The sequence below is a fragment of the Manihot esculenta genome, chromosome 7 (genome assembly GCF_001659605.2).
Source record: "Manihot esculenta cultivar AM560-2 chromosome 7, M.esculenta_v8, whole genome shotgun sequence".
NCBI classification, from domain to species: Eukaryota; Viridiplantae; Streptophyta; class Magnoliopsida; order Malpighiales; family Euphorbiaceae; genus Manihot; species Manihot esculenta.
The window spans coordinates 30,477,763-30,549,851 of record NC_035167.2 but is presented as its reverse complement, the minus strand read 5'-3'; the positions used below and the strand labels follow the sequence as shown (position 1 = coordinate 30,549,851).

General features: G+C 33.1%; 3 protein-coding genes across 3 annotated transcripts; 1 reads left to right on the top strand and 2 right to left on the bottom strand.

Moving 5' to 3' along the window:
• Positions 1–17,017: 17,017 nt before the first annotated feature.
• LOC110619632 (probable aquaporin PIP2-5) lies at positions 17,018–19,242 on the bottom strand. Its single transcript, XM_021763155.2, has 4 exons — positions 18,849–19,242; positions 18,267–18,562; positions 17,529–17,669; positions 17,018–17,418 (listed from the first exon to the last, which is right to left on the bottom strand). Exons 1-4 carry the CDS (start codon positions 19,147–19,149, stop codon positions 17,299–17,301), a joined length of 858 nt encoding a protein of 285 aa, XP_021618847.1. The 5' UTR covers positions 19,150–19,242; the 3' UTR covers positions 17,018–17,298.
• Positions 19,243–28,660: 9,418 nt separating this feature from the next.
• LOC110619374 (mRNA-decapping enzyme subunit 2) lies at positions 28,661–43,463 on the bottom strand. The gene is made up of 8 exons (XM_021762782.2): positions 43,137–43,463; positions 42,032–42,183; positions 41,102–41,229; positions 39,464–39,559; positions 38,418–38,570; positions 33,920–34,023; positions 33,756–33,823; positions 28,661–29,203 (listed from the first exon to the last, which is right to left on the bottom strand). Exons 1-8 carry the CDS (start codon positions 43,217–43,219, stop codon positions 29,013–29,015), a joined length of 975 nt encoding a protein of 324 aa, XP_021618474.1. The 5' UTR covers positions 43,220–43,463; the 3' UTR covers positions 28,661–29,012.
• Positions 43,464–45,988: 2,525 nt separating this feature from the next.
• LOC110619049 lies at positions 45,989–51,056 on the top strand. Its single transcript, XM_021762306.2, has 3 exons — positions 45,989–46,298; positions 47,554–47,950; positions 50,587–51,056. The coding sequence occupies exons 1-3, from the start codon at positions 46,115–46,117 to the stop codon at positions 50,873–50,875; spliced, it is 870 nt and encodes a 289-aa protein (XP_021617998.2). The 5' UTR covers positions 45,989–46,114; the 3' UTR covers positions 50,876–51,056.
• Positions 51,057–72,089: the final 21,033 nt, after the last annotated feature.

The window sequence follows — 72,089 nt, the reverse complement described above, 5'->3', positions numbered from 1 at the left end:
TTAAAATATTAAAATAAAGTGTAAAAAATAAAAAATTTATTAAAATTTAAATTAATTAAATTAAATTGAATCGAACTGAATCATATCGATTCGATTTGATTTCTGATCAAAATTAATTCGATTCGATTTTTATAATTACCAAAATTTTAATTTTTAATTTATTCAATTCGATTTGATTTTAAATTGAATCGATCGAATGTAACCCATATGCAAAACTTATAAAATACTTACAAAATTGAAAATGAGTTTTTTTGTTTCTTTCTAATCTCGGAGATATCCACATAGTGAAAAAATAGTGGAAAAAATAGAGATAAATTGCAAATTAATTCATGTAGTTTACCGAAATCTACACGTTTGTTTTTATATTTTAAATTAGCAATTTATTACTTATAATTTAAAAAAAAATCAATATATTAATTTTTACCTTGGGAAATACAATGAGAATTTCTTTATTTTATTCACAACTTAATCTTCATAAATTTATATATTTTAATAATTTAGTTATTATTTTTAAAATAAACACAAGTTGTTCCTTAAATAATTAGTATAAAAATTTAATTTAACTATATTTTTATGATAGAGACTAATTTATTGATTTTTTTAAAATTATAAAAATTAAAAATCAAATTTTAAAAGATCAAATCTGATATGTATGTTTAACCAAACTATAAGAAATATATTATATTTTAGTAAAAAATAATATAAAATTAGAAAGGAAAAATTGAGTTAGAAAGGAAAAAAAGTCAATTTTTCCTCTATACACTATTGCTAATTGGGCTACCTCACCAATTTAATTATTACATTGTCTCACGTGATAATCGGGTCTGTTACCTGAATCGGATTGTAGAGTCAGACTAATTTGATTTTACTAAGCACGATTGATTCGGTCTACCCACATATTTGGATTAGGACTCGCGATAATTTAATAGACTTGATAGACTTTAAACCTGCATTTATTTAATGTCCGATTTTATTTAAATATAAAAAATTCGACGGCTTTTATATATGTAATATTTTTATTTTAAAATTATATTAAAATAAAATAATAAATAATTATGTATAAAAAATAAAAGAAAATAAAATTTCAATCGTGTTAATATTTTGAATGTTTATTAATTATGAGTACAACGATCAAATTAAGTTTTGGTTGGTGCAAATTATGCAGAAAATATTACAATAATAAATGCAATTTCTCAATAAATTTGGACAAAAAACAACAATAATAGTTCAAGGACAAAAGCAATGTCCGAAGAAGAAAAGGAACAAAAGCAGTCATCAAGCTCTCCCTTCCATTTAAAAACAAGTACTCACAAACATCAAAACAGCAAAAACAAATAGAAAGTAATAAAAGAGACTAAAGAAATATAGAAACAGAAGTTGAAAAAAAGGAAAAATCCAATGCAAAAGTTTAGCTATGCCTTCCATGAATGACAAACCCTAGATGACTAGGACATGACAAAGTACTAGATTGAGATGAAGATTCAAAATCAGCGGAGGGCTCTAGCATCCATGAGGGCAAATCCAAATCTTGTTGAAGGTTCCATGATTGCTGACACATGGAATATTGCCATAAGCTGAGGGCTACCCATAAGATCAAAAGAAGAGAAGAGGAAGGAGAAGAGAGCGGTGATCGGAGCCATAGATATGTATGGATCTTCTTGGAAGAGCAATTAAAAAGCTTAGTCTATGAGAATATTTTAATCTCACTGAAATTGAGTAACTGCTTGGTTTTTAATATATTTTTGAAAATAAAAATATCGATTAATAATTTTTTTAATATAAAGATTAAATAATAAATTTTTTTAAAAAATAAAATAAAAAGTGAGCTAAACACGTTTTTTCTTAATTTAAGGTTATTAAGTTTATTTTTTAAAAAAATAAATAAAAAGTGAAAAATACATCTAGTTTGGAAAGCAAAAATCATATTGTTGATTCTTACACAAACTAAAAATGTTTATCTACTTAGAAATGAGTTCTTGCTTTTTAGATAATCTCAATAATATCCACAATTAATATTCCCTTCTTCCCACAAAAATAGTCAAATAATATTTTCTTTCTTTTATAATGCTATCTCAATTTTTATATATAGACTTTTTTTTTAGATATTGATTTATTTATTATATAAAAATAAATATATGTCTATTTTAATATTTTTATGAAATGAAAGAATATAAAAAAAAATATTTTTTTTAAATTTAAATATTTATTATATTATTATTAAAATTAAAATATCCGACTGATAAAACTGCTAAAATAATTATCTTTAACACTTTTAAAATGTCATCTTTTTAAATCAACAAAAGCTTCATTCAATAATAATTTTAAACATAGTATCAATTAAAATATCAACATTTAGTAGATGAATGTAGGGTAAGTATTTGGTCGGTTCGGTTTAAAATTAAATCGAATTAAATAAATTAAAAATTAAAATTTTAGTATTTATGAAAATCAAATAGAATCGATTTTGATTAATTTTAATATTTTTATATTATTAAAAATAATATATTATTATTCACTAAATTCGATTTTACTGTTTTTTATTAACACTAAACTGATTTGAAATAATTAAAATTTTTAAAAATAAAAATTAAATTAAAAAAATTACTTTAATTTAGTTCGATTAATTTTTTAAATGCGAATAGAATAAGTTGATCCAGACTTATACATATAAACGTTTTTTTTTTTTAACCATTTAGTTAAAATTAATTAAACGTCTTCGCAACAGTATTATGAATGTTAGGTTTTTTTTTTTTTTTTTTTTTTGGAAATGGAATGTTAGGTTTACTTTATTCTCTTGTTTAGAATCAATAAAATTTTTAAATATTTAATTTAATTATTTTTTATTTCTCATATTTACAATAAAACATTCAATTTTTTAAATAAAAAACATTTTAGCAAAAATAAAAATATGCTGTGTTATAGAAGAATTTAATTGAATTATTAATGTTAATTTGATATTGCTCTAATATTTCATTTTGTTAAAATTTATTATTTTATTATTAAAACAGACACATAATTATTAATTTATTATAATATATGTTTGAAAATTCAAAATATAATTATTTTTCATATAGGTATAACTCTTCTAATTATATAAGAATCAACATCATAATTCATAGTAATTTTGTATTTATTTTTTATAATTATAAATAATTTAATAATAAAAATTAATTTTAAGATAAATATTTCTGATTAATGTATTTTAAAAAGCTAATATAATTTAAATGAAAAATTAAGTTAAATTAAAAATTTTTGCTAGAGCCCACTCTAAAAAAATATATATAATTTTTTTTAAAATAATGAAATTTTAATTTTTAACTTATATTATTCTTTAAAAGATAAATTTTAAGAATGCCATTAATTAAATTTCTTGATATGTTAGGACAGAAAACATATAATTGTAAGGACAAAAGCACTGTCTGAGAAAGAAGAAAGGGCAAAAGCACTAAAGCTCCTTCCACTATTAAGAGCTCACAAACACCAAAACAACCAAAAAAAAGAAAAAATCAAGGTAATGAAGCAAACTAAAGAAATAACAGAATTTGAAAAATTCCATAGCAAAAGTTGAGTCCATGCATGAATGCCAAACCTAATCACTAGCTGAGACATGATCAGAGGAGGGCAGTAGCATCCATGAGGGCAAAACCAAACCTTGATGAAGATTCCAGGACTGCTGAAACATGGATTGCTAGAAACTGAGGTCTTGTCAGAAGATCAAAAGAAGAGCAGATCAAGAAGAACACAGTGGTGATAGGAGCCATAGATATATATGTATGGTTCTTCTTGGAAGAGCAAAAAGCTCTCTCTATGGGATTTTAATCAGGCTGAATTGGGTAGTTGCTTGCTCTCTATGACTCTGAAAGGAATCCACTTTGAATAAGAATTTTTTTCTCTTATGAAATGAGATTTTTTTAAAAAAAATTAATGTTGGAGGTTAAAGCTTGGTCTCTATGCTTGCTTGGAAGCCACTACTAATTAGGTGAGAAAATTGATGTGAAATTATTAATTAATAACAAGGTGGCTCCAAAAAGTCAATTCCTCGAAATTAACAGAAATTTGTTTTTATAAATTTAAATCTAATTAAAAATTATTTTATTAATAAAATAAATTTTAAAGGTCTAATTATTTTAAATTAAAAACAAGATTAAAGTTACCTATAGTTAATATTAAATTAAATCATATAAATTATTGATAAGAGTTAAAACTAAAAAAATAATCTATTTAAATTTAATAAATATAAATTACGTGTAAAGTGAATAGAATCGAAGGGTAAAACATAGACATTAAAAATCTTAAATAATGACTAAAAAAATTTTAAAAAAATAAAAATAAGAGAAATAAAAATTCAATAAAATTCAAAACAATAAAAGAAAGTAATAAAATATTTGAGAGAAGAAAAATAAAATTCATTTTAATTGTTGGAATCGATCATGTAAATAAAAATATTTTTATTTATTTTAATAAATTATTTCTAGTTATAGAAAATACTCCATATGATCAATTAGAAAACATTCGCTAATTAACTCTAGTCAATAAATAGCCAAAAAAATATTTATTGGATTTAACTTATCAACTGTTTTAAGAATTAGAAATATCTAATTCTAATTAACAAATCAAACTAAACTAAATACCAGACTAAACTAAATTGCGTGATGAATTTAAGTTAGATCATGTAATTGGATTCCACTAATCATTACTTGTTGTTAAATAACTCAAACAATTACACATTTTAATTATTTAAATTAATAATATATTATATTTAAAATATGAAAAATGAATTTTATTAGTCAATTAATAAAGTAATAATAATAAACAGAACTGAAATTATATAAATACTAAAGGAATAAAAGATGAATAACTCATGATCTATAAATAAATTGAAATTACTAAAACTAAAATAATTAACCACATAAGGATGTAAGAAAGTATAAAAAAAAATTCAGCAAAAAACAGAGGATGTATGGATTGTTACCGTAAAAAGTATTTAAATAGTAAAATTCTATAAAAATCATCTTCAATTTTTTTTCTCAGTTTATTTAAATATTTTCAATGAAATAACTCACATGATTTATCTTGAAATTTTTGTCTGAGTTTGATTTGAATATTTTCAATGAAATAACTTACATGCTATGTGAAAATTTCTTAATTTTTAAGAGAGATCATACGGTGAAATTTGAACTGAAATATATGATATCACATATTTTTTAATTTAAAGATCTAATATTTTTTTCTGCGTCATGTGTAGTTCAACTGTTATTTAGAGATTCATTCAGAAATTTAGATAAATATTTGGTTAATTTTATTCAGCCACTACAAATAATTAATTTCTTTTTTGATTTTAACTATTTTTTTATCTTATATTTTTATGTAAAAATATAATAAGAGAGGTAAAATTAATAAAAATTTATTTAAATTAATAATTAAAAAAATAAAAATATATGCTAAATTTATGCGTTATGATTTGCAAAGTCAGTTGTTGATTACAAACTTGGAGAAAGATTACGTAATAATTCCACTAAGTGGGCAGTCGAAAAAGAAAGATTTTTAAATTATGCAGGTTTGATTAAAAATAGTGGTAGGCTACTGGGTTTAAAAGAGAAGAAAAAAGAGACTAGAAAATTATTTTATTATTAAAAATGATATGGAAAAAAAAATAAAGAAAGAAAGGAGACCATATAAAGCTTTTTCCGTATACAATTAAAGAAAATTTAAACAATTGTTAGCTTCATAATTTTAAGGAAATTGATTTTAATAAGTTGATTTTGTAAGAGTATGAAATTGTCTCAAATCCATAAATACTGTAAATTAAAATTTTAATAATCTTTTATTTTATTAAAAAAAATATTATTTCATTTTTATAGTTTAATAAAATTAATTATTTAACTCTTCCATTTACAAAAAATATTAACTAATTTTTATTTTTTAAAATTGTTAACGTAAAAATCAATAATTTTAAATTATTAAATAATTTCTCCCAAATATTATTGAAAATATTTACACGTAAAATTTTATGCGGAATCGGAGAAGTAGTACCTGAATTTTGGAATGGCGATTGAAGATTGAGAGAGTAGAATATGATATCTCTCAGATTTACTCAGATACACTTATCATCAAATTAAATCTGCGAGTGTAATTGATTTGTTATTTTTCTGATTTGATTATTAATTTTAAAAAAAAAAATTATGAAATTATTTTTGTTGAAATTTAGTTAGTTATTAATAAAAATTATGTATTTATATTTAACGTAAAAATGCAATAAATTAAATTAACTCCAAACCCATGATTATAATTAAGAACAAAAACATTCTTAAAACTCCAAATAAAATTACACATATAACAAAACGACAAGAGAAATTATTGGTAATACAAGAAAGACAAAAATCATTAAGGATTTAGATAAAATTTCATTTTCCATGATATCGTTCAGGCAGAAAATGCAAATTATAAGAAAATAGTCTTTTAGGGAAGAAAGTTCAATCGCTAAAAGCTAAATTCATTGCAAAAGCACCATTTCCAGAAGCTATTTGATCCAAATTTTCTCAATAACACACCATATCCATACATGAAAAAAAGAAGAAGAAAGAAGCCCTTGGGAGACAAATATCATAATAGGAAGTGAACATCCAGCAGAGAAAATCCCATGCTTAATAGAGGTTGGTGATGAGATAAAAGATAGGAAGGTAAAAGCTGAGGTGTAGTGAGAAATTGGAAAAAAGAAATGAAGAAGCGCAAGATAGTGGTGATAGGAGCCATAGCTCTTCTTCAAAAGAACTCTCTTAGTATATAAACTTGAAGTTGTTAATTCCCTCTCATTTGCTGGTCTTTGTATATGGGATAGGTTTTAATCATAAAAAATGTGTTTTTTATTAAATAATTTATTACGTACACAACTGCTAGAATTTTTTTATTTCTCTATAAATTTTTAAATAAAATACATAAAAAATATTATATATTTATATATTTAAAAAAAATATAAAAAATATAAAATAACTCTAAAAAAATTCGTCTCAAAAATTCTACGACCGTGGATATATTGTATAGTTTATAATATCATTAGAACTTAAATCTCAATAATTTATTTTTGAGGGACTTATATGTAAATTACATGTCTTTATTCTATCTATTTATTTGTCTTTGCTTTGGATTGTTGACTTCCTGTTTTGGAAAAGACCTATTTATTATTTAAGAATCCTTAATGTTTGTTTTTATTGAGATTTTTTTTTCCGTTAAGTTTATGTTATTGTGCTAAACACGTTTTTTCCTAATTTCAGACTATTAAAGTTTATTTTTACAAAATTACAGAAGAAGTGAAAAACACATCAATTTTGGAAAGCAAAAGTCATATTGCTATCCATAAACTAAAAATGTTTATTCCAAGTCCTTGCTTTTTTATCATCATAATAATATCCATAAAGTAAAAAATAATAATAATATTCTACTTTTTCCCACAAAATTACTCAAATAATATTTTCTTTCATCCTTGTAAAGATAGCTTTTTTTTTCATCTGTCTCCATTTATATAGACCATTTCCCCTTTTTAATATTAATTTATTTATTAACTTTTTAATAAACTCTTATTTTCTGTATATTAATTATTTTATATAAAAATCGTTCAAAGTAGATTATGCGTTATTACTATAAGACAGAGTCACATAGTAAAAATCTAATAATTAAATGTGCAGTCCCACTCGAAAAATAAAAAGCTAAAACGATCAAAATGTTCGACTTTTCATCAAAACGCATCCATTCTAAAGAGCATATTGAGTTTTAATATTAAGTTATCATTAGAAATAATTTAGCAGATTTTCGTTAAATTTGTAATCGCGAAATTTTTAATAAGTTAGTCGATAAAATCTCTCGTCAATTAACCGGTCACATCATTATTAGATTATCAAAAAATATTATAATTAATCCCCTTTACAGTATAAAAGCTAGTAATTATAGAAATAAAGAGATGTTATTCTATTATATAACTACTCTCGAGTTTTAAATATTATATTCACCGTCCTCTTCAACTTATTAACTTGAATATTGAATTGATGTCAACCACCTCACATTTTTTAATCAATTTCTTTTTTATAAAATGGACTTTTCTCAACGGATAGAAAAGTGATTTTTTATTTTTCAATTTATTATTTAAAAAATATTAATAATTTATATAATTCAATTCGATTAATTTTTTTAATTTAAATTAAATACTGCTCATCCCTAAATTTAACTATAATTTTAGCATTCTTAATATGCATTATAACGTATTTACTTGGTTGTAATTTAGTTTGTTATTTTTATATAATATACTATGATATATGATTTAATAATTAGTAAATTTAATTATTTATTATTATAATGAATTATCATTAATTTTTTACATAAAAAATCATCTCATAAAATAAAATATTAATCAAATTAAATATCATTTTTTTCTAAAAAAATATATCACTTTATTGCATGAGTTTTATGAATTAATGATGCTAAAAGAATTAATATTGTAAAATTATTATATTTTTAAATTAAAAATTATAATAAAATTTTTTGTATGAATTATAATCGGTATTAATTATGGTTATTTTAGTTCTGTTAAACTTTTATTTTACTTTTTTATTATATATATATTACGTAATCTGAGAATTTTCAAATTTATTTAAATTCAATCATCGATGTAATCACGGGTCTAAATCTATGAGTCCCCTTCTTTATAATTAAAACTCTATAGATAAAAAAAAAATTTGCACATTTATTTATTTTAATAATTATCACAAATTTATATATTATTATAATCTTTAAAGTGATTATTAATATTATAATTATTTATGTCTAAAATTAAATTAACTCTTAAAATAAGAAATAATTAAATTAAATTATAAAATCATCATAATTCAATCTTAAAATTAAATAGATTAAGTTAATAATTGATCACGGTGCACAACTAAAATTTAATCTACTTCAAAAAAAAACTAAAATTTAATCATTTTAATATTCCTTAATTGTATTTCACCAACGTAATCCTTTCTATAATTATCTAGTATTTGATTATATTATTTTAATAATACTCTCCTAAAATTTTGAGTTTTTAAATAATAAAAATAATTATCCATTTTAAAATTTAAATATAACTATTAATAGTTGTACTCGTAAACAGTCTGATGATAGATTTTTTTTCTTTTTATACTTTTAAGCTAAACACGTTTTAATTTAAGAATATTAATATTTATATTTAAAAAAATAAAAAAATTACAAGTGATATTCTGAAACCCAGTCCACTTAAGAATTTATTTCTTTTCTCCTGTCTTACTAGTGACACTTTGCGGTCTCTCCATAACACCTGCCTTTGTCAAGTAAATTCGTACGTATAGTATTGTCAATCACTTTACCTATATCAAGCGGCTATTTAACTTTTTCGAATATGTATGCAAATAGGGCTGCGAAGGGACGGGGCCTGCTCATTTTCCCCCTTGTCCCATCACCGGACTGACTTTCTTCTTTTCGGGCTTTGGACTCATAAACGATCCGGCCTATCATGCATGTTGAAGCCTGGTTTGAAACCGCGGAGTAAGTCTGTTTAAGGACGTTTCGAGCTGATATATTTTCGTGGATCCCGACTCAATTCAAGCGGGTATGAGACCCAACGATTATTTGAAAGATCAGAAGAATTTTTTAAAACACTCATGTTAAGGACTAGAGCTGTTGGTATCGATTTTTGATACGGTCTTTCTAAGAATTAAAATGAGAATTAAACTTTAGATTTTTAATATTTTTAGAAATTATATTTAAAATTGATTTTTTTTATATAGTTTTAAGTAATTTCAGTTTGATTTCAGTTTTAATTTTAATTTTAATTTTAATTTTAATTTTAATTTTAATTTTAATTTTAATTTTAATTTTAATTTTAATTTTAATTTTAATTTTAATTTTAATTTTAATTTTAATTTTAATTTTAATTTTAATTTTAATTTTAATTTTAATTTTAATTTTAATTTTAATTTTAATTTTAATTTTAATTTTAATTTTAATTTTAATATTTTTAATAAAATTAAAATATTTTACGTTTATTTTAAAATTATAAATAATTAACATCAAAATAATAATAAAAATAATGGTACTAATATTTAAACAATAACAATATCAATATTAACATATATTATATACACTAATCACAAAAGAACATAATTTTATTTTATATATAGTTATTAATTATAATAATTTTAATAGAAAGATATATGTGTAATTAATATATAAAGATATATTATATTATTAATATGTGATTTATTTCTATAATATAATTAAAAATTATAAAATAATTAATATATTTAAAATTAAAATAATAAATGTATGTACGTGCATGTACGCGTGTATATATATATAATATATTAAGATAGAATAAATTATAATTAACTAATTAAATTATTTAAGTTAGTTAAAAAATTTTAATAATTAATTAAAATATATAGTTATTTTATAATATTATTAATAATTATTTAATATAATACTAATTGTCATGTTTAAGTATAAAAAATTTGTAAGCATATGTTCCTCAATTGCATATAAAATAAAGTTCATATTCTAAATATTAAAATTATTAAAATTATAAAATACATGAAAAAATAAAAAAAAATAATAGAGAAAGAGGCATATACGTGCAAATTGAGAGAGGTAAAGCTTTAGAGAGAGGAGAGGGAGAGACATTGAGAAAAAAAAAAAAAGCAAAATAAGAGAGAGAAAGAGAGCGATAAAAAATAGTAGACCGTCTCTTTGTGTTGCCACCATAGCCAACATTATCCCTTGTCACCCCATCGCCCATTGCCCATCGCTAGGGGTGTAATCGAGCCGAGCCGAGTCGAGCTTTGTAAAGCTCAAGCTCGTTTATTAAAAAAGTTTGAAAGCTCGACTCGAGCTCTAATATTTAATTCGAGCTCGGCTCGAGAATTAAATATTATAATCGAGCTCGATTCGAGCTCGACTCGTGAAAGGCTCGTTCGATTTAATAACGAGTCTAATTCGAGCTCGAGCTCGAAAAGCTCGATTAAGAAGCTCGTTAATAAAACTCGAGCTCGAACTCGGAAAGCTCGATTAAGAAACTCGTTAAAAAAGCTCGAAACCGAACTCAAAATTAAAAAGTTTGGTTTGAGCTCAAGTTCAGGCTCGAGCTCGAATTAATAATTACACTTTAATCAGTTTTTAATCATCATTAATTTAAATAATATAAAAAAAAGGAGTGTACATAAAAAAAATTACGTAACACAATTTGTAACTAAAATAACACAAATAAATATAAATTCAACAACATAATAAAATTAGATTACACACAAAGTTTAATATCAAACGAATAAAGTTGATTTCAACTTCCAACAGTTGAAACAAGCTAATATAATTTAATTATCTTCATAATCATCTTCATGCTTGTTCAATTAATTAACTTGAATTTCAACTTCAACATCCATATAACCTTAATTAATTATTATTAATACACTTTGATAATTATTATCATCTTTTATATTGTATGCTTAATTATATACAAAAAAAAATTTATAATTAAACTTTAATTTTAAAATGTATATAATTTTTACAACTCAATTTATCATGTAGTACTATAATTTTAAAGAATACTTATTATAATAATTAATATTAATTATTTGTGATTATACATTAATTTTATGGAATCTTATTATAATAATTATATACAAAAGATTTTTATAATTTAATTTTAAAGAATATTAATTATAATAATTAATCTTAATTATTTGTAATTTTCAATACTATAATTTTCAAGTATTTATAATAGTTTAAATTTTATAACTTTATAGTTATTTTTATTTTTTTAATAATATATGAACTTGTTCATAAATTTATTTAACGAATTGGTTCACCAATTTATTTAAATAATATTACTCACGAGCCTATTTAACGAGCCTGCTCGTGAGCCTTCTCAACGAGCCTGCTCGTGAGCCTTTTCAACGAGCCTGCTCGCGAGCCTTCTCAACGAGCCAGTTCGCGAGCCTAAAAACGAGTCAGTTCACGAGTCTTAACGAGCCGAATACTATGGAGTTCAAGCTCAACTCGTTTAAGTAACGAGCCTCAAAATTGAGCTCGAGCTTGGCTCGTTTAAAAAACGAGCCGAACTCGGTCGAACTTTTATCGAGTCGAATCTCGAGTAGCTCACGAATAGTTTGGCTCATTTACAGCCCTACCCATCGCCCATCGCCATCATCCCTTTGCCTCTTGCCTCAGTTGCATGTCTTCTCCTTATTATTCATTTTGTTCCTTTCCCAAAGCCTTAAGCAAATCTTCCATACTTTCTCTAAATCCTTAAATCCCTAAATCTCCTCACCAAAGCTCCAGTAGAAAGCTCGCATGTGCACTCTGCAGATTTGCTATTGATGAGATTGATAAGCTCATGAAGGATGCAAGAGCTCTAAGTAAAGCGTGTTAAAGGGAATAAAAGTGAGGCATGAAGATGTATGGCCTAAAGTCAAAGACTGGGGAGAAAAGAGGTATGCAGCAAACCTGGATGATAAAGTTGAAGATTGAATCAGTAAACCTTGTGAAATTAATGTAAAAAAAAATTGGGTTTTTCTTGTTCTGAGTTTTGGGGTTTTAGTGAATTTTAATTTTTTTTTTTTTAAATTAATAACAGCAGGATCAAATCTTTTTGATGCAGATTGTAATGCAAATATAGAATTAAAGAAAAATTAAAACATAATTAGTACTGCACAACCCATCTTAAGATCTTTAATCTTCTTTGAATTCATGGAAAGGGGACATGTCATTTCATGTTGACAAATTTGCTTTGATTTATTACTCAAATTTGGGTATTGTTTTTATTTTTTATTTTAGTTGATGATATCATTAATTTGGTTTGAGATTTGATAATGGTTTGATTTGCTATTAATTCAAAGACAATTTACGAGTGTTATTGTTGAAATGTATTTTGAGTTTTGTAAATTGTTTAGCTTAGTGTGTTGACAGTTTGAGAAATATCCAGTTACAATTGATTATTGTAATCTATTTCTTAAAAATTACAATAGATAAATAGATTTCATCTTAGACGGTTATAACAAAAGGTAATTTAGTTTTTTTACAGTTATTTAACCGTAAAAAATAAATAAAATTAGATTCAACTACTGTTTTATCGATGAAAAGAAAAAAGAAAAATATGTTAATAAATTTTGAAAATGAAGAGATTGAAAATATTCAGATATTAAATTATAAATTTTTCTAAAAAATTGTTTATCAGCCTCTCTCTTGTCTATGAATTATACCTCTTTCTCTCTCAATTTATATGTTAATAATCTTTTTATATATTTTGCAATTTTAATATTTTCAACATTAAAATAATATGGAGATACATATGGCAAATCATTATCCAAAATGTTATAATGACATAACATGTCATGTATGATGATATAATATGTCGTATCATCATGACATTGCCAAGTTATCAAACGGAGATGATGGCATCATGTCGCATTTTTAAAATTTAACATAGTTAACTATTTATTATTATAGTGCTAAAAAATTAAAGTATATGTCATCGTTTGCAATAAAAAAAATTCAGATGTCAAAAGCATATTAGAATATTAAAATATATTTTTTTCTTTAGACTTTATTTAATTCAAATATGTTATTTTTTGCAAAGTCATTAGACGTAAAAGTAAAGTATAGGACATTAAAGTGTATTTTTCTTTTAGGTTTTATTCGGTTCAAATGTATTATTTTTTCGAAAGTCATTAGATTGAGATAAATAATTTAGGAAGAAAAATACTTAATTTTTCGAAAAGTCAAGACGAAATGACAACTAAATAGATTTCAAGTTCAGTTACTCTCCACCAAACAATACCTTAATCTATTTTTTCAAAATTGCATATCATAAATGCATTAGAAGTTAAAAATATGAATGATAGAATCAAACTCTTTCTAGTTTCATAGAGAGCGAAACTCTCTCTTCTCGTCTATTTTCTTTTTATTCTTGAGGTGCCTTCCCTATATACTGTCGGAAGGTCAAAGAAAGGATTCGTCTCCCAGCACTCCATAGTTTCTCTATAATATTTTGTTTTGTTTGGACAACAGTCGGGCAGATTTGTGGAGGATTCTTTGTGGGCTGCTTGTTAGTTGAATGTGTATTTTTTTTTTTTTTGGTGTACCAAAGCATAAATCTTTTAATTATAATTAATTGTTTTTGTCAAATTTAGTTTAATTTTAAAATTTTTTTTATCAAGGGTAATCTTTAGTAAAATTAAAAATTGAAACTGCTAACATGACAGTGGGTATAACATCAATAATGTTATTTTATCTGTTGTTCTTGGCATAGCATAAAGATAATAATAAAAATATCCTAAATTTTTTTATTGTTTTTTCAATTATAGTTCTATTTGAAAATTTTGTTTTAATTTGAATTACTTTTATTTTAAATGAATTAAAATACATATTTAATTTTTTAATATAATATTTATTTTACTTTGATAATTGATGACCATCCGTCCTAAGGCTGGATCTAAAAAGGCAGCGCAGTCCCAAAAGCTCATGAAAGCTTCTTTGATCGATCGATTCAGCCTTCTCAGGTAGAACAGACCGGATCGGCTGCAACGTGAAAATAAAATTTTGACTAATAATTTTTCACTCGTTTTCTATCTCATTTTCAATTGATTTTATTGTAACTTAATTTTATTTAAATTTAATAATTATTAGATTAAAAATTTACATTCAAATTTATATATTAGTTATATATACTTTAATTAATTTTATATAAGAAATTATATAAATTCTACAAAGTTCATTATCATATAGAACCTAGCTTACGTTAAAACACAACTATTCCGTTTTTATTTGGCTATGAAAATTTATTTGAGGCTCTTTGCATCTCACTTGCAAAAATATTTAATCAGCTAAATCAGAAATTCTGTTAAATTAAAAAATATAAAATTAGATTCAACTAAATGCGATAATTCAAACATTCGATTTAAATTTTTATTTTTTTTGTCTAATTTTTACTTTTAAAAATTTTAATTTAATTTTAATTCAAAAAATTATACTAAATCGATTAATGAATAATAATATATCAAATTTAATAATATAGAAAAATTAAATCAAAATTAGCGTGGAAATAATTAAATTGAATTTTACAACATAAATATAAAGTATAAAAAGAAAAAAATTTCAACTAATTAAATCGAACTAAATCAAAATTGAATTATATCAAAATCAATTTTATTCAATTTTATTCAATTTTTATGAATGCAAAAATTTTAATTTTCAGTTAAAATTTAAATCGAACTGAATACTCACGCTATAAAACATGGAAATAAAATCAGGCCTTAATGACTCCATTCTGCGGCCCATAGGATCAACATTTAGGAGGCCCATGGAAGGAGCTACACGTCTACATGCTTTCATTTTTTACAATTAATTTTATTAGAATTTACTTTCAAAATCTCATACCGATTTTAGTGCAATTACTAAATCGATATCTTTATTATTCATTTTTCTTTTGAAAATTATGAAAAAAATAATATAATAAAAAATTTTTTAAAAAAATTACTAATTAGTTCTTAAGTATGGAAAAACTCACGAATTGGTCCTCAATTTTAAAAAATAAATTAAAATATTTATAATATTTTAAAAAATTTATTAATTAGTCTCTTCATTAGTTTTAACTGTTAAGTATCGTAAAAAAAATTAAAATGCCGTTAATACGAAAGGATAAATTAATAAATTTTTTAAAAATTTGAAACATCAATTAATAAGTTTTTTAAAATTATAAAAACTAAATAGTAAAATAATTAACGGCAAATTAATGAAAAGATAAAATAATAAACTTTTTAAAACGTCCAAAACACTTTAATACATTTTTTAAATCGAAGAATTAACTAATAATATAGTCAGATTAATTAATATTATCTTGTTAATATTATTAAAAAAATATTATCTATTAATTGAGTATTAAAAAAATATGATAATTAAGAAAAAAATAAATTTATATGATAGATTTTAAAAAATTATAGAAATAGTTATTATGATGGGAAGATAATAAACAAATTAGTGAAAATTAATTAATATTTTTGATTTTTTAAAAATGTAACAATTAAAACTGAATGAATGGAATATTTTCTATTAATTGGCTCATAAAAAAAGTCATTAATTGCAGGCTACTCTTTTGGGCTGCAATTTGGGATCCGGCTGGTAAAATGTAATTTGGGAAGCTAACACACATGAACCAATGCCAACAAGAATGGGCAGCCATACATAGAAACCATAGAGCCAGAAACATTACCACAACAAGCCGCTGAGAGGATCGAGGGTTTGCTCTGAAGCATCGATGCATAAGGAGACTAGAACCCATCAATATAAGCAACCCAAGGGAGATGCTTGAACATAGAAGAGATTACATTTGGAATTGGGCTAGCTTTCTCCAAGGAAACTTGAAAGGAATAGATTCAAGCAAATTGCGGACTGTAGAAGAAAGCCTTTTCATATACGAGTTAATAATGCGTAGATTATCTTTTAACTAACTTCATATGGGCCCACCATTGCAGCATCAAAGAGCTATAAATTAAGCTATAGCATCATAATTGATTTGAAGAGGCTGCATACAAAATCTTTAAAGATAAGATTCTAATTAGTAATAATACAATTGGGAAGAATATATACTTAGAAAATGCTTGGAAATTGTGATGTTAGAATCTTTGACACAAATGGGTAGGAATCATATCTTCATTTAGGTTAAAAAAACAAACAAAATCTAATCATCACATGCTCATCCAATCCTTTTCTATTCATTTTACTGTTGTTTAATTCCAATTCTGGAATAATCTAATTGTGAATTGTACAGCTTGTTTGGTGGAGGTAATTTAATTTAAAAATTTTAAATTTCTAAAAAATATTAAAATTATATATAATTTTATAAAAATTCATTTAAATTCTTCTATTTTTCATTCTTTTTCTATATACTATATTTTAACATATTATATTACTCATTATTAAAGGATAGTAAGTGCCAAGAAGAAAATTAGACAATAAAGGATGATTGAACCAACTCAAAATGGGACATTGCTAAGTAAATTCAAAAAGGACAAAAAAAAAAAAACAAGTAAAAATAATAATAGTAACAATAATACTAAAAGATAATCAAAAGTCTCCTCTTTTAAAAGAGACTTTCATATCTACAAATTCCACAATCCTTTAGAACCCTTTTCTCTCACACATTTCTCAACATCCCAACGCAATAACTACCACACAAAGCAGGGCTAATGATGAAACCAACAGGCACATGCTTCTCCTTCATTATTAAGACCAATGAGCCTTCCCTTAAACAGTAGGGTTGCTTCTGAATGAGCCAAGAGCCTTCACAGCTCCTGCCCTTAATATGAATTGGTGATAGAAAGCTGCAATGGCTGCACCAATGAAGGGTCCAACCCAAAAGATCCACTGCAACAACAAAAAATATATATATATCATTTTTGACAAGAAAATTAAGTACCCATTAGAAATTAATTAACCAAAATTAAGTGGATGATTATGTTTATTTGTATACTTACATGGTCATCCCAGGGCTTGTCCTGGTTGTAGATAACAGCAGCTCCTAGACTTCTGGCTGGGTTGATGCCAGTGCCAGTGATTGGAATGGTGGCCAAGTGAACCATGAACACAGCAAATCCAATAGGAAGTGGAGCCAAAACCTAATTTTATAAATAAATTTAAAAAAAAAAAAATCATTAGTACATAAATTGGCAATACTATTACACATGTGAAGCAAGCATACATAGAAATCTATTAAATGTACAAAAAATTTAAAGATCTTTGCAACTAAAATTAGGAGATTTTCACTTGTCAAGCAAGGAAAAGAAATATAAAAAAGTTCAAAAAAGTAGGATTCGCTTGTTGAAAAAAGATTTGAAAAGGGTGACCCATTGCATTGAAACAACTTTTAGTGGCAACCACAAGCACAAAGGACCCATAAGCGTCCATGCTCATGCTCATGCGCGCAAGCTTGCTTCTACGTTACTACTGAATGTCTTGTCAATTGGAACTAATACCAATCTTATAATGCACAATTCTTATTTAAACTGAATTATATAAAATTATATGTAAATTTATTATTTTTTTATATTATGGATCTAAATATATAAACCCAACAAAATATTTTCTACCATAAGTTGGCCATACAGAATCAAGAAACCCTAACAATTAAGCAATAATTATTAATTACTAATTATAGCCTAAAAATGTTGATAATAACGAAAAAATAATTATAAAAGAAATGTTATGGTACGTACGGGCACATGGGAGTCTCTTGCATTCCTCTTCGGATCAGTGGCGGAGAACACAGTATAGACCAAAACAAAAGTGCCGATGATCTCAGCACCCAATCCAGTGCCTGTGCTGTACCCATCAGCCAGACTGTTGGCCCCACCACCATACCTCTTGTAGTACGAATTCTGGAAGCCCTTCACCAATCCGGCGCCGGCTATGGCTCCTAAGCACTGAGCAACCATGTACATCACCGCCCTCACCAGTGAGACCTTTCGGGCCAGGAATAACCCGAATGTTACTGCTGGATTAATGTGCCCTCCTGCGCAGATTACCAAAATCATCTAAGTATCTGCTATAATACTTAATCTTTTTCTTTTTTTTTTTTTTACTTTCCCTAATAAGCTTTTTCTCGAGAAAATCTTTTAAAAGGAAAATGCTTTTTCTTCTTTTTGTTCTCAAGTATAAAAGGCAAGTCCTTCTCTTCGTATAATATTCGTTAAATATAGTACACAGTAAACAAGGAAACCAAATAATCTGTTTGCTTCCCGAGAAAACTATTTCCCATTTGAAAAAAGAAAAGGAAAAAGGAGGAAAAGCTATCTCACCTGAAATACCAGCGGTGCAGTAAACAAGAATAAAGATCATGCCGCCGAAGGCCCAAGCGATGCCGAGAATTCCAACACCACCACAAGAGTCGGCATTCTTGGCAGGATCAGTCTGGCTTTTGTATCCAATGACAGTCAAAATAGTGATGTAAAGAAAGAGCAAAGTTGCTATAAATTCAGCAATCAAAGCTCTGTAAAATGACCACTTGGTCAGCTCCGCCGCATCAAACAATGGTGTTGGTGGTGGGTCATGGTAGTCCTTCCCCGAGAATGATCCCTGTTCCGTCACGTCCTTCACCATGGTCGACGCTCACGATTGAAAAAACGAACTTGAGAGAAGAGAAACAAACAACTGGATTTTCTCTGTGTTTGAGATTTAGGATACAAAGAGAGGTGGAGCTGAGGGGGTATATATGGTGAGTGAGATTGGCACCGGTGGGTAGAGGTTGTAATTTTCTCGTGTTAAGAGTTTTTTAAAAAAAATTATTAAAGGTTTTTTTCGAATAATTATTAAAATACTGATTAAAAGGTTTTACCGTTTTACCATTTAACATAAAAAAAAAAAAAAAAAAAAAAAAAAAAAAAGAGAGAAGCCACATGGGAATTGCACTAGTGTTGTTTGTTGTGGTATTGGTTGGTTTGGCTTTTACAGAGGCAACTGCTTGACTTTTACTGAAGCACCACACCACCACCTCCCCATTAGACCATAACCTCTTTGTCTGGTCTGCCCTCTTGCTTTTTCTTTTTAGCCGGATATTGAAAGTATGGAAATTTAAAACTGAATTTTCAGTAATATACCTTTAATTACTAAATCAATCCAGGTAAGCATCTCTGGTTTTACTGCTTCATCCTGTGCTTCCCACTTACTCTCTCACTCTGCTTTTCTTATTACCAACTTGTTTCTGCCCACATCACTTCTTTTAATCTCTCTTTAACAACCTAAGCACTTAATTATTATTTCTTTTTAACCTCAGAAATTAAATAAATTGCCAAATACTACATGCTAAACAATACATGACAAGTAAGAAAAAAAAGTTATAATTAGAAAATTTATTTTTCAAATATAGATAAAAACAAATTTTATTTTTATAATTATTAAAAGGTTTTTATAATTTTTAATTTAAAATATATATACATATGGCTAGGCCGGCGGACTGGAGTCCAGTCAGTCCACAACTAGCACCCAGCAGCAGAGCACGTGAAAAAAGGTTAGCCGGTGGACTTAGACTGTAACCAAATGATAAGAAAAATGATCCACCACGCGCACAGACCCATTAATGACCTTCGGGGCGTCTAGTCAAATTTTCACGCGTGGCAACTTTCTATTGGTTCCAGAAGCTGAGTCAAGTGAACTCTATCCAATCCCACAATTCGACATAATAAATTTGTCTCAAATCGAGAATTTTACAGACAAGTACAACACGTGGATGCACCTCAGCCAGTAGCTAATGGGCGTCGACAGCACTGTGAGTGAAAGACAGGTGTTATTTTCGAGAAAGTTTTCGCACGTGGCGAAAATATGTGGCATGCGATGAGTTGACGGTTTTCGAAAGTGAACGTTAGACTTAGAGGGCGCGCAACGAGTGAAAATTATGTAATAAGTAAAATTTATTATTTAGGCTGATTAGTCACGTCCAGGTTTATTAGCTACAGATCTCTTTTGTCATTCTTTTTTATTTAAATTCCCTATTTTTAAAATATACTAATTTATTACTTTATTTTTCAAGTAATTAATTTTTTAAACTATTCTTTTAGATAATAAATTATTCAGCCACTTTAGTCAATTCAATAAATTAAATAAATTAAATAAGTATAACCTAATTAAAGATAATTATATTTTAATCGTTTTTCACATATGAAATAAGGATATTTAATATTTAATATTCATTAAAGCACTGAAATTAGATAATCTTATTAAGCAAATTTTAAGAGTTTTAAGGCCTTTTTTTTCATTGGAAATATTTTTTAATATTTAAAATATTCAGAAAAATTAGTCAATTAAAAATATTTTTCTAATTAAAAAATATTAAATTATTTTTTAAAAATTATTTTTCGCATATTAAACTTTCTATATATAAATTTATTAATATATTTTATTTTTAAATTAAATTAAATAATAAAAAATATAATAGTGAATGTAATTTTATTTTTCACATAAAATATTTTTTAAATATAAAATATTTTTTAAAAATAAATGAATTTACGAAAAATATTTTTATATTTTTTAAAATATTCAGAAAATTTAATCAATCAAAATATTTTTTATAACGTAGCTTTCTGTTTATAATTTTTTTTCTATTACATTTAAAAGTAACTTTACCTAATATTATTTATCATTTTGAAAAATTAAAAGAAATTATTTAATTATTTTTAATTTTAACATTATTTCTATTAAATACAACAATCATTTTTATAATTTTTAAAATCTATTTATCATTTTCCCTCTCTTAATTATCTTAAAATTAAAATAATTAACAAAATAAAAATAATTTGATGAAATTAAAAATATATTTCTTTATAATTTAAATCTACAATTATTGAAGCATTTATTTTCTTCTAAATTATGACATAAAAATGTTTTTCAAAGATTTTTTCAATTTCTTCTTGAAATTAATAAATTAAAGAAAATCTCAAAAAATGTGGAGCTGCCAGCTTATTGGTTGATTCTAAACACGCATGATCATCAAAGAGAAATGATAGCAAATTTAATATTTTTAAATAATATTTAAATTTATATTTTTAAATAAAATATATAAATTTTTTTTATAAATATTATTATAAAATATATATTTTTATATTAAATTAATTATTTATATAAATAAATTTAAATAATAAATATTATATAAATAAAAATTTAAATTCAATCATAATCTATTCAAAATATTATTTATTAAATATAAATTTATTTTAAATTTAATTATAATTATTTAAATTCATTTAAAATTGCATATTGTAATAGATATAAAGGGACGAACACCAATGTAATTTAAGGTCAAGCTGGGTGGGCTCTCACGTGTATGATTACAGTGCTTTTTTCAAAAAAAAAAAAAAGAATATGGACGTGCGCTTAGCTGGCTGACCCACCAATCACATTTGTTTGTCTGCGAACTTCGGGACCCATACCAGACTCCTTGATCTTCTGTTCTGTCCAATTATAATTTTGCAAAATCCATTATTCAAATCAGCGAAATTTAATATAAAATAAATAAAAATCGTTAGATTATAATTTTTCACCAATGTTAAATTGAACTCTCAATGAACTGGTTTGATTCCATAAAAATATCTAAAATCAATGTTAAATTGAAAGTTTAAGAACCAACCACATTGGACCGAATCGATTTTTAACTGATTCCAAGAAAAGTTTTGATTTTTTTTCACCAACTACTATATGTAATAATATAATATGGTATAAATGAAATGAACTTAAAGTACCTACTTTCATTCACTTATAGAAATAATAAAGATGTAGTTTAATAATTGATGTGTATGAGACTCGTCTAAAATAAACAGTGAGCTGCAGAATAAATTCACGTTGTAGAGATTTAATAATTAAGTAACACAGCTTTACTTAAGAAAAAAAAGATTTGGACACTATAACGCTTGAATCATCATCAAAATTCATCCTTCCTTGGATAGATCGAGTTTCAGCACAAAATTATCGGTATCAAGCACAATTCAATATATTTTCATTATGCCTATAATCGCGAGATTGCTGACCTATCAGCTGACGATATTTCTTATCGAGCAACCGGATACATTATCGTCGGATTATTAGAGAATGTTATATTTATCTTTATCTTCTCACAATATAAAATGAGAATGATCATAGAGATAAAGGTATGCTATTCTCTCAAACAATAACTCTAAATAATTCATTGCATTCACTCTCTCTCCTTCAGTGTACTAACTTGAGTATCGGAGTGGATGCCCAGCTCACGTTCTCTTCTTTGTAGGTCCAACCAATCACACGTAGTTCTATTCTGATCACGTCATCAATCTAATATTTGCAATATCATTAGGTTCCATTGCTGGGAGATCTATTGAATTCTCTCTGTTTATTTGGATTAAAATCGGTCTTTATCCCTTCTCCCTTAAAAATCGGTCTCTTTTATCTCTTAAAATGGTGAGGATGATATTATTTCTTCCACTCCTGGAGGTGAACAAGACATACCCCTATGGTCGACGATTCATGAGCTACTGCTAAGGTTGCAATAAATGAGGATGCTATTATTTCTTCTACTCCTGGCACTGAACAAGACATACCCCTATGGTCAATGTAGAAAATCTCAACAATTTGAGTATTGAGAAAATACTCCAGTACGTCAGAAGGTTGTAGGTTATTTTCGAACAATACAAAACTTAGAAAGAGGTATCACTCATGGCTTCAAGGGGAAGGCAGAAAGTCTCCGTAGATACCTCAAAGACTCAGACAAAGGCAATCCAGGCATGGTCCGAAGGGAATGACCAATTCAAAGTAGAAGAGTCATCAAACGAAACTCTAAAGGACGTTGGCTGGAAGCTAGTACGGGCTGCTTCAAGGGACCATAGAAGACAAGACACCCAAAGCCGGAGAAGCAAGGATATGATGGAGACCACAAAAGTTACTCAGTCTCTCAAGGAAGAGACGATCATGGTAAGTATAAAAATTACACTCCATTGAACGACTCATAGACATATATTTTAGTGTGGATCAGAAAAAATAATAAGAAAGTTAAATGACCTCTTAAGCAACATAAAATAAGTTATCTCGATGGAAAATATTTTCCACATAAAATATTTTCTATGAAAAATATTTTCTAAATACAAATTATGTTTGTAAAAAAAATTATGTTTGTTATTTTCTACAAACAAGTGGAGTCTAAATTAAATAATGAAAAATATAATAGTGAATGTAATTTTATTTTACATACAAAATATTTTTCATTAAAAATATTTTTCAAATACAAGATATTTTTCAAAAACAAATGGTTTACGGAAAATACTTTCAATATTTTCTTAGGATTTAGTTTAAGAGGCCATCTAATTTTCTTATCATTTTTTCTGATTCACACTAAAATATGTATTCGTGAGTCATTCAATGAAGTGTAATTCTTATATTTACCTCGATCATCCCTTTCTCGAAAAACTGAGTAACTTTTGTGGTCTCCCTCATATCCTTACTTCTCCGGCTTTTAGTCTTGTTTTAGACTCATCTTTTTATCCTCTTCCTGCCGTCCATGGTCTCTTGGAGAAGCCCATACTAGCTTTCAGCTGACGTCCTTTGGAGTATCGTCTGATAACTCCTCTTTTTTGAACTGGTCCTTCCCTTTGAACTGTATCTGGATTGTCTATGTCCGAGTTCTTGAAGTATCTACGGAGACTTCCTCCCTTCCCCTTAAAATCATGAGTGATGCCTCTTTCCAAATTTTGTATTACTCGAAAATAATCTACAACTTTCTAACGTACTGGAGTATTTGCTCAATACTCAGATTATTAAGATCTGCTTCATTGACCATAGGGAATATGACATACTGCCAAGAGTGAAAAAAATGATAGCATCATCATCAGTTGCAACCTTAGCAGCAGCTCATGCATTGTCGGCCATTTCATAAGATAAAAGAGAGATTTCTTTTCAAGAGATGAAATATGGATTTCTTTTTAAGAGAGAAGAGATAAGAGACCTATTTTGATCTAAATGAACATAGAGAATTTAATGGATATCTCTGCAATGGAACCAAATGATGTTGCAGATATTAGAATAATGATATAGTCAAAATGGAACTACGTTGTAATTGACTAGACTTGAAAAGAAAAAAAACATGAGGTGGTGGGTGCACATGACAGCCACTCTGACGCTCAAGTCATTATACTGAAGGAGAGAAAGTGAATGCAGTGAATTGCTTAGAGTTTTTGTATGAGAGAATAACGCACCTTTACTTCTGTGATCCTTTCCCTTTTATATTGTAAAAACCTAAAGATAAATATAGTATTGTTTAATAATTTTGCGATAATGTTGCCGACTGCTTGATAAGAGATATCGCCAGCAGTGGCGGAGCCAGGAGCTTCCCTTTGGTAGGGCACCACCGGCTGCAACTGCACTGCTGCAACTGCACTGCTGTGGCACCACCGGCTATGCCGCTGCGGCACCTTCATCCCCCTTCAAAGCATTTTCCGGTCGCCGGTACGGCACATGCCCCCCTTGCCGTACCTTCCCTCCGCCCCTGATCGCCAGCAAATAGGTCAATGATCTCGTGATTATAAGCGTAATAGGGATACGCTAGACTATGCTTGATACCGGTAACTTTGTGTCAATACTCGATTTATCCAGTGGAGGGCGAGTCTTGGTGATGATTCGCTCATTATAGTGTTCGGATTTTCTTTTTTAGGTGGGATCGCATTATCCAATTATTAGATCCCTACTACATGGAGATGTCATGTGGTGACAGTTCACTATTTATTTTAGACGAGTGTTATATGGCGTTAATTATAAATAATAATTTTAAAATAAATTATTTATTTTATAATTAATAAAATTATAATTTTAATAATAATTTTTATCCATTAAAAAAAAGTAATTTACTACTTTATGTTATAATATAAAAAACAGAAATAATAATTTTTAAATTATTATTTCTAATCTGTGACTGCAATTTAAATAAATATGAAAACAATTTGCTATTGGTATTTTAGTAAGGACTTTATTTTTCTAAATATTAATCTTAATTGGAACATAAATGATTTACAATAAAAGAAACTGAAGGTTATATAATTTAAGAGAAAGGCAAATTGTTTGTTATGTTCAAATATGAAATAATGATAGTATTAATATTATAAAAATAAATAATAATTGAGAGACAACTCGAGAACAAACGTTCTCATAATTACTTATTCCTGTGATCCAAACAGCTAAGAAATCGGTGTAAAAAACAAAAACACAGATATGAGATTTATTTATTTATTTATTTATTTTAGTTATTTTTCTTGGTCAACAATAGTAGAAAATAAAATAATTAACCATAATTATCTGATTATCTTAAAGTGATTTGTTTTTTCCCCAATAATCAGCTGCCTGCAAATCCATTTTTATATTAACTTTTTATTTTATTTTTTGAATGGAGAATTGAAAATGGTGATTTATCGAATAAAATTTGAGATTTTTTACATTTATTTAAATATAATTATTATTAAATTATAATGCATATTAATTTTTTATTATCATGTGATTTTGGAACTATATTATTTTACACACTTACCTCTATATTTAAAATAAAAAATTTTATAATAATTTAATTTAATTAATTTTTATTTCAACATTTTTCTTATTTAAATAAAAAATTTTAATTTATTTTAAATTAAAACTTTTCATATTAAAAAATTAAAATTTTACATAATTTTATAAAAATTAATTTAATTTCTTTTTACAAAATAAATAATACCAAACGGAGGGTTTGTATGTGGAGGAATACTCGTGATGTGGAGTATTTTTTAATATTTTATAAAAATATTTAAAATATTTTAAAAATTAATTAATATAAAGTATTTTTTTGATAAAAAGAAAAAGTAAATTATTTTATAAAGATGTGGGTAAAATTATTCAACCGACCAAAGTAGGGAAAGGGAGTAAATGAAAGAATGGAAGAGTGCCACGTAGTAAGTTCCCAACTATGGAAGACTAATGATTGGATGAGCCGAAATTTTTTGTACAAAGAGAAGGAAAAAGGAGAAATGGGAAGTGGGAAAATGAATTTGGTTTGGTTATGTCTTTATCACAAACTTCCATTTTCACCATGAATTTGTTTGGTCGGCTGTCTCTGCCTATCATTTCACTTTCTTTATTATGCTTCTTTCATTCCCCCAAAGAAAATAATAAATAAATAAATAAATAAAATCTGAGACCATGTTCTGCAATATCCATTTTCCCCCTAATATACTTCAGAATTTTTTTTTCTTTATTAATGGACTGAAAAAGTTAATATAATTAAATTTTAAATGAAATGGTTTGTATTTAAATATAATTTCAATCAATTTTTAAAAATAATAATTCATATTAAATTATAATTAATTTATATATTTAATTTTAAAAACAATAATAATTTAATTATTAAGTATATTGTTAATACTATCAACAGTAAATAAATTTTATTTTATAGTAATAATTATAAAAATTTTATAATAAATATATTATTTAATTTAAAATAATAATATGTATATAATAATTTAAAGTAGTTACAAAATAAAACTCATTACTGTTGAATATGTATGTACTCCCTATAGAATAATTGAGTTGTTTAATTTTAATTTTATAAATTGATTAAATTATATTTAAATATAAATATTAAATTAATTTATTCAAAATTTAAACATTTAAAATAATATAAAGGTGAGGATTTTCAGACAATTGGCCTAATTTTTGTTAACAAGAACGGCCGTAGAGAGAGGGGCAAGGACCATATATGAGCAAAGGGACACTAAGTCCCTTGATTTTTTTTTTTTTTGAAAGAAATTTTATAGTTCATAAACAAAAAAGAAATTCATTTTTTTTAAATGAAGAATTTGACTAGAAGATAAAATAAAAATCTAACTAAAGATGATTTTGAGAAATTTTTTTTAATGGTTATTTATGAATGAATCCAATAGAAGAAATGTCGCCCTAAACATATATAAAGGCCTTTCATTCAGAAAATGGAAACCTTATGAAGAAATTGAAATTCTAGTGAATATAACACAGACACAAGGCTGAATTGATTGTTCAGCTCATAATATTTTTTGCATGAAACAGTTTTGATTCCACTCCATAAGTTCTGAGAGAAAAATGAACATTTGGTTGGGATGTCATAAAATAAAGAAAATGGTGAATTGGAAGGTCCCAAGAGAAGATAGTGAATGAGAATGAGAATCAAATCTTAGGACCACTCTCATTTTCAGTGGCAATCTTTTCGATTCCTCCACACATCATTTAACTTCTCTTAAACAGAGCTGTTAAGGCTGGGGACAAACTCCAAATGCAAACAACCCTAATGCACTTAGATTTTTATGAGACTTTAATCTTTTTAACTATTCTACATGATAATATGACTTGTCTTATATATATATATTTCCTTATAAAGTTAGTTAACCATGATATTAGTTGAGTGAATTCCGAAAGCTCCAAATGGGAACACTGAAAAGGACAGATGAACAGCAAATAGCATTTAAACAAAGTGGGAATCCAATAATGGACCTAACAATAAGAAATCCATCCAAAACCTATTCTATGGAGCATACAAATCCACCAGAACAAATAGAACACAATCAAAGTTGCAGAATAAGATGATTGATGTATACCTTCCAATGGTATGCATAATTCATTCCATACATTTCATTGGTAGCACATCACAATAATTTTTTACTTCATAGGATGATGCATCCATCAATTCTAGGTTTGGCAGCTTCCTTGAAAAGTCATGAAACTAAGCTTTCTGGGATATATTTATATGCCTATATAATAAATTTATTTACAAATAAACTCATGACTATTAACAAGCCGAGATGAGATGAGCTAAATCTAACTAAAAGACTCGACCTTGCTTACTATACATACCTGGAAAATTAGCTTGAAATACGTCAATAATCTTGAAACTGAATCTCAACCCGCCAACTTTTATTGAGTTGAATTCCCAGTAATTTGCTAACAGTTTCCTTCCCCTCACAATCAATGATCAATAAGTGAAAAGCTAATTAGAGAACCACCTGATCTAGCAACCGATCAAAACCACACCAACAGCTCTCCAATTCCATAATAGTGCATCATAAATTTCATTTTAACTAATTTAAGTATTAAGACTACAAGTGAATAAAGATGCAACAATATGTAGATTGATGAAAGTAGTACTCATAAACACAATCAAGAATCTCAACCCAGAGACGAGACGAGAACAACTACAAAAAGTCACTTGGCTTTTAAGAGCAAGGGGATCCAGTTCAGTTCAATATACAATGACAATTCGATAAAGACACACTAAGCTACAGAAGGGCTTCTGTACAGGATGCAACACTAAACCCAACCGCCAAAAACCGACACAAATGATATACATCTGGCACAGCTAGTTGAAATGAAAGTGACTACTGATGCTTGGTGATACAGGAAGAATACTAACTCATCTATGTAAGCATAGAGCATTTACAAAGAGCTACAAATTTCAACTGTCAGGCAGAAAACCCAGCTTCCATTGCTCTCAGGATTCCAGCAGTGTCAAATCTAAAATTTCTAAAGCTTTTGCCAGGGCCGGCATCAGGAGGATGAGCATCAGTTCCAGGCTTAGCTGATTGGGTCTCCACTACTGCTGTGCTAGTGCTGCTCCCGATAGAAGTGTTCTTTGCTTTCCAAACACACATGCCTTGACAGATGAAAAGGAACTCATCAGCAAAAAAAAATACTCTGCTAACCTGATTTCCAATACAAAGCAATATACTATTCTATAAAAGCACAATATGGTAGATTGTATGTATCATGAGTCACGACACTTTCATAGCCTATTAGATGAATACAGTTCACGCCTGCCACCATTTAACACAACTGTAATCCTTCTCTTCCGCATTTGAATGCGTAACTCTCTTTTTTATTATAGGCATAAGGCATATTTTGCTTCTCAACTTTAATGTTTTCGTATATTGAGTCCACATGGTTTTATATATTTACATTGCAGCCCTAAACTTTTGACATTGGGTCCTTTTCTTCAGAGATTTAAGCATGTAAAACACTGTTAAACATTAACGTGTATCAGAAGATTGACAAGAGTAGACAAAACAAATGTGTGAAACACAAATTCAGAAATAACAAAAATTAGAATGGAGTGTTTTTTGACCCTTCTTCTCTCTTTGAAATATCACAACTCCCTTTCCTCTTATCATTCCATTATTGATACAGTTCCTCCAAAACCTAACTCATTGCTTGTTTCCTTCTTAATCCCCTAATATAGCCCCCTCATTTACATGCAAATCTAAGTCGTCCTCAAAAATTATAAAAAAATCCCAACTGAAATCTCATTGTCCCCCTATTAGAGAGTGAATGGAGATCCCACAAGCGAATGAAGAAACTAGACCTCCTTCCCACTGTCCGTATGATGCCAAAGTTGGTCTTTGCTTTGAGATCACCGTCATGCACATGGCAAAGATGACGAGCTTCCTTCAAGCAAGGTCTCTCTAATTTTGTGCTAATTCTGTTCCATGTAATTTTTGTATTCTCTCTAGGTTATTTTTTTTTATCTATAAAAGAAGAAATAGAAGAGGAATATGGATGAAAAAAGCTCAATTAACTCCCTCAAGCCCTTGATAGATATGTTGTATACCATTTACAAATATATTGAAAAGGAAAAATACATTATTACAAGACAAATTTACAAGCACCTTTACTGCACATGACCATAACATATTATCTCAATCTTATGTGCAATTATTGCATCTTAACACACCCCCTTGAGCTAGAACCTACAGATCATCTAGCTTGTTACGGATGTAATCAATTTGAAACCCTTTAAAAGATGTAATAAGCATGTTAGTTATTGGTCATTTGAATTGACAAAATTAATATCACTACATCCTGACTCAATCTTCTGCTTAATACAATGACAATCCACCTGTATATGTCTTGTCCTTTCATGCAAAATTAGATTAGCAATATCTAGTGCCTATTTGATTGTCATAAATTGACTTTATTTGTTTGACATTTCCATGAATATAAATGTTACAAAAGACAAGTTTGCAATAGCGGTTATACGAACAGGGATAGTGGGAGAGGATACAAACTAGTTTCTCTCAATAGTGGTTCACACTAACAATTGATTTTGAGTTTGTATCTATATGGATAAGAGTTGATCAAAAGTTGGAGATGTGTATACAAGCTAAGTAAAAGTAAGATGAAATACATGCAATACAAGTTTGCTCCAGTAGAAGCAATGGAGGCGACTTTTGGGTTGGAGTTATGTCTGGTCCATTTTATCAACATTGAAGTTTGTTTAAAGAGCTTTGACACCTAAATGCAATCAAGTATTTAGGTTCTATCATAAAGAAGTCTGGAGTTCAGATGATGATGTAACGTAACTCATAGAATCAATATAGGATGGATGAAATGGAGAAACGTGACAATGTATCATGCAATTGTAAGATCCCAAACAAAATGCAAGTCAAGTTCTATAGGATTGTGGTTGGACCACTAATGTTGTATGGGAGTGAATATTAGATATCCAAGGCACAACTTATGTGCAAGATGAGTGTGGTAGAAATGTTGATCATAAAATGGATAATTGGTAACATAATAATGGATAAGATTAGGAGGGACTGCACCCCTCAAATAATACATGTAGCACACATTGCAGATAAAATGAAACAGAATCATTTATTATGGTCTCGTCATATTCAAAGTATAAGGCCAAATAATCCAATACAAAAAACATAATAAGTTACTAGAGGAAGGAGTGAGAAGGGAGAAAGAAAAAAAAAAATAAAGACCACCTAAAATAATGTAGAGGGAAGTGGTATCAAAAGGATGTACAAGTCTTCAATACTAGTATCAAACTACAAAATTAGTTTCTAACAGAGTTAAATGGTGACATAGGACTTGTATAGCCAACTGCAACTAGTTTGGATTAAAAGCTTAAGTCGTTCATTGTTTGACATCTCCACGACCAGATGAGCTCATAAGTTGCTAAAAACCATAGCCAATTTGCTTTTGAACTTGATCTAGCAACTAAATCATGCTTTTTATTCTTATGAAATATTAGTTTCCTCCAATTAGGAGGATAACTTGAAGTAAATTGTTTTTTTTTGGGGGGGATTTTCTGCCTGGTTTGCATCAAAATATGCAACATTCTATTTTTGTCCCATAGAGGTGGTCACAGATGGTTTCAAAATCAACATTGATCAAATTCGAAAATGAACTTGACTTGGACCATAGTAGGCAGTTCCATATCAAGCTAAAACCAAAACTTTCACTTATTATGATTATATTATTTTAATTTTGACCACTAGATTTAATCAACCGGATTGAACTGAACTAGAATCAAAATTGAAAACAAAGGCTGAACTGGGTTTTTATATATTTATCCTGCTTGATTTAACTGGCGGATATAGTTGGATAGCTGATAGCGGATACCTGATTGTAACCAGTAGTTGATAACTGATATATATCTTAGGTGTTTAACAAATATGTTTAATTGTTAATATTGGCATATAAAATAACTAGTAAGGGTATATATCTACAATATTAATGAAATAAATATAAAGTATTAATTTATTATACTACATATATAATAATTAAAAACAAAATTTTAAAATATAATTATTTTTCATATATATACATAATTGTTATAATTAGGGGTGTGCATCGGTCGGTTCGGTTCGGTACCGAATTGAACCGGCAAAAACCGATTTAACCGAATTCTTTTAAATTGTAAACCGAACCGAACCAAATAAGATATAAAACCGAATCGAACCGAACCGAATTGGTTCGGTTCGGTTCGGTTCGAAATCGGTTTTTGATCTTTTCAGTTAGCTTAATTTCGAAGCAAATTCTTTTGTTCACAAATTTGAAACTAACAGATCATCTGCTTCATATACAGGCTTCAAATTTCAGAGCAAAAGCCGAGATGAGATTCAATCAGCTTTAACTGAACATCAAAAGCCAACAATTTTACTCAGGAAATATAAAGTTCAAAATTTCCCCCAAATGTAGAGGAAATTTAGGAGGCGAAGAAATTGATTTAAACATACATTAAAAGGAGAATGGTGAACAATGAGAATCCACACCAGCAACAAATTTTCTTTAAAACCATTAGAAAAACAAAAGAATGGAATCAATTGAATTTACCTTGTAAGGATCAATAGTTTTCGCCTCTCCAAATAACAGAACCAAAGATAAAACGACAGTCAATGACAATGTAAAGGGCTTGTTCATCTTCTGAAAATCTGCAGTGCGAAAGGGAATATCCCACTGGGTGGGTGGATGGCCGTGGCTGCGGGACTGAAGACGCGAAGGATGGAGAGAAAGACTCTGGCTGGCTTTCGCGAGTGGGTGAGTCCGTGGGTGGGTGGCTGCGGGACTGGCGACTGGGTGGGTGGGTGGCCGTGGCTGCGGGACTGAAGGACGAGAACGGAGAAGGGACGAGAAAGGTGAGGAGACTCTCGCTGCCGTCAGCGTGCTTCAACTGAGATTGAGGTTTGAGAGAGAGGGAGGTAGGTAGGTGGCTGCCTGTATGCGGGAGCGGGATGGGAACTTGGGAAAGTGACGAAGTTAAGTGATATAACCCTATCATAAAACGCAACGTTTAAGGCTGATTCGGTCGGTTCGGTTCGACCGAATTATTTTGTCTCTAAAACCGAACCGAACCGATCAACCCGAAATTTTCAAAAATTAAAACCGAACCGAACCGATTTTATTTTAAAACCGAACCAAATTATTAAATTAAATCGATTCGGTCGGTTATTTCGGTTCTGACCGAACAGTGCTCGCCCCTAGTTATAATATAATAATAAATATTATAAGTTTCAAAAAAAATATTATAAGTAATTTAATTATTATTTATTATATTTTTAGTTTATTTATTATTTCTTGTAATTATAAATAATTTATTGAGATGAAATTTTAATTTAAAAACTATAATTTATACATTTTAAAAGGATAATATGATTTAAATTAAAACAATTATCGGCTGATAAAAAACAACTCTAATTTGAGAGTTGATCCGAAATGCAGTTGATAAGCCTCATATCAGCTGCCTTGTTTTTTTTTCAAGGATTACTAAACACTTGATTTAGATGTTTGGAAGCCTATCAAATATTAGCGGCATGTAACAACTAACCAAACAGCCCTTAAGCCTTTTATCCATGACATTCGCACAAACCTAATGACTTGAAGAAGACATCTGAAATTATAAAGAAACAGGAAAATGAAACCTTTGATTGGCATATCAAGCCTTGGAGCTACTGGGGGTTGATGCTCTAATATCCACAATTTCAAGGACCTGCATGAAAACAAATGCATTGAATTTCAGAAAAAAAAAAAAAAAGGAAATCGCTAAATACTTTAAATTATCAAGATTCTGCGCTAGAGCACTCACTCTAAAAATGGTGCAACCATGTAAAGCTTAAGGCCGGTGATGCCACGAGATATTACATTATCACTTGCTGGCTGCAGTTCATCAAGCCGTTGCCATGCAATTTCCTGCAAGCGGATTAAAAAAAAAAAGATACCCTTAATACTACAATATTCTACAAAATGCGTCTTACTTCCTTGATGAAGGTATCTAAATGATGGGACATTCATTAAGATGGACATGATGATGAAGGAAGATATAAAAAAATTGGCAAGAATACAGGACGCAAAAATGGGGGGTAAAGTGGTGCTTGATGGACTAAGACAGGAGAAACAGCAGGGAAGCAGCATAGGAAGGAAGCAGGGCATTCCAGCAGGGATAGCAAGATAGCACAGAGCAGTCTTAGGTCGTGCCCCTCTACCCAACATGTCAGGAGTTTTTTTTTTTTTGGCAGTCTTGCTTCCAAACAGTCCTCATTCCCTTTGGAATATATTATTTTTTCAAACAAAAAAAAAAGAAAAAAAAAAAGCTAGCAGAGATTGGATTCTAGATGTTTTCCTAATTCAAATAAGATTAGCTTTCCTATTTTAATAAGGACTATTTATCAAAGTTTCCTACTTTAATTAGGATTAGCTATATTCCTATTCTAGCTAGATTTCATATTGTATTATTGTTTAGCTAAAATTCCTAAATAGTAGTTGGCATTGAGAAACCCATTGATATTGGTTGATACCAAAGATTGATTACAAGGTTGATTACCTTTCTCACACTAGACCAAATATAGTCTATGACTCTTATGTTGTAAGTGTGGTCAGCCAATTTATGCATAACCTTTGAGATTCACATGTGCATGTTGTTCTTCATATTTTGATGTACACAAGTGTAATCCAGGAAATATTTTTCCCCTCCTAAACATGGTCACTTAAAACAGAAGGCTATATAAATGTTGATTGAGCTGGATCCTGGATGATAATATTATGACCAAGGAATAAAGAAATAGTAGATTAGTCACTTCAGTCAATTATAATTGTAGAAAGTAATTATGAGACTCAAAATAGTATAAATAAGAATTTACTTGTAAAGAGAAAGATATCCAAATCATTAATAATCAAGATACACTTTCTCCCTATTTCTGCTCTCTCCTCTTCCCAAATTCTCTCTATTACTTCTCCCTTTTCTATTTCTTTTCTCAACCCAATTTACTTCTATTTTTTTCTCTCCCCATTTCTCTGTTTCAAAGGGAATTAAAGGTTTGCTATGTAGCAAGTGGTATCAAAGCCTACAATCCAAAGACACTAAATTCCAGATTTTTCTCATATTCTTCTGTTGCTTCCTTTTCTTGAAATCCATATTTCTTCTGCTCTACTTTCTACAATTCTTCTTTCTTGAATTTCTTGGAAATCCAAGAAATATCAAGATTCTAATAATTTTCCCTCCCTAATTCTCTCTATTCTCTCTTGTCTACATTCTGCTTTTCTCTTATTTCTTCTTCTATTCCTCATCCCTTTTTTTCTCTATTTCCCCCTAATTTCTACTCTTTCCTCAGCTTCCCTATGTTTCTCCCTCTTTTCTTTTGTTTCTCTCTAATTCTTCTATCTTCTCTCATTCTTTCTTTCATTTCCGTTTCTTTTCTCACCTGATCTCACTTCTAGGGTTCCATTTATATTTCTAGAAAAAGACATTGTTCCTTCTTTCTCATTTCTTGAGTTCTTGAATCACATTTTGTTCTTTCTACTGCTTCCTCATCCCCTTAATAATGGAAAATCAACAAAAGAATCGGTGTTATCAAGGCGATAGGCGATCCTAAGGCGATAGGGGACCCTATCGCCTTAGGCGAGAGGCAAGACGAAGGCGACAAAGCCAAAATTTTGTTATATATTTTAAATATACATATAAACACTTCAATGAAGACCCATATTTAAGGAAAAAAAATACATGTTCAAATGAAATATATATATATATTATTTGCAGCAATAGAAGAAGAGAGAATTTAAAAAAAAAAAAGAAAAGAAAAAGAGAATTTGCTGTTGTGTCAGGTCCAGCAAAGAGAGAAGAGAGGATGAGAAAGAGAAGGAAAAAATAAGAGAGAAAAATTAAAAAAAGAAGGCATTCTGCTATGCAGGTACAGTAAGAAGAGAAGAGAGGAGAAAGAAGAAGAAGAAGAGAGAAAGGAGGAGAGACGTACCTGGTTGATGGTATTAAGAGCAAGAAAGAATAAGAAATTTGCATTTTAATTGCTGTGGAAGTGTTATCTGTTGTTTGAAAGAGATAGAGAGAGACTAGGATTTCTCTTTTGTTGTTTAAAAGCTTTTTTTTTTTAAAGAAAGGTCCTCTGGCACCTCTCGCCTGGCGCCTTAGTGGACTGAGGTGTCACCTTTGTGCAGGCGCCTCACCTCAGTCAGGCGATGCGAGGGGGTGGCGCCTCGCCTCGCCTTTCTTCACCATTAACAACACTGAAAAGAATGAAGATGACCAGCTGGAATTGAAGTTGGAAATGAACCACAAAATAGACTTGTTAGTCCAAAAACTGGACCAAATGTTAGAGAGATCAAGGGCTTCACAATCAAAAGACAAGGAAACTGTTTCTCAGCTGGTTTCAGATCCTGAGCCCACTTCCCATGAGAATAATACTAGGGGAATTTTGTGCTTGCCATATCTGAAGGTTAGCAAAATTGAGGAAGAAAGTTGTGAGATAGTATACAATCTTGATGAAGATAAAGAATTTGATAACATGGATTTCCGTAATTCAGATTGTTCCAATCTTGAAAAAGAGAATCTAGATTTTGATGAAAATGATGGTGTTGCCAAGGACGAAGAAAGTTCTATGGATTTTGGTTGTCCTAATCTTTAAAAACTTGATTCTGATGGAAAGACTAATCCGGTTCTCGCATCCAAATTAAATTCTTTTCAAATTTTTTATGAAGAGTAACTCTTCAATTCAATATTTTTTTGTCCTTCACTTCACTGAAATTCTTCAGAATAAGCATGGGCATTGTTGGATAAATTTGATTCTAATCCAAGAATATTGACGTCAAAATCTTTTCTTGTTGCAGAGGCTGTTCTTGATAAGGGAAAAAAGGAAACAAGGGAAGGAAGACATTGTCAAAGATGGTATCAATCTTGCGGCATTTGTAATTTGAAAGTGCAGCTGAATTATTTTGTGATCCTTAAAGAAGAAAGGTTTGAAATTAGGTGAAGGCAGAGAAAGAAGAGGGATTCTTTGGGATACAGCAGTCATTTACTGCTAAAAGAAACTGAGTTTGAAATGAGGAGATGACAGAGGAAGAAAATCTGGCCCTTGCTGCAGTTATTTGTTTGCTAACTGCCACTCCAAGTGGCTGCAACAAAAGTCCTTCCTAAAATCACTTGATGTTGGAATATATTACATATGGAGGCAACTGTTTCATAGTTATATTGCTCTGCTTTCCTTATTCATTCTTGTGGACAAGAATGATTTCAAGGGGTGGGGAATGTTACGACTAAAGAATAAAGAAATAGTAGATTGTCTCTTCGGTCAATTGCAACTATAGAGTGTAATTATGAGACCCAAAATAGTATAAATAGGAACTTACTTGTAAAGAGAAAGATATCCAAATCATTAGTAATCAAGATAAACTTTCTCCCCATTTCTGCTCTCTCCTCTTATCTAATTCTCTCTATTACTTCTCCCCTTTCTATTTCTTTTCTCAACCCAATCTACTTCTATTTCTTTCTCTCCCCATTTCTCTGTTTCAAAGGGAATTACAGGACTGCTATGTAACAAAATAAATATCTACATCGGGTTATTGCACATTTGTCGATAAAAATAGTCACTTGGACAAGCAAAAAATATAATGTAGTAACAAGATACAATGCAGAGATTGAATACAAAGCTGTTACTCTAGTTGTTCATGAATTTATGTGAATCCATAGATTATTGCAAGATTCACAATTATGAGAAAATTTGTTCTTATACTTTGCTAATAAGGCTACCATTGGTATTGCACACAATCCAATTTAACGTGATCGAACAAGTTACATTGAAATCGATCAATATTTCATTAAGGAAAAAAAAACTAAATTGTGGAATTTTACACATCTTCCATGTGACTTTTAAAAATCAATTGGTTGATAATTTCACTAATAGCAAAAATAGCAAATCTTTCCATGTTTTCTTTCGCAAAAGGTACATGGAAGATATCTATGCACCATCTTTAGGGAAAGGATAGGCAATTTTACATTAATTCAGGATTTTTTTTTGCTTCGTTGCATATTTCCTTAATTTGGGCAGAAATTACGGCCATAAAATAGGCCTTTATGTTAAGTACATTCTGATTCCTAGTTTAAGATATTGCCACTTTAGAATTCTTGTATCAATAGGCTACCTTGTAACTTCATAATTTACAACCACAACATATATTGAAATTTTTAAGTATAGAGCTGGATCTTGAAATGATGCTTTATGTTCCTAGTTAAAAACATCATATTAAATAGCTAAAGCAGAAAAATTGTCAACAAAAGTAAACAAGAAGCAATGACATACACTTATCTCCTTTTTTGTAAGTGGTGCAAAAGCAGTATCATCCTTCACGCCAGCAATTATGTAAAGCTTTACCCTCTGTTGTCCAAACATTTCTTCAATGTATTCTTCTTTGTTGAGAAGTTTTGAAACATCAAAACCTGTTTCCTCCAAAACCTGAATTTGACATGAAGAAAATATCAATTAAGTGCGTGTGCAAGTGGGAAAGGAGAGTAATTAGTCATTCCTAAAACTTTTCCTTAATCAATTTTTTCAAGTTAACAGCTGGAAATAATAAAATGATTCAATTACTGTAAGGTTGCTCATCCCATAAGAATTTCCAACTTTTTTTACCACCAAACTCAAAGGACAAGTAAAATAACTCTCTCAGCAACATATGTGCCCCAAAAGGAAAATACTTTACTTCAAATTTCAAATTCAAAAACCTCTTCACCTAAGCTATGAATAAAAGTTGAGCAAGAGTAAGCCAACAATTGAACAAGTATTAGAACCTATGCTACTTGAGACAAATAAAGTTTAAGAACCTACACCTTCAATGAAGATCGTGATCATGTATTTGAGAAGGAATTGGTGATCATATTAATAAGAGCCAGCTTCATTGTTTGTTTGAACAGATGAAAAACAAAAACATAATATTCCTCCCTGTTTGAAGCTATCTATGCATTTTATCCTTTATCTCTCTTAGAAATGGAGAGAAATATATTTCTTATGGAACACAGCCCTAGGATATGCATTCCTACTAGTTGAGCTAATCATCCTTATCTCAACAAGGTTAATTATAACGAACAAATATATTGCATGGAACTGTTGATTAACATGACATCAAAAAGCCTATCAGCATTTACCAAGTCAGTGAAAGCATACATCATGCAGTCACTAGCAATAACTAAAACATTAAGATATTTTGATAATAAAAATTTTCTAACCACCGGTAGTTCATGGTCCAACTGTTCGTGTAAAGAGTATCTATTATTCAAGCACAATCAGAAGCTTAAAGATCAATAAATGAGATATTACACAAATAACATACTATGCAAGAAAAAACTTACTTCTCGGATGGCACATGCATGGTCTTCCTCATCTTTGTTCTTTTTGCCTCGCGGAAAACTCCAACTTGTCCCTTTCCAACCCTTCACTAGCAGGCACTACAAATCACATGAACCGAGCTAAGAAACTAGATACAAGGAATTCAAATGTTGATTTCAACAACAGATAATTCTTGCAAGCATTACAAGTTCAAATTTATATTTCTTAAATTATGCAGAAAAAAAGCCCTCACTGGCCACCGCACCCTCCCTCATAAGGTCCATTAAAAGAGAAATAGTCCAAATAGATCATCATGAAGGATTTGACATCTTAATCCTAAAATATCTTGTCAAAAAGAAAAAAACAAACAAAAAAAGGATAACACGTACAGTGTAAGCATGCTTTAAAAAAAAGGTAAGCATATGAACACTAAGAAATTTTGTAAAATATATATTAGCAAGAACTTTATGCCATGCACTAAAACATTATTCTTCAAATATCAATATCATCCTCTTCCTAAGTCACATGTCCAACTATAACAGCAAATTGTTGGACTACTCTATGGACCTAGTAGCATTTTTCCCTATTTCTTAAAATATTCAGGTACTGGACTATCTTTTCTGAGGCAACCAGGCCAGAACTCCAATGCATGCAAAAATTGTAATACTTCATGATATTCACTTATAAACTAGGTCTAAGATTTTTTCCATAAAAAAGCATTCACATTATCATCAAGATCGTTCAGCTATTGAGAGCTGCTGTTAGCCAACCCCCAAGATAGGAAATTCATGGTTAGCAGTCTAGCAAAAGAAATAAGGAAGTCAGCATCCATTAGTTGTAGCCTTGCAGGGAATACTGAATAGCTATAGATTCTGTTAGTTCCATTTTGGAGCCTTTTTCTTAAGTTGTTAGCTAATGCGAACTGTTTTAACAGTTGGACTAAATTGTCCTCCTCATTTGCAAATTACAAAACACCATCTTCTCTAAATTTTTAAACTATTTAGAATTTGATGGAAAGATAAAATATTATTATCATAGTGTTAAATACAATATTTAAACCAAAAATGGCATTCATATATTTAAGCAAGAAAAAGTATAATATGAAAGGCATCTTTATGACTTAAATAATTAATATATTTTTAATTTGAGCATCCTTGATGATTTACTACGAAATTAACAAATATCAACCATTAACCATTAGCAAACACTATAAGCAATCAACTTCTAATAGCTATAAAAGTGAGCAACATTTCCATTCTTATTTTCTAAAGTCTCATTATAAATAATACTTCTAACAATTTTTTTAACTTAATCATTCAACATTTTTTATGATAAGTAGTGCAAAGGGCATAGAGAGAGAGAGAGATCCGCTGTATTTAGAACTTCATGAAAATGGTGAAGATGTGTTGCAGCAAAGAAAAAGACGAAGAAAAAATCCAATAGCTGAAAGACTAACTAAACAAAGTCATCAGTAATACTATACATTCATATTTGAATCCAAACATGAGTGCATGATTAGCAACAATATAATGTGCAAGAATAGAACAAGGACAAATGGGATTGATTGCAAATTAAAAGAGAATTTCACATTTAGGACTCCTATGACTAAAATAGTGACCAAATACAACTATTCACACTAGATTCATCGCAGGAGGGCTCACCCGTTCAAAGGTTTCATCCAAAATGATTGCCCCAGTTACAGGAACTCGAACCTTGTATGAAGTGAAGTCTTTAAATATGTCATCTATGTGAGCAACATAAGGTCTCAAAACATCACAACTGTTAAACACTGTGATATGTCAAGGAAACATGATAAAAACAGATTAAGAAAATAGACACACGTGACGATATACAAGGAATTATAGATGCAAAAAATGCAACTTTATATATGTAGCAAATAGTCCTAATAAATGATAGCATATCTAATACAAGTGCAACATATAGAGAAGTCCAAGGCCATCATATGGTTTTGCATGTTGGTTAACTGGTTTTTCCATTATTGACTGCAAAACCAAATCACTTCTTTAGCAGATTTGAATTTAGCAAGGAAAAGTATCATCCAAATTTAGGGTCAACACAGCCCTAAAAATAGAGGTATGACAATGGATTGAATCAGCCTTCTACAGTTGGAACAAAGCAGCATCACAGTGTTCACAATTTCTCCAATTGAGCAGCGAAACAACATTCAAGATGCTGATCTGAAGTATCAAATGAAAATCAACCACTTCAGAACACAAATTTTTATAACTATTTTCTAAATACCAGCAAAGATTTACAGCCTGAAAAAGGAAAAGTACAGATACACTGAAATTAGTATGTCACCCTCGTAATACCATTGTTGAGCACATACTAGTATTAAACTTAATAGCCAGTCAGTGCAAAACTTGATTAATTAATGCCAGCACTTCATTCTTTTGCAATGGATTGGCATACCTAATGAAAAATATGTTGTCAACACAATAACACAAGAAATATGCATATAGAATAAACATAAATCATCCATCAACAAGTGAACAGTAGATCAGTAAATAACAATGCATTTAAAAAATTGACGGATGCAACCCAGAAGCAGATTCCATAAAAGAGGATACTCAAGGATGTGAACTCCTTCAGAGTGAATGACTTCAGTGAAGGATTCTTTTCCACCGAATTATCTTCATAGAACCAATGTGCATACTCCACAAGGAATAGAATTCTCTCAAATGATTGTTGATCTTCTTTTGGCACATTCAAAACAAACCGACTGCATCAAATTAATGAAAAAAAAAAAGGCTTCAGGTGCAGGGTTATAAAGTATGTGATGAATTTTTTAAGGGTGGGGAAAGAGGGAAATAAGTGAAAAACTTTTTCTAATCCTGGGGCCCCTTCCCAACAATAACCAGAGAACCAGCAGTTGCATATTAATGAATATAAAATCAGGTCTAAAGATGAGCGGATGGCTCACTTCTGAACTGAAAAACAATTCTTAAAGTTATTATAGACCAGGAACACTACATGCCATCAATGTAGATCATAAAATGCAATTCAAGAAGAAATCTTGTGCTCACACAGACACACAGAGGAACACATGTGTCAACTTGTTTTCCCTTTATTATTATTAGGTAAATAATAAAAAAAGGTTGAACTTAATATTCCTTTGTTGGATTGCTAAGAGAGCACAAGAAAATGGGAAAAATACAGATTCTGATACAAGTAGATTTGTTGACTACAAGGAAGTATCATTAGCCTTAAAGCACAGCAAAAAAAAAGACCAGATTAACCAGAAGTATTGGAATGGTTGGTTTAATCAAGCTTCTATTCATCTCTTGTCAAGAAGCAAACTATACTTCAATTGAAGTTGAGTGCACACTGCCAAACAACGGATTCCCCAAAGAGTGACAAAATTAAAAGCTGCAAGTTAGCTCATGTAGAATTGGTTATCACAGCTATATCTGTTTCGTTTCTCAGTGCTCAGACAACACAAGTTGTATGCGACTAGAATCATACTACACCATTTGACAACAAATGTAAAACTAAAACTTAAACAGCTAAAGGAGCTACAACAACAATCATAGACCATCCTAGAATTCTGATCAATCCCCACATTCGATCAACTTAATTGAAAACAACCCAGATAGAAATTCACTTCCTATCACTGAAAAATCCAAAACATCATATGGTAACATATAAGAGCTGAAATAGAGTGTAGGTAGAGACCTGCAGAGATCGTCAAGGAGTTCTTGAGGAGGGAGGCCGCCGTTCTTAAACGGAGTACTGGAAGATCGGTTGAGACCAGACATGGCTTTTGGGGAAAACCTAAAAAAGTCTAAATTTTATTATACACTAAAATAGAAGAAAAAGAGAAAGGAGCTCTTTCAGTGGGTGGATTTATGCAGAGAAGGGAAAGAGCTCCTTGGGAAAATTTTGGGATCAAATCTCTCAGAAACCGTGATCTTATAGTGGGCCGTGTAGGCCTTTCTTGAACCGGAGCTAGACGGTAACCGAGTAACCGACCGCATTTGTGAGGGCTCTGTGTTGTGTGCCGGTTTAGATTGCCTTTTAGCAATTTTTTAAAACGACGGCAAAAATGCTAGAATTGATCTTGGACTAAAATGTTATGTCAAAAACTTTGAATTTTTTTTATTATTTTTAATTATTATTAAAATATTGAATATGTTAAATCATATTAAAAAAATTAAATAAAGTGCAATTTTTAAATTAATATTTAATATTTTAATAATAACATATGTGTAAATTTAAAAAAATAAAAATTTAATATTTTTTAATTTTTCATACATAGTTATTCATAGCTGACTGCTAATTATAATTAAAATATACTAAACTTTTAATAATATATATATATATATATATATATTATTATTGATATGTAAAATAATAAATATAAATATATATATTATTTATTTACCATTAAAAGTGTATACAAAATTAATAATTTATTTATATAATATATATAAGATTTAAAAATATGATTGTAAGGAGAATATTATTTGTTTTTTTATGTATATATGTATTTTGTGATATAAAAATTACAACTAAAATGGTAAAATTATAATAGTTATATTTATTTTATGAATATGAAGAATTTATGAGTATATATTAATTTATTTTAATATAAAAAATTTATAATTAATAAAATATGATCTATATAAAAAATAAAATTTTATTTTTTTATTAAAAAAAATAAAAATAAAGTCTTAATCGGCTGATAAGAAAAAAACTCTAAAATTAAAAATTATTAAAAAAGCATATAAAGCACTTATAAGTTATCCATTACTTTTTAAATAATTTATTAAACACATAAATTAATTGTTTAAAAGCTGATGAATTACATAAATAAGATAAACCAATCACTTTCTAAATTAATTTTCATTGTATTTTAATCACTAAATTTATGTATCGTGCTGCTAGATAGAAAATCTCAAATTTTCTCTCTTTTCTTTTGGCGATTCATCTATTTATCTACCACTAGGGGTGAGCATTTGGTCGGTTCGGTTTAAAATCGAACCGAACCGAATAAACCGAAAATCAAAATTTTAGTGTTTATAAAAATCGAACCGAATCGATTTTGGTCAAAAACCGAACCGAACCGGTCTGATTCGGTTCGATTCGGTTCGGTTTGATCGGTTTCCATTTTTAATACTTTTTTATTTTTTACACTTTATTTTTAATATTTTAAAATTTAATTAAAATATTTTAATTTTAATATGATTTAATTTCTCTATATTATTGAAAAAATATATTATTATCACTAATCGGTTCGGTTCAATTTTTTCGATTTTTTTTTTATCAAAATCGAATCAAACCGAAATAACTGAAATTTTTGAATTTAAAAACCGAACCGAAATGTATAAAAAACCGAACCAAATTTTTAAATCAATTCGATTCGATCAATTTTTTCAATTTGAACCGAATACTGCTCACCCCTATCTACCACCACTTGCGTGGTCGTCCTTCCCTCCTTTTCAGCGGAGAGTAATCATCCTTCATTTATTAAAGTGATTTATTTTATTTCTATTTTTAGATAGAATTGTCTAATAAGTAAGAATTTAATTTTTTTTTTTTTACATATATGCTCTTACAAAGGAGGGATATCTTCCATTTGCTTGCTGTTGTTACTTTTTCCCTTTTTTTCTTGTTTTATGGTTGGCATTGCCAGTTTGGACTTCTGTTGGTGTCCTAATCCAACGAGCATGCGATGGCTTGTGGAGCTTGAATTCCAAAAAGTACACGAGCTCTCACATCTACAGCCTTTCTCCTTGGCATTGGCTCCTAATTTGGAGGTGCATGTGGGTCTTTTGCTGCAATAGTTTTGGCGCTGAGATTTTTTACCTCTTTCTCTCCTTGTGCTCCTCAGCCCAAAGTGGAGAAAAAAAAAAAGAGAAAGGAAGGGAAAGGTCAGGCAGCTTGGCAGCCATAACAACTTTTATTCCTAATTTATAATGTCTTATTACTCATTTTAGAAGATCTACACATAGGGCAGCTGATTTTAAGGATATTTCTATTGGAATGATTGAGGCCTATTCCATTGCTGTGGTCCATGATGCCCTTAGAGTTTTTTAATGCCATTTAATTTTGCAGTTAAAAAAATATATTTTTAGATATCTTAATTTTTTTTCTTTCTCTAAAAATATAACACTGAAATTTTTATAGTTAAAAAGTTTTACAATTTCAGTAAAAATAATTACAATTAAGAGCATTTTTTAAAAATAATTTAAAAAAATATATTTTTTATATTTTTTTAAATATTAAAAAATTTTATCAAACATTTCTATATATGTAAATATGGTAATATATATATATATATATATATATATATATATATATATATATATATATATTTAAATTAAAATAAAATAATAAAAAATAAATTATTGTATTAAAAAATATTTTTATTTTTTAATTATAAAAAATATTTTATAAATATATATTTTGCAAATCAACGGAGTCTAAACTAAGCCTAAGCTAAAATGATAAAAAGAAGAAAAGTAGGAAAAATGAAAAATGAAAAAAAAAAAAATCATTTTCAGCGTAAGTGGCTAAAATCTGGTTGTCCTTGGAAACAGCCACAGAAGCAGAGACAACATTCTGTGTGGAAGCTAAATACTTTTTCCTTCGAGAGAGAAAACCGCAAAGAATCTCTCTGATGCTTTAGAGACAGAGAAAATCTCCGAGAAATGCGGTCCATACCGTGGGGAGTTGCAGTGTCCCCAACCTCCATTAACAACAACCTTAATTTCAATTTCAAGAAACAGCAACAGCAACCATCCTTCTTTTACTCCACTTCCTCTTCTTCTTCTTCTTCTTCTTCTTCTTCTAGGGTTTCTCATGAACCCTCTCTCTCTCCCCTCTCCAAATCAGGTACCTCAAAAAGTTCTCTTTTGGCATTTACCCATTTAATTCTTGTTGGTTTTGCAGTTACTATAGTGAACTTTTTCTGGGTTTTCTTTGTAAGATGTAGTTCTTTACATCTAAGTATGTTATCTTGTGATTTTGTCAAGACTAAATCTTGACTACAGATTGAAGTGTTGTGATTTCTGGGTTAATTTTGAATCTTAATCTGTACTTGGATTTCAGTTGTCGAGTGATAATGCAATCAGATTCAAGATATTCAACAGCTGCCTTTGGTTTACTAGTGTAGAAATGGCTCTCTGACAGTAAAGTAGAGTATATTTGATGTGTATGGCAAGAATAATATTTAGTGCACGTTTATTTTTTTACTTTTATTATTATTATTATTATTATTATTATTTCATCCCGTGGAGGAGCCTTGCTAGATTGCAATAGTGAATTAACAAGCACTGGTGATTGGTGAATCTGATCAAACAGCAAGCTGGTTAGGCCAAGTCTCTTAGAAATCCTGATAGCTTGTAACAAAGCCTTTTCCTTTAACCAAAACGGAACTACATGAAAACTTTAAAGCGAGCTATGTCATTAAAATCCGTTTTGAATTTCTTCTAGGGACATTAGGACTTCAATACCAGCTTTCATAGGCCTTAAGAGAAAAACATCACAGTTAAATTTGTAAGGACCTTCAGGGGGAGGCAACCGTTTTGATTCTCTACGTTTGTTGTAGATGGGTGGAAGGACCTTGAGACAAATAAAGAGGGTGTTTCTGTAAATTATAGGCATGCCTTTCTTGGCTTTTGAGCACTAGCAATGAGATTAGGAGTTGTCTTTTTAAAGCAATTTCATTTCTGATCTTCCAAATAAACCATCATATCTACACAAGTTGATAGTTTCTTTTTGGTATATTTTAGCTTAAAATATTGGTTGGATCTCCCATTACGACCATTACTTTGCGATGTATTGCAAAATATTGCATGCGTCTAGATTTTCTACGTGCATGGATTTTGGAATATCGTATATACATACGTTTCACAACTCTGGAGAATTAGGTATTGCATCGAATATACTTAGAGAACATTATAGTTTATATATATATTTTTCCCTAACTGCATCCGTTTCTCCCTATATACACATACAGTTCATCACAACTAAACCAAACTTTGCAGAGGGAGACAAGATAGAAATTTAGCTTTTTTCTTTGTTATCTGTTTGCATGATTTGTTAGATACTAAAAGCTCAATCAGATGATTGTGGTCATTGTGTATAGGAGCATGCCGAGCAAGTCAAGTGGTTGAATTATTCCCTTCTGTGTCTCCTGAGATTGTTGTGAGGGAGGCAAGGCTAGAGGATTGTTGGGAAGTGGTGGAGACTCACTGCAGCTGCTTCTTCCCTGACTACTCCTTCCCCCTAGATTTTGTTTTGAGGATTGACAGGCTGGTGGGGATGTTATCAGGGTTCTCTATACCAAATGGTTGCAAGAGAACTTGTCTGGTTGCTATCATTGGTAATTCAGGTGATGAATCCTTCTGCTTTGGAAGTGAAGATTTCAAAATTGGAGGCTTTGATGGGAAATTCAGTCTCAATAGAGGATATGTTGCTGGCATACTGACTGTGGATACAGTGGCTGATTTTCTTCCAAGGAAAGGCCCACTTCGGCAAAGAAGGTGAGTTTAACAGCACAGGATAGTCAGGTGTGATGACTGTCTTAACATTCTGTTGCATCCAGCTTTCAAGTGTTTATGAGTTTAATTGTACAATTTTTTTTTTCTGGTGATTGGCAAAGCAGTGCTTTCTTCTTGTTGAGTGTGAATTACATTGCTTGTTGACTCCTTATGATGGTCCTACTTTATGATGCTACCTTTGTGCTTCATGCGCTTCCATCTCATATCCTTCATCATTCTTTTTACAAATATGTTATATCTATCTAATTTTGTCTTAACAGAACTAAATAGTGTCCAAGGATCCATATGGCCCAACCCAACTAATTTGGGATTAAGGCTTAGTTGTTGTTGTTGTTGTATCTATCTAACTTTGATAGGCTGGAAAAGTGAAGCTCTGGCAACATACCTTTGACAAAGATTTGGAGAAGTGTTTTGCCTTATATCCTTTCTTCCTTGTCTCCTTTCCTCTTTCATTCTTCTCCTTCTTCAATTTGTTGTATCTTGTTTGCTTGACTTTGCTCATGTTCTCTCCCCGTGATACGAGGAAATCACTGCAATATGATGCTATTAATAAACATGAAGTAAATAATATGAGATTGATTTTTCTTGTTCTGCTGTTTCTATGAATTTCTGGTATTAGCCATTTGATTGAGACATTTGCTTACTTGGAGATTGATATACTATCATGCTTGTTTGCTGGGGAGATTTTGAAGAAATAATGCATGAATTTATCATTATGTTATCTGGTTCTGCAATTGCAATGTCCAATAAAATATCTCAGAATGATAAGAAGTACAACTTGTGGACAAGGCATTCATGCAAGTGTTATATTGTAGATTTTGATTTTTTGCATTTTGCATCCTGCCCACTTTGACATTCATTCCTGATCCTTGTGTCGTATACTTGAATCTCCCCTATAAAAGGTGATAGATATAAATTCTGAACTTGAGAATTTGGCTTTTTCTTTCCTTCCTATATATGTGCTTATTGCTATATGATCTTGGATGTGTTGAATAGCAGTTATTTCTTAACTTCTATTATTTCAATCCCATCTATTGTTATATGGGTGTCCTTTTTTACTAGAGTTGATTTTGGATAGTTCTTTCCCTCCCCCTTTTGAGAAACTTCCGGGCAAACTTGAAGTTGGTTTCAGCATACTGGAGTATTATACTACTGTATTCAGTAGAAAATATGGAAAGTTATTAAGACACCCTGGGTGAAAATGCTATTTGGTTCTCTGGTTTCTTTGCAAAGCCATTAGTTTAGGACTTGATCTTATTGCCAAAGAAACAAATATCATTTATGCTCCCAAAGTCTGAAATATATGAACTTGTGGCTGTGTGCTGACTGCTGACTGCAATTAATGTGCAGAGAAAGATGTCGAATTATGAACACCCTTAATGAAATTTATAGTTTATTTCTGTGATTTATCTTCATACCCTTAGTTTAGCCCTTATGGCCCAATCTGATAAATATCATATGAATCCAAAGTTGGATATCTATGAATTTGAACTTAGATTAATGCAGAGAGACTACAAAATGAGTCCAAACTTTGTTTTGGAACGGTGTGCTAATTGGTTTACATGGCTCTTATTTTTTTAATCTGGAGTTGGCGCACAGAGAGAGAGGGCGCAAAATGTGGCCGAACTTTGTTTTAAATGGGGTAGTAATTGCCATAAATAATTTGCAGCAACTTTTGCTATCCTATTAGCAAAAATAGAAAAAGTATCTTTAGATTAGAGGTCAGAATCAGATGGGCAATGGTTGCATTGTCTGCTTTTGTTTATCTTCACTTCCTCCTCAATTTTCAACCCTGAATTTCCTATCTGCTTCAAGACTGTCATAAGAGAGAACGTGTTCGTGGTTTCTTTGGAAAGAGAACTCAGAATTTGAAAATCTTATGTCTGCATTTTTCTTACAATTTAGATTTTTCATTATCTGATACTTTGGATGCTTCTAAGATTAGGGGATTTGCAATTGGAGATCACTCAGGAACCAAAGAAAGAAAGTTATGGATGTAGGTTAATGTTCTCAGCTGGACTGTTGCATTTGTTGTCCAAGAAAATCGATTGTGGATTTTAGGGATTGGTAGGGTCGAGCCGTCGAGGCGGAGGATGCAGACTGATAACTTTAGGTTTATGTGGCCATGAGCTGCAACTGTGGATAAAACAGTTTGGCAAAGGTGAGCTGGTGATGACCGGAGCAGCTATCGAAAATGAGATACTGGAAGGGGTAGAGGAGGGAAGCAAGTAGAATCTAGAGACGAGTCTGCTAGTGCTTTCGGATAGAGAGAGTGCATAACGTGCAGAATTAGTTTTAGTTTTAGTAACTTCTTGAGTAAAAAAATAAATTAAAATCTATCAGCCAGACACAGGACTAACCAGCAGTATATCAACTTGGCAAGATTGCTACAAGTTTCCTTAGTCATCTTCCTGAATTGTTGGGTATCTGACACTGGGTGTCAGCATGTGCTTCATTTGTTTGCATTTTAGCCATATCTTATTTAAATTCAAATCCACGTGGCGCAACGCATGACCAATGTCCTGGATGTTTATGCATTTACATCTTAAAATATAAAGTAATTGCATCATTTAATGAGTTGCTGAAACTGTATCATTTCTTATTCATATCTTTTCCAGGACTGGAATTGCATATATATCGAATGTTGCAGTTCGGGAGAGACACCGGCGGAAGGGGATAGCTAAGAGACTAATAGCAAAGGCAGAGACTCAGGCCAGAAGCTGGGGCTGCCGTGCCATTGCTTTGCATTGTGATCTGAACAATCCTGGTGCCACAAAACTGTATAAAGGCCAGGGTTTCAAATGTATTAAGGTACCAGAAGGAGCAAACTGGCCCCAGCCAAGGACCTCTCCAGATATCAAATTCAACTTCATGATGAAGCTTCTGAAAACCCCAACAACCACTTAGAATTTTTTTGATCTGAAAATGTAAAATAAATAAATAAATAAAAATTGTAGGTAGAAGGTGAAAGTAGGACAACTGGGATAACAGCTTATAAATGTACCACAGCCTTAGTGGTTTTGTACTAATTATGCCTGTAATATTTATACCTCCCTGTTTATACGATAGATGGCCTTTTTTTTCTAAAGGTAAAGCTTCTGCAATCTAGTTCAGAACAAAAAAGTTTATTAGTGCCTCTTCATGGTATCCTATGGTAACCAGCTTTTCTTAGTGCATGACAGAATAATGGATCAACTCCAAAATCACAGATTATATCTCTAAATTGAGTGCCTTTAACCATTAAGGCATTTTACAAGGACCTTTTTACCACACGAAAGGCAGAAAATTTTCTCCTTAATAGTATTAGTTCACATAGTTTCTTACTTGAATGAAAGAAAAGAAAACTCAAAAGCCAAAAGATGGGAAATTAGGGGCAAGTGATAATGCATACATCCATCCTTTTATTAGTTCACAAATTTAATACAGTAATAAGTGCATTTGAGTACCTTTATCCTTTTATTAGTTCACAGATTTAACACAGTGATAAGTGTGATGACTTCTGAGTTCACCTCACCCCAGTCTAGGGCCAAGCCCAATAAAATAGCCCATTACTTAGAGATCCTCAAGCCACTCACGCCAATTGGGTCCAGTCCGCTTAGCCTCACGACCGGGCTTCATCTGGCTTTCTCCATCAGGCCGGCTTTGTCTTCATTACACTTCGGGCCGATCCCATTTGGGCCCTACTTTGTTCCTATTCTCCGGTCCAGCCCGGAACCCGAAGGAGGATTCATCCATCCGCCTTGCAGACCCGCCTACCCGCGCACAGAGAGAATTAGAGACCGTTGCGCATGGGGCAGAGATCTGATTCCCTCGTATGTCCGTATCAGCGTAGCAGGGACAGGTGGTCTAATGATACTCGTTCTGTTGGCACGTCACTAGCAGACAAAAGGAAACCTATAAAAGGAGAAATACTCGCCTCTAGGTTTAAGCTTTTCCTAAGTTTTATAGAGCCCATTGTAAAAACCCTATTTCTCTGGATCTCAGATCATCAATTGGCGCCGTCTGTGGGAACGAAGGAGATCTTTTCATCGCCGGAGTTCCACTCTTAACCAAACCCACTGAGATCCATGATGGCTAATCACAATGAAAGCAACCTTAATATCCCAAATGACCTGAGCTCTGCCCAAGAAGGGCAGCAGTTCTCCTTTTCTAACCCTACAACACTAAACAACCAAATACCCATTCCTCTCAATCCCTCGCCAAGTCTGGCAGGGAATGCTCCCTCCGCATCCTCCGTAGAACCCTGACCAGACTCTGACTCCTGAACAGATTTTAGAGCAGGAGCCGACCTGCCACGGCCAGACAGCCGAGAAGACTTGGCACCGTGGGAGCTCGACTTAGGAGCTTTAGAGGAAGCTCTGGCAGGAGGTCGCCTAACCTTCTTGGCATAAACAACCTGAGCCACCTTTGCAGCGACCTCAGACACGCGGCGCCCAGCCAGAAGGGCATCTAAAGCGGCGTGCATACTCTCCCGGGACAGAACTAAGTTCTTCGGGGGCTTGATCTCATTTATTTTAACGTTAGAAGCTGCCAAAAAACACCAAACCAGAAAGAGTTAGCGTACTTTCTAATATCACTTACGAGGAAAAAACGGAGTTGCTAAACAAGGCATTATACCCGTGTCGCGGATATCCCTAAGATTAGACACGAACATACACCTCTCAACGTCATACTTCTTGTCAACAGAAGTCAGTCGAAGATACCCCACCTGCTCGGTGAGACTTAGTTGGGGCAGGTCGTTGATGCCCGGGGGGACATCCTCCCAGTCTAGCCCCACTCCCCACGACAAGTCGGTCTCTTTTCTCAGCTCCGCCACAAGGAAATTCTCTACCCATCCCTTTATTGAGTCCTTGTAGCCCGTGAAAAGAGACAATCCACCACGGGGGGAGAAATAGTAAAAATTTTGAGTCGCCCTAACAAGGCGAAAGAAAGTGACAAATAGACACGCTGTGGGTGTAAAACCCCAACTCAAGCAAATGGATTCAAAACAAGCCATGAACAAAATGGAGTTTGGGGACAACATCCGGGGGGTTATCCCAAAGTACCGGAAAACCTCGATGAAGAAAGGGGTAAAAGGGAAAGTCAGACCGAAATCCCTCTGCTTAAGGAAGAAGATTATGCAACGACCCCTTTGGGGATCTACCAAGCTAGGAGGGGAAGGGTTTGGAAGAACTATCCTTTCATTTCGGAGAGGAGCTCGAATAAAGTAGAGCGGAGTGTCTAAGTAACTCCGAGAAATATACTTAGTTATGGAAGGAGTAATGTGCGACTTGAGATTAGCAACATCGGGAAGCTTAGGACCCTCCATGAAAGAGTAAGGGAGCGTACCTGAAACGCAACAAGGTCGAAAAAGCAGAAGAAGTCGAAAGAAAACAGAGAGTAGACGAGAACAAGTTTCTTCAGAAGACAGAAAGAATTCGAAATGAAAGGCAATAATGAGACGAAGCGTTGCTCTGAACAATTTTGTCTTGGAGCGGCCCGGTCATTAATTACTCTCGAAGTTTACCCCCTCATCAGTTAGACAATAACTGACGAGAAGGTAAAGGGGCAATGATGACCGTTGGATTCTCCTCACCCGGTCTAGGGCCAAGCCCATAGCAATAGCCTGTCACCCGAAGGCCCACATGCTATCTGCATAAAACAAACCCAACTCGCTCAAACCTTAAGACCGGGCTCCACTTGGACCTCTCACTCAGTGATAAAGACCAAGCCTGCTCATCACCTAAAAAGATCAGGAGCTCGGCTCACAGGTTAAAAACAGAGCTCACGGTTACGACTAGTCCAGCTCGGAAAAAAAAATAAATAAAAAGTTCAAAGACGCAAGCAGATGGAAGCATGATAAAGACCAGACCTGCTCATTACCTAAGAAGGTTAAGAGCTCGGCTCACAGGTTAAAAACAGAGCCCACGGGTACGACTGGTCCAGCTCGGAAAAAGTAAGTCAAAAGCTCAGTTGGCTAAATGAACTCTAGTTCTGAACGACTAAGGGGGCGAGAGGGAAAAAGCAATACAGCAGATCCCTCGGGAAAAGTTACAGAGCAAGCAATCTAAGTACTTCATTTATGACAAGGAAAGAACAGCTCGAGTATGAACGCAAAACAAAAATTTCATTAAAAGAAAAACACATTACGGCATGTCACAAATACCAACACTACAGGATAAAAGGCTATCCTTAAAGGATTTACATGCCCAGATACATCATCATCTACGTTTACATCACTGTCGCCTACCCCACTATCCTAGCTTTCGATTCAGACGAATTCTCATAGTTTGGAAGATGAGCTTTGCAAGCCAGCTAAGCTCTGTCTCATTATTATAGGGGAACTGAACAGGCCGATCCCCATAAGCACCCTTCACTGTTCCGTCATAGGTAGGCGTTCTGAAGAGCAATGGAACAAGTGAATGGTGCAAACCTACGCCCAAATGTGATGCACGATACACTCGTGCACACCTAGGAAAACCAGCGAAACATTCTAAAGAGCAATGGAACAAGTTAAACTTTCAATATCTTGAAACATATGTGGAAAGGCATCATCAGGAGGTGGGGCAGGCTTTGTTCCTGTCGACCTAAAGTCCTCGATTGATTTCAAAGTCCGAGAGGACCTGAGAGTTCGAACAATTAGAGCAGCTGAGACTGACTTGACACTGATGTACAACCTTGAAGATTCGAAACCTCGAGAGCTCGGCATGGAAGCCCGAGCTGGAGCAAGGGAAGGGCAAACCATACCCCCTCCACACAATAAAGAAAACTAAACCCGCATCTTTCGGGAGATTGGTTGAACAAGAGGAAGGAAGATCGAAAAGAGAAATCTCGCTGTTTCGTTAAGGATCCCAAGGATGAGAAGGAAATGTTAGTAATATATAGTCAGAGGTTGAGCTTTTAATGTGAAACAGGGCGACTTTATACTCTAGGCTAACAGCATCAGAATCCTTAAAGGCTATTCACCAGAAAGGAAAGAAAGCGTACTGGGAAGATAAAAGCAAGAAAGCGAGGATAACAGTGTGCATAAAGAGCAGAGGAAAGCTAAAAATAGAAAAAAAGACAGAGAAGATTTAAAGCTACAAGTGACAATAAGATGAAAGGGCAAGCCGAATTCAAACAGACGCGGTCATAATGATTCTAGGGGTTTACCCCCTCGACAGTTAGGGCAATAACTGCCGAGAAGGTAAAAGGGCAATTGATGACTTCTGAGTTCACCTCACCCCAGTCTAGGGCCAAGCCCAAGAAAATAGCCCATTACTTAGAGATCATCAAGCCACTCATGCCAATTGGGTCCAGTCCGCTCAGCCTCATGACCGGGCTTCATCTGGCTTTCTCCACCAGGCCGGCCTCATCTTCATTACACTTCGGGCCGATCCCATTTGGGCCCTGCTTTGTTCCTATTCTCCGGTCCAGCCCGGAACCCGAAGGAGGATTCATCCATCCGCCTTGCAGACCCGCCTACCCGCGCACAGAGAGAATCACAGACCGTTGCGCATGGGGCAGAGATCTGATTCCCTCGTACGTCCGTATCAGCGTAGCAGGGACATGTGGTCTAATGATACTCGTTCTGTTGGCACGTCACTAGCAGACAAAAGGAAACCTATAAAAGGAGAAATACTCGCCTCTAGGTTTAAGCTTTTCCTAAGTTTTACAGAGCCCATTGTAAAAACCATATTTCTCTGGATCTCATATCATCAAAGTGCATTTGAGTAAATCTGAGAAATTTTTATTCTATTCTCCCTGTTCCTATTTCAAAAAAAAAAATTCCTGCAAATGAAACCAGATTACAATGCTTCATATAGCATACAATATTAAAATAATTATCACAATATTCAATTATTGAATTTAAATTTGTCAATTTTTTAGTTTAATTAATTTTATCCAGTAATTAATTAATATTTAAATATATTTTAATAATTATTATCTAAAGCTTTTTTTACCTTCAGACCTTTGGATTTTAATAAATTTAACATTAAATTGAATAATAAAATCATTATCCATAATAATATAGGTTTTCATTTATATATATATATATATATATATATATATATAATTAAAAATTAAAATTTTTGAGATAAAATTATTAAAGTAACAAATTTAAATATTATATATGATAACTCTAAATCTCTCTGGGCTCCATATCCGATAGATCTGGTTCTCCCTCGTCCCCTGTTATATGGATCTGATTCCTTTTTGGGCTCTCTGATGGGTCTGTCAAATGGGTCTCTCCATGTTTTCTTTGAGGAAATGACCTGCAAATCAAGGAAAAAAGGGGGGTCAGGGGTCCACCGGGGATACCCCGGCGGAGACCCTCCGACGTTCAAGTCAGGTTTCCTGAATAAGAGTTGTGTCCTTAGACAAGAGTTGCAGAGAAAAATAAAAATGGAGTCCAGGCAGGAGAAGAAAAAGAAGAAGATACCCCCTTGCAAGAGAAGACCCCCAGTATATAGTGCTTCCTGTCCTTGTCACTCAGGCCCGTACGTACGGGCGTGTCAGGCACCTGCTCCATGCATAACGGCCATTTAATGCTCTCCAGAGCGCATGCGGGTAGGGCTGGTAAGTGATTGGGCCTACTCCCTTATGGGGCTTGTGCTCATATCTGATTCGGATCACCCTGGGTTGCCGGCCCAGGCTCGTGAAGTCGAGCCGCCTCTCGAGCGTATGATCTGATGGGCTTTGGACCTGTGGCCTTCTTTTGGACCCGACCTTACTCCTGGGCTAGGAAAGATCTGGAGGTTATCAATTGCCCCTTTACCTCCTCAGCAGTTATTCCATGATTGGTGAGGGGGTAAATACTTAGGCTCCACTAATGACCGTGCAGCTCAAGAACGGCTCTTGTCAAAACGTCCTTTTCTTGCCTTATTTTTTTATCTCTTTACTTTGGTGTTTAAATGTATGGTGATCTGGAGATGTGTATTTGATGACGAATGATATTTCACCTCGGCCTGTTCCTCGTCATTATTTTCTACTCACACTGTCTTCTGGTTTTGTCAACTTTACTTATTTGATGGACCAGGCCGACTTTACTGGGTCTTTGCTGGTCGAACCGACCCGGGCTAAGAGCTCGGAGTCTGGTTAAGTTTCTGACTCGCGAGTTTTTCTTATTCTCATGAGGGCATTTCTGTTTTTGGCTCACGATCTCGTCATTGTTGCGAGCTCAGGAATATAATGCCTTGTTCCTCTTGAGATAACCTTCTGGTAGTCGGTGCGGTTTGAGCTGTGAGCTCCACTGGGATAGATTACTCGTTCTTTTGTTGTTTTCCTCTTCATGGGTTATTCTTGCTGAACATTTGTTTATTGTGAGTTAATCCGAGCTGTGAGCATGGTCCTTCGCCTTCGTTTATCCTTTTATGCGTTCCCACATTTGTGGGCCTTTTCATAGAGGGAGCTTGGTTCTCTGTTATTTCTTCTGTATTTAGCTTTATTCTACTTGAGTGTTTTCCTGTTACGAGTTCATCCGAGCTGGGAGCTCGGTTCTTTGCTTTTTGCTTAGGCTTTTGTGCCTATAGCCTGTGATGCTGCCTATATCGCGAGCTCCGAAGTTCGGAATTTCACTTTCTTTACTTTTGATGCCCCGAGCTCTTTTGTAAAGTCAGTGATAGGCGGTTGTCGAAGCCGTAAAAAATAAACATATTAAACAATCAACAATAAACTTGTAGATAGTTGCAATAGGGTCGAACCACAGGGAATTGACACCAATGATTTTCCTAATAATGACTAGGTCAAGTAAATAACAAGTAATTAAAAGAGGGGGGTTTTGATTTGATGATTAAAATTAAATAGCAAAAGAAAGCAATAATTTAAATAGATGAGAATTTCAATGAGAAAGAGATTCTAGCTGAAGTGTGAGTCTAATTCAGTTTGTTCAGAATTGATCATTGATTATTAAAGACTCCTATTTGATTTCAATAAATCAGTTTTGGTTGTGGAAGACGCTTCTCACAATCCAAATTCTTCCTTAGTTCTAGTTTGATTAGGAAACGTTCGCTAATCAAACACTAATCAACAAGTTGCCAAGGAACGTCCTTGGGGCATTGTAGCATCGAACAACTGTTGACTGCATTAAGACTTAGAAAAACCCAATTCTATCCTTGCCAACCGCGTGGTCAAGTTTAGATTATGCAACTTGATTAAATGTGTATTTGAACAACCTAAGCAATTACGGACCTAAATCATTCAAACAATATTACTTAAGCAATTTAAAAGCAATGGGCCCTTATTGATTCTAAAAGCAAAGTAATAATTATGGAAAAGATTAGTTTGCATAAATATTGAAACAAACAAGAGTTCAACAATGGAGTATTAAACCTCCCAATTCATCACAAATCTGAATATTCTCAACTTCAACTAGAAAAGGAAGGAAATTAGCCACTCATGGTGGACAAAATACACAAAGAAAAGATGAAAAGAAGAAAAGAGAATTTCTGCAGAGTTTCTGGTGCTGAGAGATGATGCTGAGTTGCTGACCAGATGATGCCTTTGCTGGTTTGGAGGCTCTCCTTTTATAGCTGAAGAATTCTATCTATCTAGGGTTTTGAAATCCCTTTTTGATTTGGTGTTTGACTCCTCTTTTGATGTTGAATTTAATTGCAATTGGAATTCCTTGGATGAGAAGCTCTTTCGTGGCTCTTGGTTTTATGTTGGTAGTGATTGGGTTGGATTTGGACATCTGAAAATTCGGATTTCTGTTTTTTGCCCAATTTCCCGCTCTGCTGTCAGTTTCTGCTGTCAAAGTGATTTGCCCGGTGATTTGACCAGTTTCTTCAAGTGGTTGGGCAAATCACTGACCCAATCACTTTTCTGTGAGTCAGTCCAGTTTTCTGCTCTCTGTCTTCTGCGAGTGATTTGGCCAGTGTCTTCGAGTGTCTTGGGCAAATCACTGCCCATATCACTTCTGCCTGTTGCCTCCAGGTTTCTGCTGTCAAAGTGATTTGCCCGGTGATTTGAGTGTTTTGAGCAAATCACTGACTCAATCACTTTTCTGTCAATTTTCTGTATTTTTTCTCCAATTTTCCAATTTCTTCCTTTTCTGTAAAAATAAGATAAAAACCATAATTTAAACTAAAAAATGTGTAAATAAGCAATAAAAAGGATAATAAAAATGCGGCTAATTTATGCTTGATCAAATACCCCCACACCTAGCTTTTTGCTTGTCCTCAAGCAACAAATAACTTAGTTAATCAAGTTCCTTTTTCCTTTGAGGCTAAGTACCACTTAATCAGCCCCCCCTAGACTCCTAAGCTGAAGTATCACAGTATAGAGTACATGCACCAAGGTCGTCCTCTCCTTTCCTTGTTTCCTTTCACCTACCATGGTCAAGAGAAAGGTTTTTGACTCAATCGTGCTTATTCCTTTATGTTAGGTTTAATGCAACCCCTAGGAGTGACTTGCCACCTTCTCTCTTTCTCCTTTTTATTTAATTTTTATTTTTATTTTCAGCAGCACTTATTCTTATCCTTGCCTGAAAAAGTCACTAACCTTTTTACGCGATTGTGTACATGGGTGATACACCCCCGGTTACTCAGTTAGTCACTTGTTCAAGTGGCTACTAGCTCTGTTCATAGTCTAGACCATCGAAACTTATTTGCTTGAAAAAGTTACTGACCTTTTTACGCGATTGTGTACATGGGTGATACACCCCCGGTTACTCAGTCAGTCACTTCTCCAAGTGGCTATTAGGCTCAGTTCATAGTCTTAGACCATTGGAACATGTTTACGATTTGTGCTTTATGCTAGTTTTTCATGATAGTTTGGGCAAATCAGCTCTTAGGGAGTTACACTAACTTTGTGTTTGCATGTATTTGTATTTTTATTTCCCTTGACCTTAGCAAATTTGAAGATTCAATTCAAGAGAAAAACTCCCTAAGTGAAGGTAACATACTGTGAATGATTCAATTTAAGCTTAAAGGGGTGGCAAATCAATGGGGTCATGAGATAAGGAAACTCTTTTAACCTTGTTATCTATGTTGAGTAGAGCAAAAGCTAAGACAAAATTCTGTGTGTGTGTGCAAGAAGTGAAAATTTCTGGTGTGTGCAAAAAGTGAAAAACATTCTGGTGTGTGCAAAAAGGGGTAGGAATAATGCAAAAAGAAACAAAAAGAAACAAAAAGAAATCAAAAGATGGAGTGATCAGTGAATAAATACTCTCCAGTACCCCCACACCTATCCCAAATATTGTCCTCAATGTTTGAATATATGTATAGAGAAATGAAGGAGAAAAGGGAAAGGGACTTCCTGGCCTGTGGGTGATTTGACCAGTGATTTGGGCAAGCACTGGGCAAATCGCTATCTGTCACGGTGCTGGGGCAGAAAATGGTCCACCAGCAGGTCCAACAAGTGCTCCATCCTTTGCATTCGGTCTTCAATCCTACTGAGACGAGCCTCTACTGTCTGGTTGGGGGCTTCGTCTTCAGGTGGCTGAGGAGCATCCTGCTAGGGGGCTGCTGGAGGTGGCTCGTTTGCTGGTTCCTGCCCTATTGCCTGTGTTGACCCATCTACTGGTTCTGCTGTGGAGGCTGGGTGCTGGGTGCTGATGCTTTTGGCTTTCTTCCTCCTGAAAATGCGCTCATGGCGTGGTGTTACTGGACCTACAGGTGAAATTGAAAAAATGTCCCCCACTTTGCAAAGCAACCCCATGTCATCTAATGTGCGTAGGTCCAAGGGGGTTGTCTTGGAAGTGGGGGAAAGGTCAGTATGTGCTGGGTGCAATAATTTGAGATTCACTGCAATTGCAATGATCAAGGGGCCAAATATCAGTGGCCTGTTATACTGAATGATGCTGGATAGTTGGGTGGCAACCCAGTATCCAAGATGTATTTTCCTGTGTGTGTTCATGCACCAAAGGATGTATAACTCAGTCCTGGTCAGGATGTTGGAAGCATCCTTCCTCCCAGAAAATGTATAAGCCAGGAATCTGTGGAGGTATTTCAGGCTGGGGTTTCTGAGGTAAAGGTCCTTGGACCTGGTGGGTGAATATGAGTCTGGTGGATTATCACTTAATTCCAAGTACACAGAGCTCGGATCAAACTCAGCAGGGAAGTCCCAGGTGGACTGAGGGCATTCACAGCCCATGGCAATTCCGAATTCCTGCAGGGATAAGTGAAATCGCTTCCCCAATAACCTAAATCCAATAGTGCCTGGTGTGTGTAGGTTATGCATGGCAGGTTTATCAAAATAAAATGTGGTGAAGAACTCATGTGTGAGTTCAAGGAAAAAGGGCATGCGCAGGAAGAAAAAGGTGTCCCAGCCAATAGCAGATATGAGGGAACGTACCTGGGAATGGAGTCTCAGTGCTCCAAGTGTGCCATGGTGGATATACTTACCTGGGTGATATGGTAGAGATGAAATTTTGATCAGCCTGGTGCGCTCAGAAATTTTGTTGAATGTCAATGCTTGAACGATGTGATCAGGGTATGCTGGCTTGGGCAAATCACTGGGCAGATTACTGGGCATATCACTGAGTGTGTCGCTGGGCACATCGCTGGGCATATCACTTGGCAAGTCCGTGGGCGCATCAGTGGGCACATCGCTGGGTGCATCAGTGGGCACATCGCTTGGCATATTGCTGGTGAAATTTCAGGGCGTACCACTTTCTTTGTGTCCTGCGGAATGTATGGCAATGGTGTGTTCTGGCTCTGGCTCTGATCTCGGTGGTGGAGGTGGCGACTGTGTTCTTGGCCGTTTCTGGCCGTGGCCGGAGGAAGTGGTGGCTTCAGATGGCATTTCGCCTGCAGGGTTTGCCGTTGGGGCTATTGTGGATGGTGGTGGCGGCGTTCTTTGCCGTTTCTTTTGCCGGCGATATGTCTCGACGGCCGGTGAGTTGGTGCGTCCGGTCGCTGGTTCAGTAGCCGGTGGCGTTTCGGTGCTGGTGGTGGCTGGTGGAGTGGTGTCCCACGCTTCATCGTCACTGTCATAGGGGATGGGTTTCGGCAGCCCTAGTTTCTTCCACATGAACGGTCCGCCGGTGGCCTTCATCTTAATTCGGACCATGGTGGTCTTGAGTTTGCCGGTGGGTGAGTGGTGGTCGGAGGAGAGAAATCTTGAAGAAGAAGAAGAGATAAAAGCAGTAAATTGCGTAGAAAGTAAAAAATAAAAGAAAAGACTACTTAAAGTGATTTGGGTATGTAAACTGCTCTGATCATTTAATGTTGGCCCTCTGGATTCTTGACAGGGTAATTTGACCAGTGATTTGGGCAAATCACTTGGCCAGATCACTCCTCCTTTGCAGTTGCTGTGCTGGTACTGTTCACGCCCTTTGCTGATGATGTGCTTGATTTTGCGATTGGACCGGTGATCTGGTCAAATTATCTGGGCAATTGGGCACATCACTGCCCCGATCACTTGTGACTATGGTACATTCAGTCGATTTGCCCGGCGATTTGGGCAAGCAGTGGGCAAATCACTGCCTCTGGGTTGCCTCCCAGTAGCGCCCTGTTTTCTGTCGTGGGCTGGACTTCAGTGTCTTGCTCAGCAGTCTTGGGAAGGGGGATCCAAGGGAACCTCCTCCACAACATGGATAGTAAAACCTTCATAGAATCTCTTCAAACGATGCCCATTAACTTTGAAAACTTTGCTTGTTTGTGGACTCCGTATGTCAACAGCTCTATGTGGAAAGACATGCTCAACCAAGAATGGTCCAATCCACCTAGACCGAAGCTTTCCAGGGAATAATTTGAACCTGGAATCAAAAAGCAAAACCTTATCACCAACCTGGAAGTGTTTTCTGGAGATGTTTTTGTCATGGAAGGCTTTGGTCCTTGCTTTATAATCCCATGAAGCTTCATATGCATCACGCCGAATCTCCTCAAGCTCTTGGATTTGCAATTTTCTGTGAACTCCAGCCTCTTTTTCATCAAGATTGTAGCTCTTCACAGCCCAATAGGCTTTGTGTTCAAGTTCCACAGGTAGATGGCATGCTTTCCCATAAATCAGCCTATATGGAGACATCCCAATTGGAGTTTTATATGCTGTTCTATATGCCCATAAGGCATCATTGAGGCGTGTACTCCAGTCCTTGCGATTTGGGCAGACCGTTTTCTCCAAGATGGACTTGATCTCCCTATTTGACACTTCAGCCAGCCCATTTGTTTGAGGGTGATAGGCAGTAGAGGTTCTATGGATGACATGGTGCTTCTTGAGGAGAATTTCTACTACCTTGTTGCAAAAATGGGTGCCTCGGTCACTGATTATGGCCTTGGGCAAGCCAAATCTTGAGAAAATGTGGGATTTTACAAATTCACACACTGTTTTTGCATCATCAGCCCTTGTTGCTTTGGCCTCAATCCACTTGGACACATAATCCACAGCTAGAAGTATGTAGGTGTTGCCAAAGGAAGGTGGGAATGGTCCCATGAAGTCAATGCCCCATATGTCAAAGATTTCACACACCATGATGGGTGCTTGTGGCATTTCACCTCTATTGCCAAGGTTTCCTGTTTGTTGGCATCTTGCACATGACCTACAAAATAAATAAGCATCTCTAAATATGTTAGGCCAAAATAACCCACTTTCAAGAACTTTCAAGGCTGTCTTGCATGGCCCAAAGTGACCTCCACAGCTGTAAGAGTGGCAGAAAGTTAGGACAGAAGAAATCTCATGATTTGGGATGCATCTTCGGATCACTTGGTCTGCACAATGCTTCCATAGGTAAGGTTCATCCCACACATAATACCTTGCATCTTTCTTGATCTTGTCTCTCATGTGTTTGGGCAAATCAGTGGGCAAATCACCTGTGGCAAGGAAATTAACAATATCAGCATACCATGGTTCCTCTTCTTGGACAGCAAAGAGGTGCTCATCTGGGAAGGTCTCATTGATGGGGCATGGCTCCATTTCTGAAAAAATTCTGCTGAGGTGGTCAGCCACAAGATTTTCTTTTCCCTTCTTGTCATGAATCTCCAAGTCAAACTCTTGTAGCAACAATATCCAACGTACTAGCCTTGGTTTGGACTCTTTTTTCTTGATTAAATACCTCAATGCAGCATGGTCTGAGTATATGATCACCTTGGTCCCAAGTAGATAGGACCAAAACTTCTCCAATGCAAAGACAACAGCCAACAACTCTTTTTCTGTGGTTGAATAATTGCATTGTGCAGCATCTAGGGTGCGTGAGGCATAGTGAATGACATGAGGAGAGTTACCCTTACGCTGTCCTAATACTGCTCCTACAGCAAAGTTGCTGGCATCACACATGATCTCAAATGGAAGGGTCCAATCAGGTGGCTGAATGACTGGGGCAGAAATTAGCAGTGATTTGATCAAATCAAAGGCTGTTTTGCAGCTGTCATCAAATTCAAATGGGATATCCTGCTGTAATAACCTGCACAAAGGCTGAGTTATCTTTGAAAAATCCTTGATGAACCTCCTATAAAAACCAGCATGTCCAAGGAATGATCTTGTAACATCCTCAAACACATAGCTAGAGCAGTGACATCACTAGGTAGGGCTAGGCTATTTCACTACTAGAGTAAGTGGCCTTAGGGAATGTGCTAGCATCACTCTAAACTGCTAATAACGGAATCATAGAAAACTCAAATAAAGAAACAGACGTATTCAGAAATAAAGCAGACAGTGTGATTAGCGAGTCGGGAACGAGTCACTTTCGGAAGGTGCTTAGGGTTTTCCGACGTGCTTGCTTGAGATGCTTGTTTATATTCGTCATGCTTGCTTAAGTGAAAAGGGCTTCTAAAGGCTAAAAGCATATTTTAGTAGGTCAATCTATGATTATTAAAAGTTTAAAAAAACTAAATTGAAACATGGTAAAGAGTTAGTAGGTTAAAGTGTAAATATGAAAAGTTAAAACATAAAAGTCAAATTTTACTTTCCATGTGTCACCTAACTAAGGAAAGGAGTTGTAACATCCTCAAACACATAGCTAGAGCAGTGACATCACTAGGTAGGGCTAGGCTATTTCACTACTAGAGTAAGTGGCCTTAGGGAATGTGCTAGCATAACTGTAATCAAGAATAGTAAGATATCAAATGACAGTTGTTAGTGTAATTATAAGTGTGATGTTCATATGTATTACAGGTTAAAGTGCTAATGAAACAGAGAAAATTCTGCCGAAAAATTTTGGTTTAGAAATCTCACATTTATTTTAATCACTTGATGAAGGTTACATGTATTACCTAAAAACTTGGTGTTTACAGATTAAAAAAATTGTTTAGTCTTGATATATCTAAAAAGGTATAGTTTGTGACATAAGGAGTTATATCGGTAGGCACAGAGTGCCGAACGGTAGGCTCAGAGGCCAAAACTGTGATAGTAAGGAGAAATGAAAAAGCAAATAAAAAAAGAAAAAGGGGATTGTCTTCTTTCTTCCTCCACCATTGCCGTAGCTCACCCATTGAAAAAAACCAAAGCTTTGTTTTGTCTTCCTTCCACCAAAGCCAAGCCAAACTCCACCAAAGCCAAGCTAAACCTCACCAAAACAACTTCTTCCTTTAACCAAAATCTATCCTAAGATCAAGAGCTAAAGGAACAGCCATATAGTGAAAGAATTGAAGAAGAAAGGTTTAGGGTTCCATATACACCAAGCTTGAAAATCCAAGGTAAGCTTAGAAAGGTGAAGGAAATAACATCTTCTCATTTCTTCATGCATGAATTTTCATTATAGAGCTTTAATTTATAGTTTATTCAATCCTTTCCTAAGACATAAATCTACCTAGGTGAAGGAACATCAAAGGGAAAGGAGATAGCTAGAGATTAGAAGAGGAAAAGAAAGAAGGAATCCAAGAAAGGTTTGGTGTTTGTATGATTTTTCTGTTTTCCTTTGATTCTGCCATGAATAAGTGAAGTTGGAGATCGATTTTACTTGCTGGAAATGTTGCTTTGATTGTATAAATATGATATATGTATGTTAAAATGGTGTCTGAAAGGCTTAGAGTAAAGAAACTTAATATGAGAGCTTAAAGTGCAAATCTGGCAGAATAGGTTTTAACAGGGCAGCTTGTGTTAACAAGTTCATAACTTATTGTGTTTTTATTGAAATTAGTCCTAAGATATACCAAATTAAAGCTAAGACAAAGAGCGAAAACCTTCATGAATTGACCAAATTCTGAATCTGTAGGTAAGATGATGAAAATTTGAAGTGAACCTAAACTGGATACAGAGTTAGTGCATCCAGAATAGTGTGTATTGATTATACTATAACTAATTATGTACTCAGTTAAATTTGTTAAGACCAGTGCCAAATGAATCCTAAGAAGTATACCTAAAACTTTGTAGAAGAAACTTAAGCTTAAATTTGTATGAAAATGCATGAATATTATATGTTTTGTGATACTATAAACAGGTACCAATACTGGACTGATTAAGACCTGATTGAGCAGCTTGTAAAGAAAAATTCATAACTTAAGCTAGGATGATCAGAATTGCATGAACCATACCTTTTTGGAAAGATAAGACATAAATGTACATTTCTTATGAAGAAACTGAAGTTAAATTATAACTCTAAACTACTTGAAAAGTTGATGCAATATATGGCAGAATGTAGTTTATGTCTTCAGAAGAAATGTACATTTATGTCTTATCTTTCCAAAAAGGTATGGTTCATGCAATTCTGATCATCCTAGCTTAAGTTATGAATTTTTCTTTACAAGCTGCTCAATCAGGTCTTAATCAGTCCAGTATTGGTACCTGTTTATAGTATCACAAAACATATAATATTCATGCATTTTCATACAAATTTAAGCTTAAGTGTCTTCTACAAAGTTTTAGGTATACTTCTTAGGATTCATTTGGCACTGGTCTTAAGTAAGGGGTGTTACAGATCTAATCTCCCTAATGCTAGTTGGATAGGGCAGATTTTTTATGGTGTCAATTTTGGCTTTATCTACCTCAATCCCTTTTGCTGAAACAATATGGCCCAAGATTAAGCCATGGCTGACCATGAAGTGGCACTTCTCATAATTGAGAACTAAGTTTGTCTCCAAACACCTTTGAAGTATCTTCTCTAAGTTGGCTAGGCATTCATGGAATGAGTTGCCATACACCGTAAAGTCATCCATGAAGACTTCAATGATCTTCTCCACATAGTCAGAAAAAATGCTCATCATGCACCTTTGGAAAGTGGCTGGTGCATTGCAAAGACCGAAGGGCATCCTCCTAAATGCGAAGGTGCCAAATGGGCATGTGAAAGTGGTCTTCTCTTGGTCTTCAGGTGCAACGGGAATTTGATAAAATCCCGAATATCCATCTAGGAGGCAGTAATGACTTTTTCCAGCAAGTTTTTCAAGCATTTGATCCATAAATGGCAAGGGAAAGCGGTCCTTCCTTGTGGCTGTGTTGAGCTTCCTATAGTCCATGCAAACTCTCCACCCATTTTGCACACGAGTGGGTACTAGCTCTCCTTCAGAATTAGGGATAACGGTAATCCCAGTCTTCTTTGGTACCACATGAATGGGACTCACCCATTTACTGTCAGAAATGGGGTAGATGACCCCAATATCTAGGAGTTTCACTATCTCCTTCTTCACAACCTCCATCATTGGTGGATTCAGCCTTCTTTGTGGCTCACGAACAGGTTTGCACTCATCCTCCATAAGTATCCGATGCATGCATGTTGATGGTGAGATACCCTTTATGTCCTCCAAGGTCCACCCAATTGCCTTCTTGTGTCTCCTCAACACATCTAAGAGCTTACCCTCTTCTTCTTGGCTGAGCTGGTTGGAAATAATTACTGGAAGTGTATTTTCAGCTCCCAAGTAGGCATATTTGAGGTGGCTAGGCAAGGGTTTTAGTTCTGGTGCTTCCTCTGTCTGCTGGTTTTCTGTCTGATTGCTGTCTGATTTGGGCTGTGATTTGGGCAGATTATCTGGTGATGTGGGCAAATCACTCCCTGTCAAGTCTGTCTGCTCCAGTGATTTGATCTGTGATTTGAGCAGATTATCTGGCGATGTGGGCAAATCACTGGGCAAATCACCCATATCCAGCAAGTTACAGCAGATTGCTGTTTTTTCTGCTTCAGTGATGTTGCTGTCCACTTCTCTTTCCCTGCAAAGGCCATCATAAAGTAAATTTTCTTGTTCAAAATCAAAACATTCTTGACTTAGATCATCAATAACATCAAGGCCATAAACAGGAGAAACATCATTGGGGAATTTCATGGCATCATAAACATTAAATTTGATAACTTCCCCTTCAAACTCCATAGTCAATGTGCCATCATGCACATCAATTTTTGTTCTTGCTGTACTTAAGAATGGTCTTCCAAGTAGGATATCAGAGGTGGTGTTGCTTTTGTCTTCCTCCATGTCAATAACATAAAAATCTGCTGGAAAGACTAATTGGTCCACTTGCACCAACACATCTTCAAGCACTCCCTTGGGGTAGACAACAGATCGATCAGCCAATTGGATCATAATGCTGGTGCCCTTGAGTGTATCTGCATTCAACAAGTTAAAAATGGAAAGAGGCATGACATTTATTGAAGCTCCAAGGTCACACATGGCCTTCTTTATTCCCACATTGCCTATTTTGCATGAAACCGCGAACATTCCTCTATCCTTGCATTTGGTTGGAAGTTTCCTTTGGATGACAGCTGAAACACACTCCCCCACACTTACCTTTTCACGTTCAACAAGTTTCCTTCGGTTGGTGCATAGCTCTTTGAGAAACTTGGCATACCTTGGAATTTGCTTCACAGCATCAAGTAGGGGAATGTTAATTTCCACCTTGCGGAGTGTCTCAAGTATCTCTTTTTCTTCTTTCTCCTTTTGGGACCTTGCAAATCTCTTTGGGAAGGGAGGAGGTACCTTGAATCTCTCTGCTGGTTGCTGTTTCTGCCTTTGACTGGATTCTGCCTTCTCTGGTGATTTGGGCAAATCACTTTCTGCCTTCTCTGGTGGTTTGGGCAGATCACTGCTGGACAGCTCAGTTTGACCAGCGATCGGGTCAGTTTCTACTAGTGAATTGGGCAAATCACTGCCCTGATCACTTTCTGGCAGAATTTCTTCCATGCCCTGTTTTTGCAATTTTTCAGCCCTATTGTCTTGTAACTCCTTTTCACTCCTCAATGTGATGGCACTAGCATTTTGCCTTGGATTTATCTCAGTTTGGGAGGGTAGCTTCCCTTGAGATTCATATTTGCTCATTGAAGTGGCCATTTGGCTCACTTGTTTCTCAAGATTTTGCACGGTACTTGCTAAATTCTTCACAATCTCTTCAAGAGATTCATTGGAGTTCTGAGGTGCAGCTTGAGCTTGGTTCCTTTGCTGGTAGCTTTGGTATTGGTTTCCCCTTGCATAACTGAAATTTGGATGGTCCCTCCAGCCTGGATTATAAGTATTTGCATAAGGATCATACCTTCTTTGCCCATTGAAGCCTCCAACAGCATTGACTTGCTGGTCCTCCTCTTGAAGGGAAGGACATAGATCAGTTGGGTGGTTGTTGGCACATATTCCACATGTCTTGGGCTGCTGAATCTGCTGGACTTGTTGGGTTTGACTCACAACAAGGCTACGGACAGCATTGGTGAGTTCAGAAAGTTGGGATGATAAAATGGAATTACTCACCTCATTTACATTCCTTGATGGCAGCTCTTGGTCTCCAAATTGTTGAGAAGCTGCAGCCATGGAGGAAATTAAGTCCCTCATCTCTCGAGGTGATTTTTTTTCAATTGTTCCTCCACAGGCTGCGTCAATAAATTTTCTCTCTGAGGGTAGCAAACCTCCATAGAAGTACTCAATGAGAGATTGGTCAGAAATATCATGCCGAGGGCAGCTTGTGCACAACTTTTTGAACCTTTCCCAGTACTCATACAAGCCTTCAGAGTGCTTTTGCTTTATGCCACTTATTTCTCGACGGATGCCTATGGCTTTTGAGGTTGGAAAGAATTTTCTCAAGAATGCTCTTACCATATCAGCCCATGATGTGATGGATCCGGGTGGCAAGTAGAATAGTCATTCTTTGGCATAGTCTTCAAGGGAAAAAGGGAAGGCTCTAAGTTTGATATCGTCTTCTGGAATGCCTTGGGGTCTCATGGTTGAGCACACAACGTGGAATGCCTTCAAATGCTTGTGAGGATCTTCATTTTCTAGGGCTCTGAATTTAGGAAGGAGATGAATCAGACCTGTCCTTAGCTCGAATGGTGCTGTCAATAGGGGATATTCAATGCATAAGGGTGCTTGATCTCCTGCTGGTTCAGCTAACTCTCCGAGAGTTCTTTCCCGTGGCTGAGGTGCTTGGATGGGCGCGTTTTCAGCTTGTATTTCAGCTTCTACATGTGCAGCAGGCGGTGCTGCCATTGCTAGATTTTCTGCCATAACCTGGAATCGGGTATCAGGTTCAAATGCAGTAGTGGCTATAGGATAGTCTGCTGGTGCAAAAATTTTTGCAGCAGGGGCAGATGTGACAGCAAGTGCTTCAGCTGGTGCAGAGGTAGGTGAATTTGCTGGTGCAGAAAAATCAACAGGTATAACAACAGCTCTGTGAGATGGTGTTGCTGATGAAGATGCTTTTGAGGCTTGGTTCCTCAAATTTGCTTGCTTCCTTAAGTGCTTGGCAGTTTTCTCAATCTCAGGGTCATAAAGAAGAGTGTCTTTACGGCCAGACCTGGTCATAAAGGGAAAATACGTTAGTTAGATCAATTCCCCGGCAACGGCGCCAATTTTTGATAGGCGGTTGTCGAAGCCGTCAAAAATAAACCTATTAAACAATCAACAATAAACTTGTAGATAGTGGCAATAGGGTCGAACCACAGGAAATTGACACCAATGATTTTCCTAATAATGACTAGGTCAAGTAAATAACAAGTAATTAAAAGAGGGGGGTTTTGATTTGATGATTAAAATTAAATAGCAAAAGAAAGCAATAATTTAAATAGATGAGAATTTCAATGAGAAAGAGATTCTATCTGAAGTGTGAGTCTAATTCAGTTTGTTCAGAATTGATCATTGATTATTAAAGACTCCTATTTGATTTCAATAAATCAGTTTTGGTTGTGGAAGACGCTTCTCACAATCCAAATTCTTCCTTAGTTCTAGTTTGATTAGGAAACGTTCGTTAATCAAACACTAATCAACAAGTTGCCAAGGAACGTCCTTGGGGCATTGTAGCATCGAACAACTGTTGACTGCATTAAGACTTAGAAAAACCCAATTCTATCATTGCCAACCGCGTGGTCAAGTTTAGATTATGCAACTTGATTAAATGTGTGTTTGAACAACCTAAGCAATTACGGACCTAAATCATTCAAACAATATTACTTAAGCAATTTAAAAGCAATGGGCCCTTATTGATTCTAAAAGCAAAGTAATAATTATGGAAAAGATCAGTTTGCATAAATATTGAAACAAACAAGAGTTCAACAATGGAGTATTAAACCTCCCAATTCATCACAAATCTGAATATTCTCAACTTCAACTAGAAAAGGAAGGAAATTAGCCATTCATGGTGGACAAAATACACAAAGAAAAGATGAAAAGAAGAAAAGAGAATTTCTGCAGAGTTTCTGGTGCTGAGAGATGATGCTGAGTTGCTGACCAGATGATGCCTTTGCTGGTTTGGAGGCTCTCCTTTTATAGCTGAAGAATTCTATCTATCTAGGGTTTTGAAATCCCTTTTTGATTTGGTGTTTGACTCCTCTTTTGATGTTGAATTTAATTGCAATTGGAATTCCTTGGATGAGAAGCTCTTTCGTGGCTCTTGGTTTTATGTTGATAGTGATTGGGTTGGATTTGGACATCTGAAAATTCGGATTTCTGTTTTCTGCCCAATTTCTCGCTCTGCTGTCAGTTTCTGCTGTCAAAGTGATTTGCCCGGTGATTTGACCAGTTTCTTCAAGTGATTGGGCAAATCACTGACCCAATCACTTTTCTGTGAGTCAGTCCAGTTTTCTGCTCTCTGTCTTCTGCGAGTGATTTGGCCAGTGTCTTCGAGTGTCTTGGGCAAATCACTGCCCATATCACTTCTGCCTGTTGCCTCCAGGTTTCTGCTGTCAAAGTGATTTGCCCGGTGATTTGAGTGTTTTGGGCAAATCACTGACCCAATCACTTTTCTGTCAATTTTCTGCACTTTTTCTCCAATTTTCCAATTTCTTCCTTTTCTGTAAAAATAAGATAAAAACCATAATTTAAACTAAAAAATGTGTAAATAAGCAATAAAAAGGATAATAAAAATGCGGCTAATTTATGCTTGATCA

Bases quoted from the DNA above. Each gene is read 5' to 3' on its own strand.
- LOC110619632 (XM_021763155.2), bottom strand. From the start codon at position 19,149: ATGGTGAAGGACGTGACGGAACAGGGATCATTCTCGGGGAAGGACTAC. The intron at 17,670-18,266 runs GTACGTACCATA...TTATAAAATTAG, and splicing joins CAAGAGACTCCCATGTGCCC to GTTTTGGCTCCACTTCCTAT. The intron at 17,419-17,528 runs GTAAGTATACAA...TTGTTGTTGCAG, and splicing joins ACAAGCCCTGGGATGACCAT to TGGATCTTTTGGGTTGGACC.
- LOC110619374 (XM_021762782.2), bottom strand. From the start codon at position 43,219: ATGTCTGGTCTCAACCGATCTTCCAGTACTCCGTTTAAGAACGGCGGC. The intron at 41,230-42,031 runs GTATCCTCTTTT...GACATATCACAG, and splicing joins GAAGGAGTTCACATCCTTGA to TGTTTAACAGTTGTGATGTT. The intron at 34,024-38,417 runs GTATGTCATTGC...ATCCGCTTGCAG, and splicing joins TTACAAAAAAGGAGATAAGT to GAAATTGCATGGCAACGGCT.
- LOC110619049 (XM_021762306.2), top strand. From the start codon at position 46,115: ATGCGGTCCATACCGTGGGGAGTTGCAGTGTCCCCAACCTCCATTAAC. The intron at 46,299-47,553 runs GTACCTCAAAAA...CATTGTGTATAG, and splicing joins CTCTCCCCTCTCCAAATCAG to GAGCATGCCGAGCAAGTCAA. The intron at 47,951-50,586 runs GTGAGTTTAACA...TATCTTTTCCAG, and splicing joins GGCCCACTTCGGCAAAGAAG to GACTGGAATTGCATATATAT.